The sequence below is a fragment of the Mustelus asterias genome, unplaced genomic scaffold (assembly GCF_964213995.1).
Source record: "Mustelus asterias unplaced genomic scaffold, sMusAst1.hap1.1 HAP1_SCAFFOLD_350, whole genome shotgun sequence".
Classification (NCBI taxonomy): domain Eukaryota; kingdom Metazoa; phylum Chordata; class Chondrichthyes; order Carcharhiniformes; family Triakidae; genus Mustelus; species Mustelus asterias.
Window position 1 is genome coordinate 63854 of NW_027590309.1, and position 60948 is coordinate 124801.

General features: G+C 48.9%; 1 protein-coding gene across 1 annotated transcript; it reads right to left on the reverse strand.

Annotated features, from left to right (window-relative positions):
- Window positions 1–21540: 21540 nt before the first annotated feature.
- Window positions 21541–58393, reverse strand: LOC144486463 (X-ray repair cross-complementing protein 5-like). Its single transcript, XM_078204497.1, has 10 exons — window positions 58324–58393; window positions 47018–47272; window positions 41905–42088; window positions 39236–39422; window positions 35676–35844; window positions 30267–30428; window positions 27516–27645; window positions 27040–27140; window positions 23991–24107; window positions 21541–21767 (listed from the first exon to the last, which is right to left on the reverse strand). The coding sequence occupies exons 1-10, from the start codon at window positions 58391–58393 to the stop codon at window positions 21565–21567; spliced, it is 1578 nt and encodes a 525-aa protein (XP_078060623.1). The 3' UTR covers window positions 21541–21564.
- Between the last annotated feature and the right edge of the window lie 2555 nt (window positions 58394–60948).

The following is a 60948-nucleotide window of genomic DNA, read 5'->3' on the forward strand; positions in this document are numbered from 1 at the left end:
TGTGAGTGGAGAGAGGGTTAAGCACAGGTTAAAGAGATGTGTATTGTCTCCAGACAGGACAGTTAGTGAGATTTTGCAAGCCCAGGCAAGTCGTGGATTACAGATAGTGTGACATGAACCCAAGATCCCGGTTGAGGCCGTCCTCATGTGTGCGGAACTTGGCTATCAGTCTCTGCTCAGAGACTCTGCGCTGTCGCATGTCGTGAAGGCTGCCTTGGAGAACGCTTACCCGGAAATCAGAGGCCGAATGCCCGTGACTGCTGAAGTGTTCCCCAACAGGAAGAGAACACTCTTGCCTGATGATTGTTGAGCGGTGTTCATTCATCCGTTGTCGTAGCGTCTGCATGGTCTCCCCAGTGTACCATGCCTCGGGACATCCTTTCCTGCAGTGTATCAGGAAGACAACGTTGGCTGAGTTGCAAGAGTATGTACCGTGTACCTGGTGGATGGTGCTCTCACGTGAGATGATGGCATCCATGTCGATGATCCGGCACGTCTTGCAGAGGTTGCTGTGGCAGGGTTGTGTGGTGTCGTGGTCACTGTTCTCCTGAAGGCTGGGTAGTTTGCTGCGGACAATGGTCTGTTTGTGGTTGTGCGGTTGTTTGAAGGCAAGAAGTAGGGGTGTGGGGATGGCCTTGGTGAGATGTTTGTCTTCATCAATGACATGTTGAAGGCTCTGAAGAAGATGTCATAGCTTCTCCGCTCCGGGGAAGTACTGGACGATGAAGGGTACTTTGTCTGCCGTGTCCCGTGTTTGTCTTCTGAGGAGGTTGGTGCGATTTTTCACTGTGGCGCGTTGGAACTATCGATCGATGAGTCAAGCGCCATATCCTGTTCTTATGAGGGCATCTTTCAGCGTCTGGAGGTGTCTGTTGCGATCCTCCTCATCTGAGCAGATCCTGTGTATACGGAGGGCTTGTCCATAGGGGATGGCTTCGTTAACGTGTTTAGGGTGGAAGCTGGAGAAGTGGAGCATCGTGAGGTTATCTGTGGCCTTGCGGTACAGTGAAGTGCTGAGGTGACCATCCTTGATGGAGATGCGTATGTCCAAGAATGCAACCGATTCTGGAGAGTAGTCTATGGTGAGTTTGATGGTGGGATGGAACTTGTTGATGTCATCATATAGTTGTTTCAGTGATTGTTCACCATGAGTCTAAAGGAAGAAAATGTCATCGATGTATCTAGTGTAAAGCATCAGTTGAAGGTCCTGTGCGGTGAAGAGGTCCACTTCACCAGGCAAGAGTGTTCTCTTCCTGTTGGGGAACACTTCAGCGGTCACGGGCATTCAGCCTCTGATCTTCGGGTAAGCGCTCTCCAAGATGGCCTTCACGACAACGCAGAGTCGCTGAGCAGAGAGTGATAGCCACGTTCCACACACATGAGGACGACCTCAACCGGGATCCTGGGTTCATGTCACACTACCTGTAACCCCCATGACTTGCAAAATCTCACTAACTGTCCTGTCTGGAGACAATACACATCTCTTTAACCTGTGCTTAACGCTCTCTCCACTCACAATGTCTGTACCTTTAAGATTACCTGTAAAGACTCACATTCCAACCATTATTCTGTAAATTGAGTTTGAGTCTTTATATGCCCTGTTTGTGAGGAGATCTCCCACTCACCTGACGAAGGAGCAGCGCTCCGAAAGCTAGTGGCGTTTGCTACCAAATAAACTTGTTGGACTTTAACCTGGTGTTGTTAGACTCCTTACTGTGTTTACCCCAGTCCAACGCCGGCATCTCCACATCATCAATAACCAGGGCATAGATTTAAGTTAAGGGGCAGGTTGTTTAAAAGAGATGTGAGGAAAAGCTTTTTCACCCAGAGGCTGGTGGGAATTTAGAGCTGACTGCCTGAAAGGGTGGTAAAGGCAGGAACCCTCAGAAGAAGCATTTAGATGAGCACACGAAACACCATAGAATGCAAGGCTACAAATCAAGTGCTGGAAAATAGGATTAGAATAGATAAGTGTTTGATGGCCAGCGTGGAAACAATGAGCCAAAGGGCCTATTTCTGTGCAGTAAAACTCTATGTCTCTATGACTGTATGTATGTAAAGTGATCACTGAGTGTGTGGGTGAGGGCACTCAAGGTGGTGTAGGGTGGTGAGAGGGGTGAGGGGGGGGGGCTGCTTTACAATGGTCTTCAGAACTGGGCTAATGTCTCTGTGAATGCCACCTTAGCATCCACTACCTCCATTTCTGTCTCAGGCAGATGGATATCCCGCGGAGGGGCACTACAGGGATGGAGAGAAAATACTCAACTCCCAATTCTCGCCTGCACGATGAATTTCCGGCCCAATGTTCCAGATCAGGAGCCTTCCATAAATTCATTTAAAACAGGGAAGCTGGATAAACCACCTGAGAGAGAAAGGGTACGTTGAGAAGCGGAGAGGAAGCAGAGTGGGCAGTAACTTGTGTGGAACTTACAAACTAGCACAACCTCGTTTGGCTGAATGGCTGTAGACTTCATGTTACAGTTCACTCAGAGAGTCCGAGTTGCCTTGGTAACCTGCACTTTTCCATGCGTGTTGTAGTCTGGAGCTATGGTCAGTGACGGTCGAGGCTCCAACATTCTTTCCATCACATGTCTGACCAGGAATCTCTCCCACTCTCACCACCTGACATTGGCGTGCGTTTGGAAGGATTTTGCAGGCTGATTCTCAACCTGTTTGGCCGCATTATGAACTCACCTTCCTTGGACATCAAGTCCTGGGGTGGGACTCGAACCCGGAGCTTCTGGATCAGAGGCAGGGACACCAACCCACTGTGCCACAGGATCTCGTACATTTGATGTAATTCTATATATAGAACAAGAAGTTGTTGATGATGAACTGTTTTTAAGCACATACAGAACCAGGGAGGAAGGTGGAAGGAACAAATAGAAGTTGTATTGGAAAGAAGAGATTTTTTGGATATTCCTTAATGGCAGAAATCCGGAGAGTGAGCAGGGACAGAGACACTTGTGGGTTCATGTGCATCTTTCAAGGTGGCTGGACAGATTGAGAGCGGTTCGCAAAGCATCTTGGGCTTCATTATTCGAGGCACTGAGGACAAAAGTAGGGAAGTTATGCTGAACCTGTATAAAGCTTGGGTTAAGCACCAATTAGAAGACTGCACTGAGTTCTGGTCGCTTTAGGAAGGGTGTGAGGGTCCTTGTGACAGTGAAGAGGGAGATTTATCAGAATGGTGCCAGGGATGGGGAGGATTTTAGCTACAGGGTTAGGTTGGAGAAGTTGGGGTTGTTCTCGTTGGAGTGAAGGAGATTGAGAGGAGATTTGCCAAGGGTGTACAAGGTTTAGATCAAGTGGACAAAGAAAAGCTATTGCCGTTAGCTGAGGGTACAAGGACTGAAGGAGACAGAGATGAGGTTTCGGGCAAGGTGTGCAGGGAGTAAAATGAGGAACGGGGTGAAATCAGATATAATGAAAGATTTCAAAAGGAAATTGGATGGGCACTTGGGGGAAGATAAACTTGTGGGGAGACGGGGATAGAGCGGGGGAGTGGGACTGACTGGATTGTTCGACAGAGAGCTGGCACTAACTCAATGGTCCCTTTCTGTGTCGTGACGATTCTAACTCGCTCAGTTACACACATCTACCCTCAGGAACCTCTGGCTCAGGGAGCAGTAAATAAAATCAGCCAGCAGTCTCTAACTAACAGCGAGAGTGTGTGTTGGGTATGCACAGGGCCAGACTGCGATACCTCTCACAGTCAAATTGCCTGGCAATACATGCTGGGCCCGATTCTACCATCGCGTTGCGCCCGTTTTCGCCCGTTGCGAAAACTTGGTAAAGTCAGGCGTGAGGCAAGTAGCGCAAACCACGCCTGCCTTTGTGCCGGTTCCCCCTTTACCAAGGCCCGAAAATGGCCACGATTAGGACCGCCAGGGGAGGCATTATCCGGCCCAGGAGGGGTGTGGTGGGGAGGGGCATTCTATCACGTTTTTTTTACTGCGCATGCGCAGTTGGAAGCACTGATCGGAGTTGCAGGGTTTCAGGCGCATTAAGCCCCACCCACAGACTTCTACAGCGCAATTCGGAATCGCTGATATTTTTGCAGGCAGAGTGTGTATGGAGGCGCCTGAGAATGGGTCTAAAAGTCAGATCTGAAACACTCCCAGTTTCAAGTCCCCCCCCGTCCAGCACTGAGAATCAAAATGGTAAAATAGGGCCCGCTGTCTGACCTCACTCATAAAAACCACACTTTCAGCAAGGAACCAATTGTTGCCAACACTTGTGACCGGAGCACAGGTCAGCACCTCTAAGAGGAGAGAAAGAGCATCGGTCTGTTGTCCTAAAATCTGTTTAATGTTTATTTATTAGTGTCACAAGCGTGCTTACATTAACACTGCAATGAAGTTACTGTGAAAATCCCCGAGTCGCCACACTCTGGCACCCGTTCGGGTACACTGAGGGAGAATTTAGCACGGCCAATGCACCGAAGCAGCACGTCTTTCAGATGTGGGAGAAAACCAGAGCACCCGGAGGAAACCCACGCAGACACGGGGAGAACATGCAGACTCCACACAGACAGTCACCCAAGCCGAGAATCGAACTCGGGTCCCTGGCACTGTGAGGCAGCAGTGCTAACCACTGTGCTGCCGTGCCGCCTGATTGAATATCTCAGTGGGGAAGAATGGTGGGTCATCAATATCTTTAGAACATCTTCACCTCGCTTCTCCCTGACCCAAGACAGGGTTGGAATAACACTGTAAGGTGTATCTTTACACAACACCTTTCATAACATCAGGACACCCACCATCAGCAACGTACCTTTGAAGTGTAGCCACTATTATAATGTAGGGAAGACAGTCACTCATTTGGGCATGGCAAGATCCCACAAAACAGCCAGCAGATGACCAGGTTTTAGCGATTTTGGTTCAGGGCTTGGCTGGAAGTCCCCCGGATGACTCTTCCAAAGAGAATGCCACCTGAGAGGGCAGATACATGGCCTCCCTTTACTGTCTCGTCCAAGATGCAGCAGCTCCAATCTCGCCTTTTGCACCCAAGCCTCTGGAGTGGGACTGAAACCACAGCCGACCGAAATGGAGTTAAGAGTGTGAGCCCCCTGAAGCACCCCCAAATCGAGTGAGTGAGATTGCCCCTCCATTCCCCCCAGTCAGTGCTCTGGGTATTTGAAACGGGGAAAGTTTCCCATTTCCCCAGCACCAATAATTGCAAGCTTACTGAGTGTTAATCACCACAGTTAGCAACTGCACTCAAAACTATCTGGAGCAGAATGAACAAATGGAAACAGGATTTAACGCAACAAAATGCACATTCTTAATTACACTGCAAAGGATTCCAGGAAATGGTACATGTGTTTATTGAGAATGAAAGACAAGCTGCACTGAAGCTGCCATTCAAATAAGATTAACACACTCCCAACCTCAGCGTACCGAAGGGCGGCATGGTGGCACAGTGGTTAGCACTGCTGCCTCATAGTTCCAGAGACCCGGGTTCAATTCTGGCCTTGGGACACTGTCTGTGTGGAGTTTGCACGTTCTCCCCATGTCGGCATGGGTTTCCTCCGGATGCTCCGGTTTCCTCCCACACTCCAAAGAAGTGCAAGTAAGGTGGATTAAGCATGCTAAATTGACCCTTAGTGTCAGGGGGATTAGCTAGGGTAAATGCATGGGGTTACGGGGATAGGGCTTGGGTGGGATTGTTGTCAGTGAAGACTCGATGGGATGAATGGCCGCCTTCTGCACTGTAGGGATTCTATGATTCAAAGTGGGTTAGAGAGAGATTATATCAGAAATGGAGAGTTAAGTGAGCAAATATGTTAACAGTTAAAAGGTCCTCTTTCTTTCTTCAGTTCCGCTGAAGCATTTTACTGTCAGGATTGTATCTCCCCCCAGCTCCTGGCCTTGCAATTCCATCCTCAAACTAGCCTTGTCCGCCTCTGCCATCTCCTGGTATTCAGTTGCATTGCCGCCCGCAGTCTCACTCTCGGCTCAACATAACTCCTGATTACTGAGGACCTCAGGCCGTCCCTACCAACCTCACAGCCAGGGAAGGCATGCTCACTGTTCTGAAACAGGGAGGAACGTGTCATGTGCACAGCAAGCTCCCATAAATGGCAATGAGATAAACGAACCAACAATCTGTGACGCTGGTGGCGGGATAAGCGATGATCCATACCATCACTAATAGGATCTTTAAAATTATGAAAAGTTTTTGATAGTGGGAGAATGTTTACTCTTGTTTATTTATTGAAGGAAGGATGTAAATGCATTGGAAACAGTTCGGAGAATGTCTACTGGACTAATACCAGGAATGGGTGGGTGGTGTTTTGAGCAAGGTTTGGAGAGGTGAACCTTGTATCCGCTGGAGTTTCGAAGAATAAGAGGCGACTTGATTGAAACAGATAAGATCCTGAGGGGGTGTTGACAGGGTGGATGTGGAGAGGATGTTTCCTCTTGTGGGAGAACGTAGAACTAGAGACTCACTGTTAAAAAGTAAGTGGTCACCCGTTTAAAATGGAGAAAAGGTGAAACATTTTCTCTCTGGGGGTTCAGTGTCTTTGGAAGTCTCTCTTGAAATGGTGGTGGAAGCAGAGTTTTTGAATTAATGCTATTTTAAACCCCTAAGCTAATCCCAATTGCCCACGTTTATTAATGACAAATAACAGTGGACCCAACACCGATCCCTGAGGCACACCGCTGGTCACAGGTCTCCAGTTTGAAAAACAACCCTCGACAACCACCCTCTCGCTTCTGTCATCAAGCCAATTTTGTATCCATTTAGCTACCTCACCCTGGATCCCGTGAGATTTAACCTTATGCAACAACCTACCGTGCGATACCTTGTCAAAGGCCTTGCTAAAGTCCATGTAGACTACATCAACTGCACTGCCCTCATCGACCTTCCTGGTTACCCCTTCAAAAACACTCAATCAAATCTGTGAGACATGATTTTCCACTCACAAAGCCATGCTGACTGTCCCTAATCAGTCCTTGCCTCTCTTAAATAATTTAGCAGTAAAATTGGACCCTTCGTTTGACTGAATCTCCCTGGGAAATCCATAACGGGTAAAGAAAGCAAGCAAATCCCCCACAACCTTTTTTGCCTTGACATTCCATAATGGAATTGCGTCTGGAAACCTGGTAGACACATTCATTACGGTTAAAAAAATACTGGTTCCCACTTCTGGTTTTAGAGAGGGGACCTAAACAATCAATGATAACCCGTGTAAAAGGTTCTTCAAATGCGAGAAGTGGCATCAAAGGTGCTGGTTTTATCACTGCCTGTGGTTTTCCTACCATCTGATACGTATGACAGGTACGGCAAGATTCAATCACATCTTTATGTAGTCCAGACCAATAGAAATGCTTCTGTATCTTAGCCTGAGTCTTCCTCACCCCTAGATGACCTCCTACGGATAACTCTTGTGCTACCCGCAATACTTCCTGTCTGTATTCTACCAGCAACACAATCTGGTGAACTTCTGCCTATTTCTCATCTGCACTAACTTGCCAAGGTCTCTATTTTCACCTTAAGATTTTACTATTAAGGTAATAGCATTCTAGAATACACTCTGATTCCTTTTCCGAGTCGGCTTTATGAGCCTCATTTTTATCACCTCATTTTTTTGTTATAACTCCATTAATCTTTTAGAGCTAGACACCTCTGCCTGATCCTCTACCTGCTTAGGTCTTTCCTTTACCATCTCATCAGAGTGTCAGCTAGCTGGACCTCAATTCCTTCATCTTCCTCTTTTGTTCTCCCACTCCAGTTTTAACTAATGGCTGTGGGATCTTGTCACCACACGATCTGGAAAAATTCCAGGGTATTTTTCTTTTAACTCCTCAGTTCCCTGGTTTTCTTTTGGCTTTTCCACTACAGTGAGCATCAGTCCCTCCTGTGAACCAGCGATATCATTTCCAAGGATAAACTGTATTCCTGGAATAGCCAAGTTTTCCATCACTCCCACTATCACTTCCCCAGTCTTGATTGGACTTTCTAGCCTTATCTTACACAGGGGACATACTCCTGTCTCCATTTATTCCACAGATTACCACTCTCTCGGGCAATATTTCAGGAGTGCAAATATTTTCATCTCTTACTATTGGAGACAGACTAGCTCCCATATCTCTCAATATTTTAACTTCTTTACCTGAGGGAGAATTTAGCACGGCCAATGCACCCTAACTAGTACATCTTTTGGACTGTGGGAGGAAACCAGAGCACCCGGAGGAAACCCACACAGTCACGGGGAGAACGTGCAGACTCCACACAGATAGTGACCCAAGCTGGGAATTGAACCCGGGTCCCTGGCACTGTGAGGTGGCAGGGCTAACCACTGTGCCACCTCGCTGCCCCTAGATACTAATACCTTTACAAATATGGTGTCCTGCATTCTTTCCATTGCAAGTGTACACATGTCACTGACACCATCTTGGGAGTTTAAGAGGCCTCGTAAAGGCTGAATAATGGGCAGCACAGAGATCAGTTTTAACCACCCTCCCCAGAGCCACCCCACTCGTGTTTATAGTTTAACAACACAACACGTGGTACATTCAGCAACTGCACCAGGAGCAGAACCCAATTGGTCATTTCACAATGTATCAAAGTGCAGTTTTGGGAAGAGAAATGATTACCGTAAGTTTCCGCCGACAGCCTCGATAGCACGACTCAGCTTGAAGGCACTGACTCCTGTAAAAGGATTTAATTCTTCAGTCAATCATACAGCCTAATGTTTAGCAGGAGCAGTAACTGAACCATGGTGAGGTGTGTATCCGCAGTTGTCAGGGTCAAGTTCATGGATTTGGAGTGCGCCATCCGGGGCACGGAATTACGACAGCGCTCACACAGAACGCTGGCCACACCTCATGGAGTTCAGTTCCAGGCACCCTCCCACAGACAGAACACCAGGTTATGGCGTTAGTCCAGGGCAATTCCCCAGGATGATACAGACCATGAGGGGATTGACTTTTGAAATTTGGCTTATTTTTGGGGGCGGCACAGTGGCACAGTGGTTAGCACTGCTACCTCACAGCACCCGGGACCCGGGTTCGATTCCCGGCTTGGGCCACTGTCTGTGTGGAGTTTGCACATTCTCCCCGTGTCTGTGTGGGTTTCCTCTGGGTGCTCCGGTTTCCTCCCACAGACCGAAAGACATGCTGGTTAGGGTTCATTGGCCGTGCTAAATTCTCCCTCAGTGTACCCGAACAGGCACCGGAGTGTGGCGACTAGGGGATTTTCACAGTAACTCCATTGCAGTATTAATGTCAGCCTACTTGTGACAATAATAAAGGATTGGAGGGAGCCCTTTTCAACCCTGACACTGGGGCTTATTTGGGGCCTTTGTACCAACACATCACAACAAAATAAATCACACAAGGTTGTGCTTTTTTTTTCATTAATTTGTGGGACCCGGGTGTCACTGGCTGCCAGCATTTATTGCCCGTCCCCAGCTGCGGCTCTGGAGTCACATGTAGGCCAGACCGGGTAAGGGCGACAGATTTCCTTCCCTAAAGGGACATTAGTGAACCAGATGGGTTTTTCCAACAATTGGCGAGTTACAAGGAGAGGCTGGATCGACTGGGACTTTCTCCTCTGGAGCGTAGGTGACTGAGGTGTGATCTTATAGAGGTCTATAAAATAATGAGGGGCACAGATCAGCTAGATAGTCAATATCTTTTCCCAAAGGTAGGGGGGTCTAAAACTATAGGGCATAGGTTTAAGCAGTGGTTCCCAAAGGGTGTGGCGAGAGAGGATGGCAAGAGTGGTGGGACGATTCAAGGACAATCAAAGAAACAGTTAAACATGGTTTAAACAAGCATTGTTTTATACTTTCTGGATGTCCCATGATCATATTATAAAGTAGTTGTGTTCTATGTTATGAATCAAGCACTGCTCGGAGTTGTTTTTTTTTTGTTTTTGGATGTATTTCTTATCAATAAAAAATTCGGTGTGGCGCGAGCAAATTTTTATTCCGAAAATGCGGCCCAGTGAAAAACGTTTGGGAACCACTGGTTTAAGGTGAGAGGGGAGAGATACAAAAGTGTCCAGAGGGGCAATTTTTTCACAGAGGGTGGTGAGTGTCTGGAACAAGCTGCCAGAGATAGTAGTAGACGTGGGTACAATTTTGTCTTTTAAAAAGCATTTAGACAGTTACATGGGTAAGATGGGTCTAGAGGGATATGGGCCAAATGCAAGCAATTGGGACTAGAGTCATAGAGGTTTACAGCATGGAAACAGGCCCTTCGGCCCAATTTGTCCATGCTGCCCTTTTTTAAAAAAAAACCCTAAGCTAATCCCAATTGCCTGCATTTGGCCCATATCCCTCTATACCCATCGTACCTATAAAGAACAAAGAACAAAGAACAATACAGCACAGGAACAGGCCCTTCGGCCCTCCAAGCCCGCGCCGCTCCCCGGTCCAGGATTGAATCCTGAATCCAGGATCCCCGCCCAATTTTCCAGCCTATCTACATACCAATATCCTATCCACCGAGCTGTCCCTCACAGCTACGATGCTTTGTTCATTACAACCTATTAACTCACCCCCACCCCCCTATTCCAGACCATGTGATCCCCAGGGAGAGGCGAAAACCCAGAGTGAAAAACCCCAGGGCCAATATGGGGAAAAAAAAAATCTGGGAAATTCCTCTCCGACCCCCTGAGGCGATCGAAACGAGTCCAGGAGATCACAATGGCCCTGATCGGAAAATGCTTCCCAACCCTAGTCATTTCCACTTCCATGAACACCATATGAATTCCCTGCCCCCGAGACAGGTTCCCAACTATCCGCAGTCTCGCTCTGTACTGGCACCAGCAAGATAGTAAGAAGTTTAACAACACCAGGTTAAAGTCAGAGAATGAAGCCTTGAAACGAGAAACAAGGAACAATTAGCCCGCGCCGCTCCCTGGTCCAAACTAGACCACTCTTTTGTATCCCTCCATTCCCACTCCGGTCATATAGCTGTCTAGATAAGTCTTAAACGTTCCCAGTGTGTCCGCCTCCACCACCTTGCCCGGCAACACATTCCAGGCCCCCACGACCCTCTGTGTGAAATATGTCCTTCTGATATCTGTGTTAAACCTCCCCCCCTTCAAAGAACAAAGAACAAAGAACAGTACAGCACAGGAAACAGGCCTTCGGCCCTCCAAGCCTGTGCCGCTCCTTGGTCCAACTAGACCAATCGTTTGTATCCCTCCATTCCCAGGCTGCTCATGTGACTATCCAGGTAAGTCTTAAACGATGTCAGCGTGCCTGCCTCCACCACCCTACTTGGCAGCGCATTCCAGGCCCCCACCACCCTCTGTGTAAAAAACGTCCCTCTGATGTCTGAGTTATACTTCGCCCCTCTCAGCTTGAGCCCGTGACCCCTCGTGATCGTCACCTCCGACCTGGGAAAAAGCTTCCCACTGTTCACCCTATCTATACCCTTCATAATCTTGTATACCTCTATTAGATCTCCCCTCATTCTCCGTCTTTCCAAGGAGAACAACCCCAGTCTACCCAATCTCTCCTCATAGCTAAGACCCTCCATACCAGGCAACATCCTGGTAAACCTTCTCTGCACTCTCTCCAATGCCTCCACGTCCTTCTGGTAGTGCGGCGACCAGAACTGGACGCAGTACTCCAAATGCGGCCTAACCAGCGTTCTATACAGCTGCATCATCAGACTCCAGCTTTTATACTCTATACCCCGTCCTATAAAGGCAAGCATACCATATGCCTTCTTCACCACCTTCTCCACCTGTGTTGCCACCTTCAAGGATTTGTGGACTTGCACACCTAGGTCCCTCTGTGTTTCTATACTCCTGATGACTCTGCCATTTATTGCATAACTCCTCCCTACATTATTTCTTCCAAAATGCATCACTTCGCATTTATCCGGATTAAATTCCATCTGCCACCTCTCCGCCCAATTTTCCAGCCTATCTATATCCTGCTGTATTGCCCGACAATGCTCTTCGCTATCCGCAATTCCAGCCATCTTTGTGTCATCCGCAAACTTGCTGATTACACCAGTTACACCTTCTTCCAAATCATTTATATATATCACAAATAGCAGAGGTCCCAGTACAGAGCCCTGCGGAACACCACTGGTCACAGACCTCCAGCCGGAAAAAGACCCTTCGACCACTACCCTCTGTCTCCTATGGCCAAGCCAGTTCTCCACCCATCGAGCCACTTCTCCTTGTATCCCATGAGCCTTAACCTTCTTAACCAACCTGCCATGTGGGACTTTGTCAAATGCCTTACTGAAATCCATATAGACGACATCCACGGCCCTTCCTTCATCAACCGTTTTTGTCACTTCCTCAAAAAACTCCACCAAATTTGTAAGGCACGACCTCCCTCTTACAAAACCATGCTGTCTGTCACTAATGAGATTGTTCCGTTCTAAATGCACATACATCCTGTCTCTAAGAATCCTCTCCAACAACTTCCCTACCACGGACGTCAAGCTCACCGGCCTATAATTTCCTGGGTTATCCCTGCTACCCTTCTTAAACAACGGGACCACATTCGCTATCCTCCAATCCTCAGGGACCTCACCCGTGTCCAAAGAAGCGACAAAGATTTCCGTCAGAGGCCCAGCAATTTCCTCTCTCGTCTCCCTGAGCAGTCGAGGATAGATGCCATCAGGCCCTGGGGCTTTGTCAGTTTTAATGTTCCCTAAAAAACCTAACACTTCCTCTCTCGTAATGGAGATTTTCTCTAACGGGTCAACACCTCCCTCCGAGACACTCCCGGTTAACACGCCCCTCTCCTTCGTGAATACCGATGCAAAGTATTCATTTAGGATCTCCCCTATTCCCTTGGGTTCTAAGCATAATTCCCCTCCTTTGTCCCTGAGAGGTCCGATTTTCTCCCTGACAACTCTTTTGTTCCTAACGTAAAATTTATGTAACTGTCCAAATGCTTTTTAAAAGATAAAATTGTACCTGCCTCTACTACTACCTCTGGCAGCTCGTTCCAGACACTCACCACCCTCTGTGTGAAAAAATTGCCCCTCTGGGCACTTTTGTATCTCTCCCCTCTCACCTTAAACCTATGTCCTCCAGTTTTAGACTCCCCTACCTTTGGGAAAAGATATTGACTAACTAGCTGATCTATGCTCCTCATTATTTTATAGACCTCTAATAAGATCACCTCTCAGCCTCCTTCGCCCCAGAGAAAAAAGTCCCAGTCTATCCAGCCTCTCCTTATAACTCAATCCATCAAGTCCCGGTAGCATCCTAGTCAATCTTTTCTGCACTCTTTCTAGTTTAATAATATCCTTTCTATAATAGGGTGACCAGAATTGCACACAGTATTCCAAGTGTGGCCCGGCATGGACAAGTTGGGCCGAAGGGCCTGTTTCCATGCTGTAAACCTCTATGACTCTAGTTTCATGGTCATCAGTAGATTCTTAATTCCAGATTTTTTTTATTGAACTTATCTTGATAGACACATTAACAAACGGGGAATAGAGGGATATAAGCGGTTGGTTAGATCGGTAAAAGTGATTGGCGAAGGCTTGGAGGGCTGAAGGGCCTGTTCCTTTGCTGTACTGTTCTTTGTTGTTCAGTCCGATAACACCATGGAGGGGTTACGAGAGGGGGTGATGAGGTAGACTTGGATGTCATCAGCATATTGTGGAGCCTGGCATCATGTCTTCAGATGGTGTCACTGAGGGGCACCAAGTAATGGACAAGACTGGAAAAGGGACATGGAGGCAAATCTAACAGTAACACTTGCATCACCAGCACCAGTGACCATTCCCAATGAGAGAGAATCTCAGCTGCTTCCCTTGACATTCAAATATTACCATTGCTGAATGCTCCATTATTATCACGAGGGGGTCACTAATGACTAGAAACCTAACTGGACCAGCCACGTTCTGCATCTACAAAAGCAGACGCCATCTCCCTGGCCCTGCACTCAACCCTGAAACACCTAGATAACAAGGACACCTGTGTCAGACTCCTATTTATCGACTAAAGCTCAGCCTCCAACACCATTATTCCCACAAAACTCATCTCCAAACTCCGTGGTCTGGGCCTCAGCTTCTCCCTCTGTGACTGGATCCTGAACTTCCTACAGCCCACAATCAGTAAGGATAGGCAATAACACCTCCTCCACGATCATCCTCAACACCGGTGCCCCACTAGACTGTGTTCTCAGCCCCCTACTATACTCCTTATGCACCTATGACTGTGCGGCCAAATTCCTCTCCAACTCGATTTTCAAATTTGCTGATGAAACCACCATAGTGGGTCGGATCTCAAACAATGACGAGACAGAGTACAGGAATGAGATAGAGAATCTGGTGAACTGGTGCGGCAACAATAATCTCTCCCTCAAAGTCAACAAAACGAAGGAGGTTGTCATCGACTTCAGGAAGCATAAAGGAGAACATGCCCCTGTCTACATCAATGCGGATGAAGTAGAAAGGGTTGAGAGCTTCAAGTTTTTAGGTGTCCAGATCACCAACAACCTGTCCTGGTCCCCCCATGCCGACACTATAGTTAAGAAAGCCCCACCAACGCCTCTACTTTCTCAGAAAACTAAGGAAATTTGGCATGTCAGCTACGACTCTCACCAACTTTTACAGATGCACCATAGAAAGCATTCTTTCTGGTTGTATCACAGCTTGGTATGGCTCCTGCTCTGTCCAAGACCGCAAGTAACTACAAAGGGTTGTGAATGTAGCCCAGTCCATCATGCAAACCAGCCTCCCATCCATTGACTCCGTCTACATTTCCCGCTGCCTTGGAAAAGCAGCCAGCATAATTAAGGACTCCACACGCCCCAGACATTCTCTCTTCCACCTTTCTCCTTCGGGAAAAAGATACAAAAGTCTGAGGTCACGTTCCAACCGACTCAAGAACAGCTTCTTCCCTGCTGCCATCAGACTTTTGAATGGACCTACCTTGCATTAAGTTGATCTTTCTCTACACCCTAGCTATGACTGTAACACTACATTCTGCACTTTCTCCTTTCCTTCTCTATGAACAGTATGCTTTGTCTGTATAGCGTGCAAAAAACAATACTTTTCACTGTATACTAATAATGTGACAATAATAAATTAAATCAAAATCAGCTAGGATAACAGCAGATACCCGGGAACATCACCACCTGCAAGTTCCCCTTCAAACCACACACCATCCAAACTTGCACTCTATCACCATTCCTTAACTGTCATTGGGTCAAACCCTGAAACTCCCTCCCTAACAGCACTTTAGGTGTACCTACATTACAGGGACTGCAGCGATTCAATAAGGCAGCTCACCACCACCTTCTCAAGGGCAACTAGGGATGGGCAATAAATGCTAGTCTAGCCAGCGACACCCACATCCCATCAATAAATAAAAATGAATATGGTCGTTATTTTGTGCACAGATGTATCAGTGACCAATCGGTTTTATTTTGGAGTTGGCAGAGGGCGGACTGTTGGGTAGGACACTGAGAATATCACGCCTGACAATTAATTATGCGTTGTCAGAGAGCACGTCTGTATAAGTTTAAACACTGTGGTCCAAGCTCGGGGGCGGGGGCGGAATGGCCTCCCTCAGCACTGTAGGGATTCTACGACTCCATGAAAAGCAGTCCAGGTTTTTGTGTGTGCTGTTGTCCAAAGCTAAAACAGGGGCACATAAACCTGTGTCAATTACTGCCCATCTTATTTAACATCCTTGATGCTTAATAAATCTCCATTTTTCTACAATTTGTCCCCTGCTGTTAACATCTTTGTCGCACTCAAAGTTCCTTACAGCAGTGGGTATGAATCATAGAAACCCTACAATGCAGAAGGAGGCCATTTGGCCCATTGAGTCAACCACAATCCCATCCAGGCCCTATCCCCATAACCCCATGTATTTACCCTAGCCAATCCCCCTGAACTAAGGGACAATTTAGCATGGCCAATCCACCTAACACGCAGACCTTTGGACTGTGGGAGGAAACCCATGCAGACATGGTGAGAATGTGCAAACTCCACACAGTAACCCTGGCTGGGAATTGAACCCGGGTCCCTGGCGCTGTGGGGCAGCAGTGCCAACCAGTGTGCCACTGGGTGACTGTGTTTGAATCATAGATCTCGATGCTGCCCTGAAACCAGACAATGGTCAGAATTGATGTTCCACTGGGGGAATGGCACCATTGACAATGCAGCATACCCCTTGGTATCGCCCTGCAGTGCCAGCCTAATGTGCCCAAACCCTGGAGCAGGGTTCTGTCAGCAGACTCCAGTCCCAAAGTGAGAGTGCGATAAATTAATACTGGCTGAGCCTGGAGAGAATCACCCCCTCCCTCAGATATGCCAGATAAATGCCACGATGGCATGGTGGTTGGCACTGCTGTCTCACAGCGCCAGGGACCCGAGTTCGATTCCCAGCTTGGGTCACTGTCTGTGTGGAGTTTGCACATTCTCCCCGTGTCTGCGTGGGCTTCCTCCGGGTGCTCCGGTTTCCTCCCACACTCCAAAGATGTATGGGGTAGGTGGATTGGCCGTGCTAAATTGCCCTTAGTGTCAGGGGGACTAGCAGGGTAAATATGTGGGGTTACGGGGATAGGACCTGGGTGGGATTGTTGTCGGTGCAGACTCGATGGGCCGAATGGCCTTCTGCACTGTAGGGATTCTATGATTCTCGTGATAATGGAGCTTCAGAATCACACTGGGCGGAGTTTGCCCCTCACTGTCGTGACACTGAATCCAGCTGCCGCTGGGTAAATCCCAATTTCCCAACAATAGCCGTATCAGAAAAACAGAAACAGATTCTCAAATATTTTACTTCAACAAAACAGTGAATTATTTTAACTTCTCGATATTATGAAGTCCTGACCCGTACACAACCGCTTCTTTAAACAGTTATCTTAGAAACATATCAATGGAAGATTTCCTCCTGGGAGCCAGACTCGTTGCTCGGGTATAATCACCAGCGGCTGCATGTCTTTCCTCAATATAGGAGGTGAACATCATTACTATGGAACTAGAAGGAGGAAGCTGCAGAGGTGCTGCGAGGGAGCTGCAGGTGGTGCCGTGAGGGAGCTGCAGAGGTGCTGCGAGGGAGCTGCAGGTGGTGCCGTGAGGGAGCTGCAGGGGTGCTGCGAGGGAGCTGCAGGTGGTGCCGTGAGGGAGCTGCAGATGTGCTGCGAGGGAGCTGCAGTGGTGCTGTGAAGCAGCTGCAGGCAGTGCCGTGAGGGAGCTGCAGTGGTGCTGTGAATCAGCTGCAGGCAGTGCCATGAGGGAGCTGCAGTGGTGCTGAGAGGGAGCTGCAGTGGTGCTGAGAGGGAGCTGCAGTGGTGCTGACATGGAGCTGCAGAGGTGCTGCGAGGGAGCTGCAGTGGTGCTGAGGGAGCTGCAGTGGTGCTGTGAGGGAGCTGCAGTGGTGCTGTGAGGGAGCTGCAGTGTTGCTGTGAGGAAGCTGCAGTGGTGCTGCGAGGGAGCTGCAGTCGGTGCTGCGAGAAGGCTGCAGGCGGTGCTGCGAGGGAGCTGCAGGCGGTGCTGCGAGGAAGCTGCAGGCGGTGCCGTGAGGGAGCTGCAGGGGTGCTGCGAGGGAGCTGCAGGGGTGCTGCGAGGGAGCTGCAGGGGTGCTGCGAGGGAGTTGCAGTGATGCTGTGAAGCAGCTGCGATGGGGCTCTGAGAGTGATGCTGTGGGACTCAAGGCAACTATGATGGAGCTCTGGGGAAGCTACAAAAAAATGTTTAGAGTATGGTTCAATTAAACACTGAGTGAGCAATGGTGGTGGTCTGGAGATGGTGATGTGGAATCTCAGGACTCTGAGGTCCGAGAGAGGAAGTAAATAAGAAAGGGCGGGATTTTACAGACTCACTCGTCCTGAAACCGTAAAATCCCACCCGAGGTCAACGCACCTTTTCGCGTTCCGCCCCTCGCCCGCTCCGATTCCCGTGCCGGGCGGAACGGGAAAATTCCAGCCATAGAGTTTCGAGAAGAAAAACACACAGGAGCGGCAACAAAACAGGCAGGAAGTACCCCCAAAAAATCATCCCCAGTAAACTCTTTAATCTTGTCACTTATATAAAAATACAGACAGCCAAAATCAGGATTGGAGGTTGGTTAGCGTGCGAGGGAAATGCGAGAAGAGATGGTTTGTATTTGATTTGAACTTTTCACCTCAGAGCAACCCTAACTGCCTTCACCCAGAACAGGCTCGAGGGGCTGAATGGCCTGCCTCTGTTTCCAGCGAGAGATTATTGATCTGATACGGTAACTGTTCCCATCAAAGCGAGGTCCCAAAACCTCGTTATTACTTTGTACCGTTGTTAAAAAAAATCATAGAATCCCTTCAGGGCAGAAAGAGGCCATTCGGCCCATCGAGTCTGCACTGACTACAATCCCACCCAAGCCCTATCCCCGTTACCCCACATATTTACCCTGCTAATCCCCCTGACACTAAGGCGCTATTTAGTATGGCCAATCCACCCAGCCCGCACATGGATCTTGCATGTTTAGGTTAACCTTTGCAGCTCCGTGCTGCCTATTTCTCTCTCCACTCACTAGAACTACAAGTGTAAAGAGCGCAGCCAAGGGTCAGTATACTACCCTTGGGCGGTGCCAGCTGGTTGTTAACAGGTACCTTTCTGCCATAACCAAGTCCGGGGCTTCCTCACCAACCCCCCGGTAAAAATAACAGGGAGGAAAATAATATTCAGACGTGGCAGTGACTTTCCCAGGACTGGGTTTTGTTGGAGGTGAGTAGGTTACAGGTGGCCTGTAAAACACAAAGTACAAAATAAACTTGTGACAAATTCAACAGGTACAAAAATATCCCGGGGGCAGATTTCTGAGTTCCTTGTCAGCGAGGTGGCCTGTATATCCTGGAGGCCTCGGAAGGAGAGTCTGGGCTCTCCTCATTACGCAGATGGTCGGAATCATGGAGTCAGAGCAAGTCCTGGTTCTGTTATATTAGGATCAGAGCTGATTTGGATACTGGCTGCTCGCTGCGGTGGGGGTGGGGGTTGGGGGGGGGGATGTTGGGGGCGGGGTGGGAGGGGGGGTGGTTGGGGGCGGTGGAGTCACAGTTTGAAGGTTCCTGTGATGTTTTGATTCAGTTGGGAAGGCCAGTTGGGTCTTTTCCCCAGCTAAACCCGGCAGTCTCCGCTGCTCGTACACGACCCGCAGCCCCCCCCACCCCCCCCACCCCCCCGCTCCCCCCCAGGCCATGGCCTGAATTCCACCGCGGTCAGTTCTCAGCGAAGTGACCGGTGATGGCGTCGATCAGCTCCTGCTTCTTGCTGCCCCTCAGCCCGTACTGTTTACAGACCTCCTTGAGCACCGGCACGGTCAGCTTGCCCAGCGTCCCGCTCCGCAGGTACTGCCTGACCTCCTCCTTCCCCAGCGACACCTCCACGTTTGGCCTCTTCTCGGCTCCCCCGGCTGCGTCGCCTGATCACAGAGAACAGCAGTTCATTCTTCAGACAGTCACCGTGACAAATCTCCGAAGTACCGAAGACAAACAATAGCCCCACTCTTGAATATTCGGCTAATAAGAAACAGCACCGTGCAATTCCACTTCAGTTAATTATGGCTCGGGTCACTGTCTGTGTGGAGTCTGCATGTTCTCCCCGTGTCTGCGTGGGTTTCCTCCGGGTGCTCCGGTTTCCACCCACAGTCCGAAAGATGTGCTGGTTAGGATGCATTGGCCGTGCTAAATTCCCCCTCAGTGTTACCCGAACAGGCGCCGGAGTGTGGCAACTAGGGGATTTTCACAGTAACTTCATTGCGGTGTCAATGTAAGTCTTACTTGCGACACTAATAAATAAACTTTACTTTTAAATTTACTTTACACCTGTTCATTGTTTATAATTTGGAATTACATTTGGAATATTGTGTGCAGTTCTGGTCACCTCACTATAAGAAGGATGTGGAAGCGCTGGAAAGAGTGCAGAGGAGATTTACCAGGATGCTGCCTGGTTTGGAGGGTAGGTCTTATGAGGAAAGGTTGAGGGAGCTAGGGCTGTTCTCTCTGGAGCGGAGGAGGCTGAGGGGAGACTTAATAGAGGTTTATAACATGATGAAGGGGATAGATAGAGTGAACGTTCAAAGACTATTTCCTCGGGTGGATGGAGCTATTATAAGGGGGCATAACTATAGGGTTCATGGTGGGAGATATAGGAAGGATGTCCGAGGTAGGTTCTTTACTCAGAGAGTGGTTGGGGTGTGGAATGGACTGCCTGCAGTGATAGTAGAGTCGGACACTTTAGGAACATTTAAGCGGTTATTGGATAGGCACATGGAGCACACCAGGATGATAGGGAGTGGGATAGCTTGATCTTGGTTTCAGATAAAGCTCGGCACAACATCATGGGCCGAATGGCCTGTTCTGTGCTGTACTGTTCTATGTTCTATAAGGGACAGTAAAACAATGATCATTCTGGAGGAGCGGGCATCGCTGGCATTTATTGCCCTTCTTTAGTTGCCATGAATAGGGCAGTTTTGTGTGGGACTTGCCAAGTTAATTCAGAGAACGTTCAGCTGTCAGCCTCATTGGGACTGGAATCACCAGGAGGACAGGCTGGTAAAGACAGCAAGTTTAAAGTTTATTTATTAGTCACAAGTAGGCTGACATTAACACTGCAATGAAGTTACTGTGAAAATCCCCTAGTCGCCACACTCCAGCGCCTGTTCGGGTAACACTGAGGGAGAATTTAGCACGGCCAATGCACCCTAACCAGCACGTCTTTCGGGACTGTAGGAGGAAACCGGAGTACCCGGAGGCAACCCACGCAGACACGGGGAGAACGTGCAGACTCTGCACAGAGAGTGACCCAAGTCGGGAATCGAACCCGGGTCCCTGGCGCTGTGGGGCAGCAGTGCCAACCAGTGTGCCACTGGGTGACTGTGTTTGAATCATAGATCTCGATGCTGCCCTGAAACCAGACAATGGTCAGAATTGATGTTCCATTGGGGGAATGGCACCATTGACAATGCAGCATCCGCCTGGTATCGCCCTGCAGTGCCAGCCTAATGTGCACCAACCCTGGAGCAGGGTTCTGTCAGCAGACTCCAGTCCCACAGTGAGAGTGCAATAAATTAATACTGGCTGAGCCTGGAGAGAATCACCCCCTCCCTCAGATATGCCAGATAAATGCCAGGATGGCACAGTGGTTAGCACTGCTGCCTCACAGTGCCAGGGACCCGAGTTCGATTCCCGGCTTGGGTCACTGTCTGTGTGGAGTTTGCACATTCTCCCCGTGTCTGCGTGGGTTTCCTCTGGGTGCTCCGGTTTCCTCCCACACTCCAAAGATGCATGGGGTAGGTGGATTGGCCGTGCTAAATTGCCCCTTAGTGTCAGGGGGACTAGCAGGGTAAATATGTGGGGTTATGGGGATAGGACCTGGGTGGGATTGTTGTCGGTGCAGACTCGATGGGCGGAATGGCCTCTTTCTGCCCTGAAGGGGGGGTGGGCGGGTTGGGGGCGGTGGGGTCACAGTTTGAAGGTTCCTGTGATGTTTTGATTCAGTTGGGAAGGCCAGTTGGGTCTTTTCCCCAGCTAAACCCGACAGTCTCCGCTGCTCGTACACGACCCGCACCCCACCCCCCCCCCGCCCTCCCCCCGCTCCCCCCCAGGCCATGGCCTGAATTCCACCGCGGTCAGTTCTCAGCGAAGTGACCGGTGATGGCGTCGATCAGCTCCTGCTTCTTGCTGCCCCTCAGCCCGTACTGTTTACAGACCTCCTTGAGCACCGGCACGGTCAGCTTGCCCAGCGTCCCGCTCCGCAGGTACTGCCTGACCTCCTCCTTCCCCAGCGACACCTCCACGTTTGGCCTCTTCTCGGCTCCCCCAGCTGCGTCGCCTGATCACAGAGAACAGCAGTTCATTCTTCAGACAGTCACCGTGACAAATCTCCGAAGTACCGAAGACAAACAATGGCCCCACTCTTGAATATTCGGCTAATAAGAAACAGCACCGTGCAATTCCACTTCAGTTAATTATGGCTCGGGTCACTGTCTGTGTGGAGTCTGCACGTTCTCCCCGTGTCTGCGTGGGTTTCCTCCGGGGTTGCTCCGGTTTCCTCCCACAGTCAGAAAGACATGCTGGTTAGATGCATTGGCCGTGCTAAATTCTCCCCCAGCGTACCCGAACAGGCACCGGAGTGTGGCAACTAGGGGAATTTCACAGTAACTTCATTGCGGTGTCAATGTAAGTCTTACTTGCGACACTAATAAATAAACTTTACTTTTAAATTTACTTTACACCTGTTCATTGTTTATAAGGGACAGTAAAACAATAATCATTCTGGAGGAGCGGGCATCGCTGGCATTTAGTTGCCATGAATAGGGCAGTTTTGCGTGGGACTTGCCAAGTTAATTCAGAGAACGTTCAGCTGTCAGCCTCATTGGGACTGGAATCACCAGGAGGACAGGCTGGTAAAGACAGCAAGTTTAAAGTTTATTTATTCGTCACAAGTAGGCTGACATGAACACTGCAATGAAGTTACTGTGAAAATCCCCTAGTCGCCACACTCCAGCGCCTGTTCGGGTAACACTGAGGGAGAATTTAGCACGGCCAATGCACCCTAACCAGCACGTCTTTCGGGACTGTAGGAGGAAACCGGAGTACCCGGAGGAAACCCACACAGACACGGGGAGAACGTGCAGACTCTGCACAGAGAGTGACCCAAGTCGGGAATCGAACCCGGGTCCCTGGCGCTGTGAGGCAGCGGTGCTAACCACTGTGCCGCCGTGCCACCCCCTTCCATAATAGACATGAGCTCGGTCGTTGGATTTTTCTGACAATTTGACAGGCTTTGGGGTCACTTTTACCGGGAGCTACTTTTTATTGATCAAGCTTTTAAAAAACAAACACGAGCTTAGAATTCTCAGACAGTCATGGTGGGCATTTGAACCCACATTTTCCCTCTGGATTTGAATACCGCTGCAAAAACAGAGGCGTGCTGTCGAAGCTTTTCATCTTGCACTCATCAGGACAGACACAAGAATGCCAAATTTCAAAGGGAGTAAAAATTTATACTCCACGAAAAAAAGGGTGCTGATTGGTCAGCATATCGATTTTGATTGGTTGAGGTATTGCCATGGTGGGTGCGCCAGGGAACTATTGACCCCCCTTCCCATGCTTCCATTTAATTAAAAAAGGCAGTGCCTGGACATGTTCCTTTTGCCTGTAGAGGACAGGTCCCTCCATATGAATACATGTAATTTCTAGCAGGCGTAAATGGGCCGCATTGCGAGCCCGACTGATAATCTTTAATTGCTGCTCTTTGAAATTTGATATTCTTGCATCTGCCCTGTATAATAAAACCGCTATTTGTTCCCTGGATTATCTACAGTGGTCCACCCCAGAACCCTGAGGCCGAAAGCAGTCAACAGAATTGTTTGGAAACTCTGAGGAGCAAGTTGGGTAACTGCCAGCCACCAGAACAAGGAGCTGAACCTCCACAGTCGTGTGATGTTAAATAAAGGTTGGAAGGTTGCTTTGCCAAAAAGCAATGGGCAGGATCCCCATAAAATCTTTCCTCAGGAAATAACTAACAGGGAGGAACGATAAAGTGAATTCTGGAGGGCTGTGGCATACCTCACAGGCTGGTTTCTACAGAAGTGAATGCACCTTCAATATTCTTGCCACGGAGAGGGGAATTCTTGGGCAGGGAGCACAAAGTTGAACTGAGTTCACAGGCATGAGGAATGATAAACTGCGGTGTTGAGTTAATAGTGCTTTGGTTAACTCTAAAATACAATAAAGTTTGTTTTTATTTGAAAAAGTTGAAATCTAGTGGCGTAGTTCTGTCAGGTAATTATGGTCAGTTAATTCTCTATAAATGTTCCTAACAGGGTTGTAATAAATTGCAGCGGCCACTACACTTCACTGACTGTAGTGTTTTACAATGTCCTGAGGAAAGGCGCTAAAAAAATGCAATTCTTTGTTTCTTTTGGCAACCAGCTGGTTCAGTTCTGAGAGAATTGAGCAGAGATTTCCGTGTCCATGTGGCTCACTTGTATCTCACGCGAAGCATTTACTGACACAACGTTTAATTTGCTCCCCTTGCCGCAGTACTCACTGAGCTTCCTCTTCTGTTGGCTCTTTGCACCTGGGTTATAGCCCGGGGGATAAACCAGCTCCAGGAACTCCTCTGCCAGCTGTCCGATTCCCCTGTCCATAACATCATTCTTTGGCACTGTGTGGGGAAAAGACGATTTCCCCTATTACGCTCCTCTATCAAAGTCATTTATTTGCACCTCTCCAGCTTCCTCTCCCCCCCCTACCCCCAGCATCCCCCCCTCTCCCCCATTTCCCCTCCCGCGGCTTTCCCTCTCCAGCCCACCTTCTCCACCTCTCTACCTTTCCTCCTCCCCCACAGCACCCCATCGGCTCCCCATCTCCCCCCGGTTCCCTCTCTCTCCCCCAGCTCCCCCTCTCTGCCCCCCAGCTCCCCCTCTCTGCCCCCCAGCTCCCCCTCTCTGCCCCCCAGCACAGATTCACAGAATCCTACAATGCAGAAGAGGCCCATCGGCCCACCAAATCTGCACTGATGCATGAAAGGCCCTGACCTGCCCACCTAATCCCACTTGCCAGCACTTGGCCCATAGCCTTGAATGTTATGACGTGCCAAGTGCTCATCCAGGTACTTTTTAAAGGATGTGAGGCGTCCCGCCTCCACCACCCCCCCAGGCAGCGCATTCCAGACCCTCACCACCCTCTGGGTAAAAACCTTTTTCCTCAAATCCCTCTTAAACCTCCCACCCCTCACTTTTAACTTGTGTCCCCTCGTAACTGACCCTTCAACTAAGGGGAACAGCTGCTCCCTATCCACCCTGTCCATGTCCCTCATAATCCTGAACACCTCAATCAGGGCACCCCTCAGTCTTCTCCGCTCCAGAGAAAACAACGCAAGCTTATCCAACCTTTCTTCATAACATAAATGTTCCGTCCCAGGCAGCATCCTGGTGAATCTCCTCTGCACCCCCTCCAGTGCAATCACGTCCTTCCTATAAGGTGGCGACCAGAACTGCACACAGTGCTCCAGCTGTGGCCTCACCAAAGTTCTATACAACTCCATCATGACCTCTCTGCTTTGTGATCTATACCCCGATTGATAAAGGCGAGTGTGCCATATGCCTTTTTCACCACCCTATTAACCTGCCTTTCCGCCTTCAGAGATCTATGGACAAACACGCCAAGGTCCCTTTGTTCTTCGGAACTTCCCAGTGTCAGACCTTTCACAGTATACTTCCACCCTCTCCCCACCCCCACTCCCCATCTCCACCCCCACCTCTCCACCCCAATTCTCCCTCCCCCCAGCTCCCCCATATCCAACCCTAGGTCACCCCCTCTCCCCCCCCCTCCCCCCATCCCCAGCTCCCCCTCTCTCCCCCCCCCCAGCTCCCCCTCTTCCCCCCCCAGCTCCCCCTCTTCCCCCCCCCAGCTCCCCCTCTTCCCCCCCCCAGCTCCCCCTCTCCCCCCCCAGCTCTCCCCGCCCCAGCTCCCCCTCTCCCCCCCGCCAAGCTCCCCCTCTACCCCCCCCAGCTCCCCCTCTGCTCTCCCCCCCAAGCTAACCCTCTCTTCCCCAGCACCCCCTCTCTCTTCCCCAGCACCCCCTCTCTCTTCCCCAGCACCCCCTCTCTCCTCCCCAGCACCCCCTCTCTCTCTTCCCCAGCACCCCCTCTCTCTTCCCCAGCACCCCCTCTCTCTTCCCCAGCACCCCCTCTCTCTCTTCCCCAGCACCCCCTCTCTCTTCCCCAGCACCCCCTCTCTCTTCCCCAGCACCCCCTCTCTCTTCCCCAGCACCCCCACTCTCTTCCCCAGCATCCCCTCTCTCTTCCCCAGCACCCCCTCTCTCTTCCCCAGCACCCCCTCTCTCTTCCCCAGCACCCCCTCTCTCTTCCCTAGCACCCCCTCTCTCTTCCCCAGCACCCCCTCTCTCTCGCCCCCAGCATCCCCTCTCTCTTCCCCAGCACCCCCTCTCTCTCGCCCCCACTCCCCTCAGCTGCCCTTCTCCAACACGGTAAGAAGTTTAACAACACCAGGTTAAAGTCCAACAAGTTGATTTGGTAGCAAATGCCACTCGCTTTCGGAGCGCTGCCCCTTCGTCAGCTGGAGCTCAACACCCCCAGCTCCCCCTCCCCGCCAGCTCCCCCTTTCCCTGCCAGCTCCCCCTCTCCCCCCAGCTCCCCCTCTCTCCCCCCTGTCTGCTCCTCCCCCCAGCTCTGCCCCCACCTCCCCTGAGCTCTGCACCGCCCCCCCCCCCCACCCCGAGCTCCCTCTTATTAACAGTGGAGGAATAATACAGCAGCTGGTCTTTTTCCTTCAGCAAGTTTATTCTACATACAGCTCAGTACAGATACAAGCTCCTCTGATTCCCCCACAGTATCTGTTCCCGCTGTGTCCATTTATACTCTTTCAGAGGTTGAGTTAATAACCATCGCCTGTCTTCAATAAGGCAATTACTGTAATTGCCACAATATGCATTTGCTGATACACTGACTCTCCTCTCCGCATCCCCCAGCTCCCCCACCCTAACCCCCCCCACTTTGCCATATTTCTCCCCTCTTCATGCCCCCAGCAACCCCTCTCTGCCCCCCAGGGAGCATTACAACTGGATTCAACAATTACCCAATATTCATACCCGCCCCGGGGCCCTGAATCCAATGGGAAATATTCCCGATGTACTGCTCTGTTACAGACTACGTGTGAAAGCTGGGCTTTTTTCGTCTTTACAATCACTATCTTATCATAATCACTATCATTCCTTATCATAATCAAGGACCCCACGCACCTCGGACATTCTCTCTTCCACCTTCTTCTGTCGGGAAAAGGTCTGAGGTCACGTACCAACCGACTCAATAACAGCTTCTTCCCTGCTGCTGTCAGACTTTTGAACGGACCGACCTCGCATTAAGTTGATCTTTCTCTCCACCCGAGCTATGACTGTAACACTACATTCTGCACTCTCTCCTTTCCTTCTCTATGAACGGTATGCTTTGTCTGTATAGTGCGCAAGAAACAATACTTTTCACTGTATGTTAATACATGTGACAATAATAAATCAAATCAAATTAATTCCTTTTGCTGCTGGGCAGTGGGTACGAGCTGTACAGCAGGATACTCACGTGTCAAATCTTCAACTTCTTCCGGTTCCTTCAAATCGAGGGCCAGTGCCTCCAGATTACGGAAATGCCGCTGAATAACCGGATTCTCAAAGCTCTCAGGCCTAATCCAGAGGGATAGAAATGGTCACCATTTTATTTTAAGGAGAATTTGCAGAAATTTCCTGTTCATCTGCACAGGGGAAATCATAGAAATCCTACAGTGCAGGAGGAGGCCATTCAGCCCATCGAGTCTGCACCGACAACAATCCCACCCCAGGTCCTATCCCCGTAACCCAATGTATTTACCCCGCTAGTCCCTCTAATCTACACATCTGGGTCACTGAGGGGCAATTTAGCACGGCCAATCCTGCACACCTTTCAGACTGTGGGAGGAACCCGGAGGAAACCCATGCAGACACGGGGAGAACGTGCAGACTCTCCGCACAGACAGTGATCCTCTAATGGCGCAGAAAGTATCGCTGGAACCTCCGACTGACCTGTATTTAAACCGGAGCTTCTGCACCACTGATTTCATCTTCTCGATCTGATCCTCGCTGGCCACTCGCTTCTCCGTAAAGCCGATCTTCCTGACATCGTCGGCATAATGCAAAAAAATCAGGTGGAATCCTGATGGGAAAACAATACTTTTTGTTTTGTTTGTACCAGGAATCGGTGAGCATTTCACACGTCCACTCTGCCCGACTCAGGAGTTGCGTTTGATGGGATGACCTGGGATGAACATTCGCGTTTTTGCAGAAATCAGGTCAAAGCTACGACTAGTAAAGTTTTAAAGTTTAAAGTTTCAAAGTTTATTTTATTAGTGTCACAAGTAGGTTTACATTAACACTGCAATGAAGTTACTGTGAAAATCCCCTAGTCGCCACACTCCTGTTCGGGTACACTGAGGGAGAATTTAGCACGGCCAATCCACCCTAACCCGCACGTCTTTCAGACTGTGGGAGGAAACCGGAGCACCCGGAGGAAACCCACGCAGACACGGGGAGAACGTGCAAACTCCGCACAGAGAGTGACCCAAGCTGGGAATTGACCCAGGTCCCTGGGTGCGTGTGTGAGTGGGGATTGCAGCTCTGTGGGGTGTTTGGATTCTTTGCGTACTTCAATGCTTTTCAGACGTGACAGAAAACTGCGGTCCCCACATCCCTCGGAGGTGGATGTTAACGACCCTGTTTTGAAGAGCAGCAGGGGAGTTTTCCTTGGTGTCTCGGCCAGTATTCATCCCTCAATCAACATCGCTTAAAAAACTCTGCCTATCGTCAGGTTACTGTTCCCAGGGAGGAAACCACAAGTGAAGACCCACGTCTAAAATCACTGCACTGCCAATGTAATGCAGGACTACAGCGATGGTAAATGATTCATTGAATGACACTGCATAGAAGCCATTCAGCCCATCATGGCTATACTGGCTCTTTGAAAGAGCTTATCCAATGCGTCTCAAGAGCCTTCTCTTTCCCCCAGCCCTGCAATCTTTTCCCCTTTATAGATTGGATCAATTTCCTCTCAGCAGTTATGATGTAATCTTCAATTTTCATCCACCCACTGTAACATGTATCCGCTGTAACTCTGAACTATAGAAATCTGAAGTTAGTTCATCTGAGTCCAAGCCCAGGCTGTGGTGCTATCTTTCTCTTACGTTGATCTTTCTCTACACCCCGAGCTGTGACTGTAACACTACATTCTGCACTCTCTCCTTTCCTTCTCTATGAACGGTATGTTTTGTCTGTATAGCACGCAAGAAACAATACTTTTTACTGTATACTAATAAACATGACAATAATAAATCAAATCAAATATCTGGTTTCAGTTCCTCTCTGCATTGGAGCTGCACACAATCAGCCAGGCTCCACTGTGTGTATATATGTGTGTGTACGTGCGGTGTGCGCGTACGTGTGGTGCGCGCGTGTACGTGTGGTGCGCTTGCACGTGTGGTGTGCGCGCGCACGTGTGGTGTGCGCACACGTGTGGTGCGCGCGTACGTGTGGTGTGCGCACATGTGTGGTGCGCGCTTGTACGTGTGGTGTGCGCTTGTACGTGTGGTGCGCGCTTGTACGTGTGGTGCACGCTTGTACGTGTGGTGTGCGCGCGTACGTGTGGTGTGCGCGCGTACGTGTGGTGTGCGCACATACGTGTGGTGCGCGCGTACATGTGGTGCGCGTGTATGTGTGGTGCGTGCGCGTACGTGTGGTCGTGCGTGTACGTGTGGTGCGTGCATGTACGTGTGGTGCGTGCATGTACGTGTGGTGCGTGCATACGTATGGTGCGCGCATACGTGGTGTGTGCGTATACGTGTGGTGCGTGTGTACGTGTGGTGTGTGCGTGTATGTGTGGTGCGCGTGTACATGTGCTGTGTGCGTGTACGTGTGTGTGTACGTGTGGTGCACACGTACGTGTGGTGTGTGCGTGTACGTGTGGTGTGTGCGTGTACGTGTGGTGTGTGTATACGTGTGGTGCACGCGTACGTGTGGTGTGCGCGTATGTGGTGCGCGCTTGTACGTGTGGTGCGTGCTTGTACGTGTGGTGTGCGCACGTATGTATGGTGCGCGCGCGTACATGTGGTGTGCGCGCGTACGTGTGGTGTGCGCGTGTACGTGTGGTGCGTGTGTATACGTGTGGTGTGTGCGTGTACGTGTGGTGTGTCTGTGTACATGTGGTGCGTGTGTGTATCTGAGATGTGTGCAAATGTGTGCTATGTGTGTACGTGTGGTGTGTGTACGTGTGGTGTGTGAACATGTGATGTGTGTACATGTGATGTGTGTACGTGTGGTGTCTGTACGTGTGGTGTGTGTACATGTGATGTGTGTACATGTGATGTGTGTACGTGTGGTGTGTACGTGTGGTGTGTGTACGTGTGGTGTGTGTACATGAGATGTGTGTACATGATGTGTGTACGTGTGGTGTGTGTACATGTGATGTGTGTACATGTGATGTGTGTACGTGTGATGTACGTACGTGTGGTGTGTATACGTGTGGTGTGTATACGTGTGGTGTGTATATGTGTGGTATGTGGTGTGTGTGTGCGGGTGTGTGTGTGTGAGTGGGGGTAGGATAGGCAACAGCTACGATGCCCTCCATAGACAAATAGTGTGTGAATAATTATCATCTGTGGCCAGGCAGAAAAGGTGCCGGAGATTCAGTGGTACTGGTGTGACCATAACTCAGTCAGAAAGGAGAGACAAATCAAGTGTACTCACCCAGTCAGTGAGCGATCCGAGAGAGACAGTGTCACTGACCTGGAGGGATGGTCTGCACTTTCTGATCATCCAGCGCCTCCTCCTGTGGGACCAACGCCACAAATCGGGGTGGGGTGTTCCTCCGGGGAGTGTAGCGGCAAACAGCATACACGTCCTTCTCCAGGCACTTGGTGAGCAGTGCGCTGAATAAAGTGGTGCTTCCTGTTGGGAATGTGAAACATAAACACAGCTCAGAACAATAAGCACCTGGCACCAGGGCTGGCCCAAAGGCTGCTGGAAAGGACCAGGGGGGCTGACCTCTCTGAGCTGCTTAGCAAGTGGCGACGATAAAGTCAAATTGTTACTTCATCCCCTATAACACGATAGAATTCTTCATCAAGGTGGACAGTGAGGGAGTTGATTTTGAGACTAGGGTCCTGAATCTTAATAAAGGAAACTACGATGAATATGAGGCACAAGTTGGCTTTGATAGATTGGGAAATGTTATTTAAGGGGACGATGGTGGATCGGCAACGGCAAACATTCAAAGAATGATTATTTAATCCAGTCTGGCACAAAAATAAAACTGGAAAGGTGGCCAAACCAAGGCTTACAAGGGAAATTAGAGATAGTTAAAGGTCCAAGGGAGAGGCATACAAATGATCCAGAAAAACTGTAGACCTGAGGATTGGGACAGTTTATAATTCAGCAAAGGGACTAATTAATAAGGGGAAAATGGAGTACGAGAGTAAGCTCGCGGGAAACATAAACATTGACCGTAAAAGTTTAGAAACATAGAATCCTACAGTACAGAAAGAGGCCATTCGGCCCATCGAGTCTGCACCGACCACAATCCCACCCAGGCCCTACCCCCATATCCCTACATATATACCCACTTATCCCTCTAACCGACACATCTCACGACACTAAGGGGCAATTTTTAGCATGGCCAATCAACCTAACCGGCACATCTTTGGACGGTGGGAGGAAACCGGAGCACCCGGAGGAAACCCACGCAGACACGAGGAGAATGTGCAGACTCCACACAGACAGTGACCCAAGCCGGGAATCGAATCCAGGCCCCTGGAGCTATGAAGCAGCAGTGTTAACCACTGTGCTACCGTGCCATCCAACTTCTATTCGGTGTGTGAGGTGAAAAAGATTGTTAACGACAAACTAGGTCCTTTACAGTCAGAAACAGGGGAATTTATAATGGGGAACAAAGAAATGGCTGACCAACTAAATACATACTCTGGTTCTGTCTTCACAAAGGAGGACACAAATAACGTACCAGAAAAGTTGGGGAACACAGGGTCCAGGGAGAGGGAGGAACTGAAGGAAATTAATATTAGTAGAGAAATGGTGTTGGGGAAATTGAGATTGAAGGCTGATAAATCCCCAGGGCCCGATAATCTACACCCCGGAGTACTTAAGGAAATGGTCTGAGAAATAGTGGGTATATTGGTATTCATCTTCTAAGGTTCTATAGCCTTTGGGACAGTTCCTATGGATTGGAGGGTAGCTAATGTAACCCCACTATTTAAAAAGGGAGGCAGAGAGAGAACAGGGAATTATAGACCAGTCAGCCTGACTGTAGTGGGGGAGGATTTAATAGCAGAGCACTTGGTAAACAGCGGCTGGACAGGACAGAGTCAGATGGATTTACACGAGGGGAATCATGCTTGACAAATCTACTGGAATTCTTCAAGGATGTAACTAGTAGAGTTGATGAGGGGCAGCCAGTGGATGTGGTTTATTTCAACTTTCAAATAAGGTCCCACATAAGAGATCAGTGTGTGAAATTAAAGTGCATGGGATTGGGTAGTGTATTGAGATGGATAGAAAACTGGTTGGCAGGCAGGAAACAAAGAGTAGGAAATAAACAGGTCTTTTTCCAAATGGCAGGCAGTGATTAGTGGGGTACCGCTGGGATCAGTGCTGGGGCCCCAGCTATTCACTACATATAAATTAATGATTTAGACGAAGGAACTAAATGTAATATCTCCAAATCTGCAGATGACACAAAGCTGGGTGAGCTGTGAGGAAGATGGAGAGATGCTTCAGTGTGATGTGGACAAGTTGAGTGAGTGGGCAAATGAACAGCAGATGCAGTATAATTTGGAGAAATGTGAGGTTATCCACTTTGGTAGCAAAAACGGAAGGCAGATTACTCTCTGAAAGGCCATAAATTAGGAGAAAGGAATGTGAAATGAGACCTGGGTGTCCTCATGCACCAGTCACTGAAGTTAAGCATTCAGGTGCAGCAGGCGGTGAAAAAGGCAAATGGAATGTTGGCCTTCATAGCGAGAGGATTTGAGTACGGGGCAGGGGTGTCTGGTTGCATATATATGGGGCCTTGGTGGGACCACACCTGGAATATTGCGTGCAGCTTTTGTCTCCTTATCTGAGGAAGGACGTTCTTGCTGTAGAGCGGAGGTTTACCAGGCTGATTCCTTGGATGGTGGGACTGACTCCCAAGGTGAGATTGAGTCGGTTAGGATTATATTCACCAGAGTTCAGAAGAATGAGGGTGGGGGGGGAATCTCATAGAAACCCGTGTCTGCGTGGGTTTCCTCCGGGTGCTCCGGTTTCCTCCCATAATCCAAAAGACGTGCATTGGCCATGCTAAATTCTCCCTCGGTGTATCTAAACAGGCGCCAGAGTGTGGCAACTCAGGGATATTCACAGTAACTTCATTGCAGTGTTAATGTAATTGTGACACAAATAAATAAACTTGAAATTCTAACAAGACGAGACAATGTAAATGCAGGAAGGATGTTCCCCAATGGCGGGGGGTTGGGGCGGCGTACAGAACCAGGGATCACAATTTAAGAATACAGGCTAAATCATTTAGGACAGAGATGAGGAAAAATGTCTTCACCCAGAGGGTGGTGAATATGTGGAATTTGCTACCACAGAAAGTAATCGAGGCCAAAATATTGAATGTTTTCAAGAAGCAGTTAGATATAGCACTTGGTTGGGGCGAAGAGGATCAAAGGATATGGGGGGGAAGATGGGAACAGAATATTGAGTTGGATGATCAGCCATGATCATAATGAATGATGGAGCAGACTCGAAGGGCTGAATGGCCTCCTCCTGCTCCGATTTTCTATGTTTCTAACCAGGGTAATAGGATTCAGAGAATAGAATAGAAACCCTACAGTCCAGAAAGAGGCCATTCGGCCCATCGAGTCTGCACCGACCACAATCCCACCCAGGCCCTACCCCCATATCCCTACATATTTACGCGCTAATCCCTCCAACCTACGCATCTCAGGACACTAAGGGAAATTTTAGCATGGCCAATCAACCTAACCCGCACATCTTTGGACTGTGGGAGGAAACCGGAGCACCCGGAGGAAACCCACGCAGACACGAGGAGAATGTGCAAACTCCACACAGACAGTGACCCAAGCCGGGAATCGAACCCAGGTCCATGGAGCTGTGAAGCAGCAGTGCTAACCACTGTGCTACCATGCTGCCCACGATTCAGCATCTGACTCCTCGATTCAAAGTGTGAGAAATCTTTGGCGTGATCTATGATCCAGAGCAGTGGAGAGAACACATTCACGCCATTCAGTATGTAACCGCATGCTGTAATGAGAGAAAGTGGACCAGGTACAATGAGCTCAAATTCATCTTCTCATCTCTTAAGATATAATAATGCTCAGGTAGCATCAAACAATCAGTGATACAGCTCCCAAGGATAGGGGTATACTCTTCAGGGTATTCTAGGGTAGAGGTATTCTATACATGGTATTCTAGGATAGAGGTATTCTATACATGGTATTCTAGGATAGTTATATTCTATACAGGGTATGTTGGGGTAGTGGTATTCTATTCAGGGTATTCTAGGGTAGAGGTATTCTATACATGGTATTCTAGGATAGAGGTATTCTATACATGGTATTCTAGGATAGTTATATTCTATACAGGGTATGTTGGGGTAGTGGTATTCTATACAGGGTATTCTAGGGTAGAGGTATTCTGTACATGGTATTCTAGGATAGAGGTATTCTATACATGGTATTCGAGGATAGTTATATTCTATACAGGGTATGTTGGGGTAGTGGTATTCTATACAGGGTATTCTAGGGTAGTGATATTCTATACAGGGTATTCTAGGGTAGTGGTATTCTATACAGGGTATTCTAGGGTAGAGGTATTCTATACATGGTATTCTAGGATAGAGGTATTCTATACATGGTATTCTAGGATAGTTATATTCTATACAGGGTATGTTGCGGTAGTGGTATTCTATACAAGGTATTCTAGGGTCGAGGCATTCTATACCGGGTACTCTGCGTAGAGATATTCTATACAGGGTAATCTAGAGTAGAAGTATTCTATACGGGGTATTTTAGGATAGAGGTATTTTATATGGTGTATTCTAGGGTAGAGGTATTCCATATGGGGTATTCTAGGGTAGAGGTATTCTATACGGGGTATTCACGGGTAGAGGTATTCTATAAGGGATATTCTAGGGTAGAGGGATTCTATTCAGGGTATTTTAGGATAGAGGTATTCTATACATGGTATTCTAGGATAGAGGTATTCTATTCAGGGTATTTTAGGATAGAAGTATTCTATACGGAATATTCTAGGGTAGAGGTATTCTATATTGGGTATTCTAGGATAGAGGGATTCTATACGGGGTATTCTAGGAGAGAGGTATTCTATACGGGGTATTCGAGGGTAGAGGTATTCCATACGGGGTATTCTAGGGTAGAGGTATTCCATAAAGGGTATTCTAGGGTAGAGGTATTCTATACGGGGTATTTTAGGATAGAGGTATTTCATATGGGGTATTCTAGGATAGAGGGATTCTATACGGGGTATTCTAGGGTAGAGGTATTCTATACGGGGTATTCTAAGGTAGAGGGATTCTATTCAGGGTATTTTAGGATAGTGGTATCCTATTCATGGTATTCTAGGATAGAGGTATTCTATTCAGGGTATTTTAGGATAGAAGGATTCTATACGAGGTATTCTAGGGTAGAGGTATTCTATATGGGGTATTCTAGGATAGAGATATTCTAGACAGGGTATTTTAGGATAGAGGGATTCGACACAGGGTATTCTAGGATAGAGGTATTCTATTCAGGGTATTTTAGGATAGAGGGATTCTATTCAGGGTATTCTAGGGTAGAGGGATTCTAGAGGAGGGGTATTCTATCCGATAACATATTTGCATCTGCTCTGTATTACGGCTGCATTGTAAATATATAAAATGTCACTCTCTCTCTCTCCAGTAGGATTCCTTCATGCTGGAACATTAGCTCCTAACGTTTTAACACTTCTCGCTGCCACTGCAGGGTTTCCCATCATTATCTGCATGAATCTGTCTTGTGAACCATCAGCTAACTGAGGAGAAGGGGGATGAAGTTTGGACCCTGTGCTCTATAAATACCCTGGGTAGAGCCATGCCCACTTGGCCAAAGGGCAGCAGTAACAGCGGCTGAGGGTTACCTGTTATCAGCATCTCATCTGGGTAAATGAACTGTGGGGATCTGATGTGGTGGTGCTTCTTTAAGAGTGACAATGGCTTGAAACCAATGAGAACCAAGCCTGGGCCATCAAATCTCTTCAATTCCTCGGTTTCCTCTTTCTCCAGAACAATCTGCCTCTGTCCATAAACCTGGGAACCAAAAAGAACAAGAACAGGCTTAAATTATATGAAAGGTCAACATCTTTCGAGGTACTCGCCCGCTGACCCTCCCAAAGCCTGTCCACTATCTACAAGGCACAAGTCAGGAGTGATGGAGTACTCTCCACTTGCAGCTCCAGCAACACTCATGAAGCTTGACACCATCCAGGACAAAACAGCCGCTTGACTGGCACTCCTTCTACAAGCATTCACTTCCTCCACCACGGACACATTGGCAGCCGTGTGTACCATCGATAAGATGCACTGCAGGAACTGACCAAGGTTCCTTCAATAGCTCCTTCCAAACCCACAACTACTTCCAACTAGAAGGGCCAGGGCAGCAGATACCTGGGAAGACCATCACCTACAAGTTCCCCTCCAAGCCACTCACTATCCTGACTTGGAAATATATTGGCTGTTCCTTCACTGTCTCTGGGTCAAAATCCCTGAACTCCCTCCCTAACAGCACAGTGGGTGTACCTACACCACATGCACTGTAGCGTTTCAAGAAGGAAGCTCACCACCACCTTCTCAAGGGCAATTAGGGATGGGCAATCATAGAATCCCTGCAGTGCAGAAGGAGGCCATTCAGCCCATTGAGTTTGTACCGACCACAATCCCACCCAGCCCCTATCCCTGTAGCCCCATGTATCTATCCTGATAGTGCCCCTGACACTAAGGAGCAATTTATCATGGCCAATCAACTAACCTGCACATCTTTGGAGTGTGGGAGGAAACCGGAGCACCCGGAGGAAACCCACGCAGACACGGGGAGAACGTGCAGACTCCACACAGACAGTGACCCAAGTCGGGAATCGAACCCGGGTCCCTGGCGCTGTGAGGCACCAGTGCTAACCACCGTGCCGCCCTAACGGTCCTCTTCTGGATTAGGTCACACTGTGTGATATGAGCAATCACCGTCATGAGTAACACAGCCTCTGTGTTATTTTGTTAAATAACACAGAGGCTCAAGCACGCTCTGTTCATTAGGCTGGACATATTTTGTGGAATATTCCATCAATATAGATGGTCATGTAACCACATCAAGCAGATAAACTCAATGAAGTGAAAGCAAAATACTATGGACGCTGGAAATCTGAAATAAAAACAGAGAATGCTGGAAAAGCTCAGCAGGTGCACGGAGAGAGAAGCAGAGTTAACATTTCCGGTCCGTATGCCTCTTCTTCAAAGAGCTAATCCAGTGAAGGTCTGACTGAAAAATGGAAAGTTAATCTCGGTATAAAAAGAGCAAAGGGATGGAAGACTCTTCCCACTGGATGTCTGGATTACGATGGTACAAAATATTCAGGACATTGGAAGAAGGGTGATGCGTATCCCAGAAACGGGGCGGCACGGTGACACAGTGGTTAGCACTGCTGCTTCACAGCGCCAGGGACGCGAGTTCGATTCCCGGCTTGGGTCACTGTCTGTGTGGAGTCTCTGCACGTTCTCCCCCGTGTCTGCGTGGGTTTCCTCCGGGTGCTCCGGTTTCCTTCCACAGTCCGAATGACGTGCTGGTTAGGGTGCATTGGCCGTGCTAAATTCTCCCTCAGTGTTACCCGAACAGGCGCCGGAGTGTGGCGACTAGGGGATTTTCACAGTAACTTCACTGCAGTGTTAATGTAAGCCTTACTTGTGACACTAATAAATAAACTTTTAACTTTAAACAGGTAACAAGTTAAAGACAGAGCAGAAAATAAAAATGATACCTCGTACTGATCCTTATTTTAAAATAAAAAAGCAAGTTACAGGGAGGGAATCAGTTTGTGGAAGAAAGGGATGGAGAGAGTCAAATGTAAGTAGAAAGATTCCTACATTACAGCAGTGGCTAAACTTCGAAACCAATGCTGAACAAGGAGACAGGTTGTCGAAGTTTTTTGTCTTGCACTCATCAGGACAAACCCCAGAAGGTCAAATTTCAAACAATTGTGACAATTTATACCACAGGAGAAAAGGGTGTTGATTGGTTGACAAGTCGACTCTGATTGGCCGAGGTCTTGCCATGGAGAAAGCAATGGGGAGCTATAGGCTCCTCAAGCTGCCAGATAATTCAAAACAGGTGCAAGGCTTGGGCATATTCCTTTTGTCTGCAGGAAAGTTCAGAAGTACTTCATTGGCTGTGAAGTGCTTTGGGCCATCTTGAAGTTGTGGAAGGCGCTATTTTAATTAATACAAGTTCTTTTTCTCTTTATTTACTCATCTCATTACCATTCTATCTTTGCCTTGCACCATTGTCTCTTCTGTTATTTAATCTCTGCTGCCTCCCCTTTCACTCTTTCCAGCCCTCCGTGCATACCTTCCTTCTGTACCTGTTTGAACCCTGTGGCATGTCTAACGCGGGCTAGTTGTAAAGAAAAGTCATCGACCTAAAACATTAACTCTTGTTTCTCTCTGTACAGTACGCACAAGGGATACAATAACAGGGGAGTTCTGTTACTGGATGAGTAATTCAGAGGTTTTGACTAATGATAGAATCAGAGAATCCCTACAGTGCAGAAGGAGGCCGTTCAGCCCATCAAGTCTGCACCGACCACAATCCCACCCAGGCCCTATCCCCATAACCCTATGCATTTACTCTAGCTAGTCCCCCTGATACTAAAGGGGCAATTTAGCATGGTCAATCCACCTAACCCGCACATCTTTGGACTGTGGGAGGAAACCGGAGCACCCGGAGGAAACCCATGCAGACATGGGGAGAACATGCAAACTCCAGATAGACAGTGACCCAAACCAGGAATTGAACCCGGGTCCCTGGTGCTGTGAGTCAGCAGTGCTAACCTACTGTGCCACCGTGCCGTCGATCTAGAGGCACGAGTTCAAACCACACCACAGCAACTGGGGGAGAAAAAGAGAAGATGCTGGAAAATCTCAGCAGGTTTGGCAGCATCTGTGAATAGAGAAAAGAGCCAACGTTTCGAGTCTGGATGACCCTTCGCCAGAGCTGTATAATAAAGGGGAAATTAGTCTGTGATCATGAAATTACCCGATTGTTGTAAAAACCCATCTGGTTCATTAATGCTCTTTAGAGAAGGAAATCTGCCGTCCTTATCCGGTCTGGCCTGTCTGAGGATCCAGAACCGCATGGCTGACTCTCAACTACCCTCTGATTGACTTAGAAAGCCACTCAGTTGTGTCAAAAGTCATGATGAAACTGCACTGTGGATGTGCCTTCACACCGCAGAGTGCAGCAGGTGTAGAAAACGCCCCATCATCGCCTTCTCGAGGGCAATTAGGGATGCACAATAACTCACATCTCGTTCATGAATTAAGAAAGAGCATTTTCTGTTTGTATTTCAGATTACCAGCATCCGCAGTGTTTTGCCTTTGGACAGGCAGGAGTTGACGTTTTAATTCAGCACGGTATAGGTTCACCGTCCTTTACCTGGGCCTTCTTGGTGTCGCTGGGCAGGAGCAGACTGCCCGTCTCCCCGTTAAACCAGCGGGTTTTGGTTTTGACGGGCTCGTTGCTTTCCCGGTACAGGCGGACGACACTGGGATTCCTGGCACACCGCACGAGATTGTAAACTCCGACTGAAAGTTCCACGCCTTCTCCCAGCTTCAGGTTCAGCCTGGCCAAAACAAAACACAAAAAAAACAGGACATCAAATACAAGCGGCACCGGAACAGAGAGTTTAACAGGGGCTGAAACTCAAAGACATTCTGATGCACATTAAGCGGTTGAAGAAGGCAGCAGTTAAGGGATGGGGGGCGGTGGGGTTTAAGCCAAGGTCCTGACGATTTGGTCAGTTGGATGTAAAATATCCCACAGCACCACATGGAGGATGGCACGGTGGCACAGTGGTTAGCACTGCTGCTTCACAGCGCCAGGGACCCGGGTTCGATTCCCGGCTCGGGTCACTGTGTGGCGTTTACACATTCTCCCCGTGTCTGCGTGGGTTTCCTCCGGGTGCTCCAGTTTCCTCCCACATTCTGAAAGATGTGCTGGTTAGGGTGCATTGACCCGAACAGGCGCCGGACTGTGGCAACTCGGGGTATTTCACAGTAACTTCATTGCAGTGTTAATGTAAGCCTTACTTGTGACTAATAAATAAACTTTACTTTGGAGAGCAGGGAAGCTCTGTCCTGTCAAATTAACCTCCAAAAAACAGATCTGGTCATTATCTCACTGTTCAAGTGTGTGTGGAAAATAGTTGCTATGTTTACCAATGTTTGTGAGGAGGATTGTCAGAGGATGCAGCAGGATATAGATAGTCTGGTTAGACTTGGGCGGAGAAATGGCAGATGGAATTTAATCCAGACAAATGCGCCTCTGTTTTCTCAGAAGACTAAGGAAATTTGGCATGTCCACTATGACTCCCACCAACTTCTACAGATACACCATATAAAGCATTCTTTCTGGTTGTATCACAGCTTGGTATGGATCCTGCTCTGCCCAAGACCGCAATAAACTACAAATGGTTGTGAATGTAGCCCAATCCATCACGTAAACCAGCCTCCCATCCATTGACTCTGTCTATACTTCCCGCTGCCTCAGCAAAGCAGTCAGCATAATTAAGGACCGCACACAGCCCGGACATTCTCTCTTCCACCAAAAGATACGGTCACGTACCAACTGACTCAAGAACAGCTTCTTCCCTGCTGCCATCAGACTTTTGAATGGACCTACCTTGCATTAAGTTGATATTTCTCTCCATCCTAGCTATGACTGTAACATTCTACGCTCTCTCCTTTCCTTCTCTATGAATGGTATGCGTTGTCGGTATAGTGCGCAAGAAACAATACTTTTCACTGTATACCAATACATGTGACAATAATAAATCAAATCAAATCAAAGATGATGCATTTTGAAAGGTCCAATGCAGTAGGGAAATACACAGTAAATGGCAGGACCCTTAGAAGCATTAACATGCAGAGGGATCTGGGCGTACAGGTCCACAGTTCCCTGAAAGTGGCAACACAAGTGGATAAGGTGGTCAAGATGGCGTATGGCATGCTTGCCTTCATCGGTTGGGCCATAGGGTGCAAAATTTGGCAGGTCAAGTTGCAGCTGTATAGAGCTTTAGTTAGGGCATGTTTGGAATATTGCATACAGTTCTGGTCGCCACATTAAAAGTTTACCAGGATGTTACCTGGTTTGGAGGGTATTAGCTATGAGGAGAGATTGGACAAACTTGATTTGTTTTCATTTGAACGTCAGAGGCTGAGGGGCGACCTGATAGAAGTCTACAAGATTATGAGAGGCGTGGATAGAATGGATAGTCAGAGTCTTTTTCCCAGGGTAGAAATGCCAATTACTAGGGGACAGAGGTTTAAGGCAAAAAGGGGGAAAGTTTAAAGGAGATGTGAGAGGCAAGTTTTTTTACACAGAGGGTGGTAAGTGCCTGGGACGCGCTGCCAGAGGAGGTGGTAGAAGCAGATACAATAGCAACATTTAAGAGGCATCTGGATAGATACATGAAAAGGCTGGGAATGGAGGAATTTGCTATGTAGAGACGAAAGGTCTTTAGTTTAGAAAGGCGTCCTGTGTCGACGCAGGCTTGGAGGGCTGAAGGGCCTGTTCCTGTGCTGTACTATATTCTTTGTATGGCCGATTCCTGTCAAAGTAACATGATGCACTTTATGATGTTTCAAAATAAGAGACGCAGCAGAGAAACAGGCCATTCAGCCCAACAGCTGCATGCCAGTATTTCCGCTTCCCATGAACTTTCTCCCTCCCCTCTCCCTTTAGCGTTATCAGCGTAACCAGCCAATGATTTTCTCTCTCATGCTCATCCAGCTTCTCCCTAAACGCAGCTACACCATTCATTACAACCCTGTGGTAGCCAAGTTCCACATTCCCATCACTCTCTGGGTAATGAAATTTCTCCTGCATTCCTGGCCTGGTCACTACCTGGTGTTGACGGCTTCTGGTTTCGCTCTTCCCTGCGAGTGGAAACATGCCCCGAGTGCCTAATCTATGAAGATCGTCCGTACATTTGAGCAGATTGTGTACATGAACACGGACGTTCTGTCTGCCAAGGTCCGCAGGGAGTACATTAGAAACTCTCCGAGGACCCAGGAGATGCGGTGCTACTCTGAGTGACTGCTGACCTGGTGACGGTCCTCTTCTTGTAGTCCTTGGCCCACACTTTCCGAAGCAGATCGCCCAACCTGGCTGACCCCTCGCCTTGCACAGCTGCATCCCCATCCTCCGATACACTGACAAGGTCGCAGTAAAAGAGAGACATGTCAAACCCACCAGGCTTCTTCAGATGCATCAGGTCAAGGATGATACCTGTACACAGACAAGGGCAGAGACAAAGACACGCCATTCACAGCATAGCAGCAAAAGGCAAAGCTTCTGTTATTATTGCTCGCGAGATGATGGGCGGGATTTTCCAGCCACGCTCACCCCCAAGGGTCCATGTCCCGCTCGCAACGATTCCCGTGGTGGGCGGGACGGGAAAATTCCGCCCAGTCTTTTGACAAAAAATGATCGGCAATTTTCCCTGCAACGTTTCTCAGATTCTTTAAGTTGGAGCTGGACCCAGTTCTTGACGAGGGTAAAGATTGTGAAGTACAGAAAATCAGTTTTGATCTGTGATCTCCTAGACTGGTTTTGGTTGCCTGACGTGTTTGACTTTGGGCCTTTTTATTTGCCTTGATTAGCAGACTATGTCGGTGACTGGGGGGGGTGGGGGGGATAGAATGAGGAAAGAGAGGAAGAAGTGTTCAGTTCCGGTCTTCGTACCATCACGTCACAGGGCAGGCTGGCGTGGACTGCAGGTCTTACCCTTCCTTTAGTTTTGGATGCTGGCTGGCAGGACACCAACCCATGTTGGGAAACAGCCTTCTGGCTATCCCTACAGAACCACGCTTCAGGTGACAATCAGGACAGTGGAAGCAGTGAAGGGATTGTTCGATGAAGCTCCAATGCACAGTACAACACTGGTCTGGCCACTACACTGTCTAACCCTGCTTCAACACAACTGACTAGTTTGAAAGGGAGAAGAGTGGGTCTAAGGCTAGTTTTTTAAACTGAAATAAAGGCAACTATGTGGGCATGAAAGTTGTGCTAGCTAAGTGAACTGGGAGATTAGGCTAGGGGACAGATCAATAGACAAGCAGTGGCAGACATTTCAGGGGCTGTTTCAGAATATCCTGAATCAGAAAATTTCTACTATTAAAAAGATTTGGAGGGGGAGGACCCACTTCCGTGGTTAACTAAAGAAGTTAAGGAAACTGTCAAACTTAAGGAAAAAGAAGCATATAACTGCAGGCCAGATGATTGGTTAGAATGTGAAGAACAGCAGAGAATGACCAAAGGTTAATCAGGAGAAAGAAATTAGACTATGAGAGGAAGATGGCTAGAATTGTGAAAACTTATAGCATGTGTTTCTACAGGTGTTTAAACAGGAAAATAGCAAGTTAAGTGAGTCCTCTAGAGAGTGAGAATGAACCATAGAATCCCTACAGTGCAGAAGGAGACCATTCAGCCCATTGAGTCTGCACCAGCTCTCCGAAAAAACATCTTACTCAGGTCCACCCAATCGATTTATCCCTGTAACCCCATGCATTGACCATGGCTAATCCACCTAACCTACAGTATCAGGGGAATTAGCTGGGTAAATACATAAGGTTATGGGGATAGGGCCTGGGTGGGATTGTCAGTGAAGACTCAATGGGCCGAATGGTCTCCTCCTGCACTATAGGGATTCTATGATTCTACACATTTTTGGACACTAAGGGGCAATTTAGCATGGCCAATCCATCTAACCTGCACATCTTTGGACTGTGGGAGGAAACCGGAGCACCCGGAGGAAACCCACGCAGACACGAGGAGAACGTGCAAACTCCACACAGGCTGTCACCCAAGCCGGGAATCAAACTGGGTCTCTGGTGCTGTGAGGCAGCAGTGCTAACCACTGTGCCACCACGTCGCCCAATGGGTAGACAATAGTAGATAATAGGAAGATGGCCAACAAAATGAACACATATTTGGATTTTGTCTTCACTGGAGAGAATACATAAACATTCCAGAAATATCTGTAAATCTGGAGGTGGAAAGGGGAGAGGAACTTGGTGAAATTACAATCATTAGAGAAGTGGTTTGAGCAAACTGATGGAGCTAAGGCTGGCAAGTCTCCGGGTCCTGATAGACTTCATCCTAGGGTCTTGAACAAATGAGGTGGTAGATACATTGGTGTTAATTTTGCAAAATTCTCTAGATTCTGGAAAGTTTCCATCAAATTGGAAAGTGGCAAATATAACCCCTCTATTCAAGAAGGGAGGGAGGCCAAAAACAGGAAATTATAGGCCAGTTAGCTTGACATCTGCCGTGGGAAAATTGTTAGAATTGATTGTTAAGTCCAAAGATGCGCGGGTTAGGTTGATTGGCCATGCTAAAATTGCCCTTAGTGTCCTGAGATGCGTAGGTTAGAGGGATTAGTGGGTAAATATGAAGGGATGTGGGGGTAGGGCCTGGGTGGGATTGTGGTCGGTGCAGACTCGATGGGCCGAATGGCTTCCTTTTGTGCTGTAGGGTTTCTATGATTCTATGAAGGAGGCTATAGCTGGACACTTATAAAATCCCAAGGTAATTGGGAAAAGTCAGCATGATTTTGTGAAAGGGAAATTATGTTTAACCAACTTAATGGCATTCTTTGAAGGAGTACCATATACTGTGGATAAAGGGGAACCTGTAGATGTGTTGTACTTCAATTTCCAGAAAGCAAAGCAAGAAGAACAAAGAAAAGTACAGCACAGGAACAGGCTCTTCGGCCCTCCAAGCTTGCGCCGATCATGATGCCTGTCTAAACTAAAACCGTATGCACTTACGGAGCCCATATCCTTCCATTCCCATCCTATTCATGTATTCGTCTAGTTGCCCCTTAAATGCCGCAATCGTACCCGCTCCCACCACCTCCCCGGGCAGCGCGTTCCAGACATTCATCACCTTCTGTGTAAAAAAATTTCCTCGGCACATCTCCTCGAAACGTTTCCCCCACGCACCTTAAACCTATGTCTCCTAGTACCTGACTTTCCTACCCTAGAAAAGAGCATCTGACTATCCACTCCGTCCATGCCTCTCATAAGCATTTGATAAGCATCAAAGATTATTGTGAAAAATAAAAGCTCACGATGTAGGGGGTAACATTTGAGCCTAGATCGAAGACTGGCTGGCTGGCAGAAAACAGAGAGTATGTATAAATGGGTCTTTGTCTGACTGGCAGGGCAGGAGGTGATGAGCAGAGTCCTGTCGAGGTCTGTGCTGGGGCCTCAACCTTTTACATCAATGGCTTAGATGAGGGAAGCAAAGGCATGGGAGATACATTTGCAGACAGTACAATGAAAGATAGGAAAGTATGTTGTGAAGGGGACGTGAGTTTGCAGATGAATACAGATAGGTTGAGTGGGCAAAAATCTGGCAGATGGAGTATAATGTGGGAAAATGTGAAGTTGTTCACTTTAGCAGGAAGAATTTAAAAATCAGCATTAATTAAATGGAGAATAATTGCAGAATGCCGAGGTGCAGAGGGATCGAGGTGTTCCTGTGCTTGAATCACGAAAAGTTAGTATGCAGGTACAGCATGTAAATGAGAAGGTGAGACCGCATCTCAAATACTGTGTGCAGTTTTTGTCTTATTGAAGGTATGGTGGCACAGCGGTTAGCACTGCTACCTCACAGCGCCACGAACCCCCGGGTTCAATTCCAAATTTGGGTCACTGTCTGTGGAGTTTGCACATTCTCCCCGTGTCTGCGTGGGTTTCCTTCGGGTGCTCTGGTTTCCTCCCACACTACAAAGACGTGTAGGTTATGTTAATTGGCTATGCTAAATTGTCCCTAATGTCAGGCGCATTAGCAGGGTAAATATGTGGGGTTACAGGAATAGGGCCTGTGTGGGATTGTGGTTGGTGCAGACTCGATGGCCTCCTTCTGCACTGTAGGGATTCCATGGGACTTTAAGGAAGTGTGTAAATGAGTTGGAGACGTTTCAGAGGGGGTTTGCTGGATCGATAGCTGGAACGAGCGGGTTATCTTCTGGGGAAAGGTTGGGCAGACTGGGCTTGTTTCCACTGGAGTTTAGAAGGGTAAGGGGTGACTTGATTGAAGTAACTAAGATCCTGAACGGTCTGGACAAGGTGGGCATGGAAAGGATGTTTCTTCTTGTGGGAGAGTCCAGACCGAGCGGGCTCTGTTTTAAAATTAGTGGTCGCCCTTTTAGGACAGAGATGGTGAGAATTTTTTTCTTTCAGAGGGTTGCATGACTTTGGAACTCTCTGGCCGGAATTTACTGGCACGTCCACTCGAGGTTCGTACGATCCCGCCCGAGACTAACGGAGAATGCCGTTCTCCGAGCCTCACCCACCCCTGGAATCAGGGCAGGCGTGCCGGTAAAATTCCGGCCTCTGTCTCAGAAGGCAATGGGGGGGTCACTGAATATCTTTAAGGCAGAGGTAGAGAGATTCTTGTTAGGCGAGGGAATCAAAGATTATTGTGGGTAGATGGGAATGTGGAATTTGAAACACAAACGTACAAAGCATGATCTCATTGAACGGCACAGCAGGTGGGAGGGGCCGAATGGCCAACTTACGCTCCAATTTTGTGCAAAGCACTATTTTCAATCTTGTCAAATCCATCCATTGCCTCAGCCCTCCCCGTCTCTGCGACCTGCACCCCAGTCCGATAACCCTCTGAAATCTCTGCTCTCAGGTGACAAGCTGAGGAAGAGGGTCTGCAGTGACCCAGAGGGTCAAGGATCGGTGTGGGGGGGGCGGCAGCCATAAGCCAGAGGGCTGGTAGCAAGAGGAAAGGTGAGGGAGTGGAAGAGGCGGGGAGCTGAAGGGGCAACGACAGGGAGGGTCAGCGAGTGGAATGTGTGGCACGTGGGAGATTCGGCAAGCATGATGGGCAGAAAACCGGATCGAAGTATATTTATATCTTTAAATTGATTTCATTTCAAAAGTTATTTCATCGACTGCTATAGTAATTCAGCAACATTAAATATTTTCACTCACAGGTTATCATGTTGAGAAATGTCCTACAGACTCTAAAGACAGCTTTCACATTGGTTTTAATGGGAAAACCTGATTTGTTTAAAGTTGTTTCACATAAAGTTGCACTTCACGGCAATGCAACTGCAATCTTAAGTGAGGACTTTGTGATTCAACATCTTTGAACCAGTCGCTGACAAATGCTTGATGGTAACAGTGGTTTGCCGACCTGTCTCTCGCAGGTCATTGGCCTTTGTTCTGGTCAGTCGTGCTTTGGAGCTGTCTTTAGCATGTGGGTTGTCATTGTTGGTGAACAGCATGATGCGCTTGTGGCTCAGTTTCAGCGTGACGTCACTGAAGAGATTGGAGCAGACCCAGAGAGCATCGCTCAACAAGTCCTCGGTACTGTGGCCTATGATCTTCTTGAAGGACTTGTTCCCCTTCTCCCCCTCATACTGGTCCAACTCCAGTACTCGCTTAGCACCTGAGCCCAGACAGAGAGAGTCAGATTAGAACATCAATCTATTAAACACACCAGGGGAGGCGATGGTCCAGTGGTATTATCGCTAGACTATTAACCCAGAAACTCAGCTCATGTTCCGGGGACCCGGGTTCGAATGGCGCCACGGCAGACGGTGGAATTTGAATTCAATTTTTTAAAAATCTGGAATTCAGAATCCACTGATGACCATGAACCATGGTCGATTGTCAGAAAAACCCATCTGGGCCACTAATGTCCTTTAGGGAAGGAAATCTGCCTTCCTTACCTGGTCTGGCCTACATGTGACTCCAGATCCACAGCAATGTGGTTGACTCTCAACTGCCCTCCAAGGGCAACTAGGGATGGGCAATAAATGCTGGCCCAGCCAGTGATGCCCGCGTCCCACAAATGAATAAAAAACAGGAAATGGCCCATGTTCTTTTTACATAGATACAGGATGATGACCTATTAGGGAGAGAGGCCTCAGAAACCTGCTCTTACACTTTCAAACTTAAGGATCCTGGGGCTAGAACTCTCCTCCTCCTCTTGGCTTTTTAATTTTTCTTTTATAGGATGTGGGTGTTGCTGGCTAGACCATCTCTTATTGCCCTCGAGAAAGTAGGTGGTGAGCCGCCATCTTGAACCGCTGCAGTCTCTGTGGTGTAGGTACACCCACAGTGCTGTTAGGGAGGGACTTCCAGAATTTTGACCCAGTGACAGTGAAGGAACAGCCGATATATTTCCAAGTCAGGATGGTGAGTGGCTTGAAGGGGAACTTGCAGGTGGCGGAGTTCCAAGATATGTGCTGCCTTTTTCCTTCTAGATGGTAGAAGTCATGGGTTTGGAAGGTGCTGTTCATAAGTTGATAAGATATAGGAGCAGAATTAGGCCATTTGGCCCATCGGGTCTGCTCCGCCATTCAATCATGGCTGATATGCTCCTCATCCCCATTTTCCTGCCTTCTCCCCATAACCTTTCAACCCATTACCAATTAAAAATCTGTCTAACTCCTCCTTAATTTTACTCACTGTTCCAGCATCCGCTGCACTTTGGGGCAACGAATTCCAGAGTTTCACAAGCCTTTGGGAGAAGTAGTTTCTCCTCAACTCTGTTTTAAATTTGCTGCCCCTTATCCTAAGACTACGACCTCTCGTCCTAGAATGCCCCACCAGCAGAAGCATCCGCTCCACGTCTCCTTTATCCTGTTGAAGGAGCCTTAGGTGAGTTGCTGCAGAGCATCTTACAGATGGTACACACGGCTGCCACTCGGTGGAGGAGACTGAGAGTGTTGAAGGTGGTAGATGTGATGCCAATCAAGTGGACCGCTTTGTCCTGGATGGTGTCATGTTTCTTGCGTGTTGTTGGAGCCGCACTCATCCGGGCAAGTGGGGAGTATTCCATTACACTCCTGACTTGTACCCTGTAGATGGTGGACAGATATTGGGGGAGTCAGAAGGTGAGTTACTCCCCGCAGAGTTCCCAGCATCTGACCTGCATTTGTGATGCGCTATTCAGACACGAGGCTTGAAGCTCAGTAAATGAAAGGCTTTTATTTACTGTTAATGAAACTACCAGAACTTATATACACTATCCCAGACTGAAGGGGTCCCGGCCAGAGCAGGGACTCTTATACCTCTCCCAGGAGGCGGAGCCCGACTGGGATGTGCCACAACACTACAATACAAAGGTGTAACAACCCCACCCTAACCCAACAGCAACAATACCACAGTCCAACAGTAACATATGTACATCCTTGTAGTCCTGGCCAGCCCCTGGCTCAGCACTATCCAGTGGGAACCAACGATGGTTCACCACATTCACCACTCCTTTGAAAACAAAGGCCGGCGGGGTACGAAAAACCCAGAATAAAATGTCAGCAGTCCATAAGTTCAGACGGTCAGGGGGACCGCACCGTCGTTGTGACCTCCTCAATACCGGCGGTGACACCGGAGTAGGCACTCGCAGTGGCGTTCTCCCCAAAACGGCGTCCAGCTGTTCTTCCACGGACTCACAGGCCGGTTGACCCCGCGGTGACGGTAGTCCAGGGGATCCTGACACGCCCTGCGGTGGCGACCATCTTCTGGGCTCAGGCAAGCTGTACATGGGAGTAAAATGGTTAGGCAATGGTCCCGATGCTGCGCGCGCCATGTCCGGGGAAGAAATAAGAGATAATGGGTTTGTTACTGGGGGTATGGGAGCGACAGGGGTTGCTACGTCCCCTGCTGGCGCCAGGTCTCGGATCGAGACCGTGTCCTCTCGCCCGTCAGGGTATGCCACATAGGCATACTGAGGGTTGGCATGGAGGAGATGGACCTGTTCGACCAACGGGTCGGACTTGCGGGCCCTTACATGTCGCCGCAGGAGGACGGGTCCTGAGTACGTCAACCAAGACGGTAATGAGGTCCCCGAGGAAGACTTCCGAGGGAATGAGAACATCCTCTCGTGGGGAGTAGCATTGGTTGCCGTGCACAGGAGGGAGCGAATAGAATGGAGCGCATCAGGGAGTACCTCTTGCCAACGGGAGACTGGAAGACCTTTTGACTTCAACGCCAGTAAGACAGCCTTCCAGACTGTAGCATTCTCGCGTTCCACCTGTCCATTACCCCTAGGGTTGTAACTCGTGGTCCTACCAGAGGCAATCCCGTATGAGAGCAGGAATTGCCTCAAGTCATCGCTCATGAACGACGAGCCCCTGTCGCTATGGATGTAGCTGGGGTACCCGAACAGGGTAAAAAGATCACGGAATGCCTTGATCACCGTGGCAGCGGATGTATCCGAGCAGGGAACAACAAAAGGGAACCGAGAGTACTCATCAATGATATTGAGAAAGTACACGTTCCGATCTGTTGAGGGAAGGGGGCCCTTAAAATCAACACTCAGTCTCTCGAAGGGACGAGTGGCCTTGACTAAATGTGCCCGGTCAGGTCGGTAAAAGTGCGGTTTGCATTCTGCGCAAATCCGACAGCTCCTTGTTACCGACCTGACGTCCTCCACCGAGTAAGGCAGGTTGCGGGCTTTTACAAAGTGGTAGAGCCGAGTGACCCCAGGATGGCACAGGTCATTATGGAGGGCGTGCAAACGGTCCTCCTGAATACTAGCGCATGTTCCACGCGAGAGGGCATCCGAGGGCTCATTGAGTTTCCCTGGACGAAACATGATATCGTAGTTATAGGTGGAGAGTTCAATTCTCCACCGCAAGATCTTGTCATTCTTGATCTTGCCCCTCTGCGTGTTGTTAAACATGAACCCCACGGACCGCTGGTCCGTGATCAGGGTGAACCGTTTTCCCGCCAAGTAATGGCGCCAATGCCGCCGGCCTCCACAATGGCCTGGGCCTCCTTTTCCACCGCTGAATGCCGAATTCCGGGGCCTTGGAGGGTGCGGGAAAAAAATGCGACGGGCCTGCCCGCCTGGTTATGTGTGGCGGCCAGGGCGAAATCAGATGCATCGGTTTCCACCTGAAAGGGGATGGACTCGTCTACCGCGTGCATCGTAGCTTTCGCGATGTCGGCTTTCAATTTATCGAAGGCCAATCGGGCCTCTGGCGTTAGGGGAAAAGTCGTGGACTTAATGAGCGGACGGGCTTTGTCCGCGTAGTTGGGAACCCAATGCGCATAATAAGAGAAGAAGCCTAAGCATCTTCTCAGTGCTTTTGCACCAGTAGGTAAGGGAAGTTCAGCAAGGGGGCGCATACGGTCTGGATCAGGGCCAATGACCCCGTTTTCCACCACGTATCCTAGGATGGCTAAACGGCGCGTACGAAACACACACTTCTCCCCGTTGTAGGTCAAGTTCAGGTGAGATGCAGTGCGTAAGAAGTTCAGGAGGTTTGTGTCGTGGTCCTGCTGGTCATGGCCGCAGATGGTGACGTTATCCAGGTACGGGAAGGTAGCCCGCAGCCCGTTCTGGTCCACCATTCGGTCCATAGCACGCTGGAAGACCGAGACCCCATTGGTGACACCAAAGGGAACCCTGAGAAAATGATACAAGCTACCATCCGCCTCAAAAGCCGTGTATTGTCGGTCCTCTGGGCGAATGGGGAGTTGGTGGTAGGCAGACTTGAGATCTATGGTGGAGAACACCCAGTACTGCACAATCTGATTGACCATATCAGATATGCACGGGAGGGGATACGCATCCAGCTGCGTATATCGGTTAATGGTCTGACTGTAGTCAATGACCATCCGGGGTTTGTTCCCGCTCTTGACCACCACGACCTGTGCTCTCCACGGACTAACACTGGGTTGTATGATCCTTTCTTTGAGGAGCCGCTGAACCTCAGATCTAATGAAGATCCGATCCTCAGTGCTGTAACGCCTACTTTTAGTCGCGATGGGCTTGCAGCCTGGCACAAGATTCTGAAACAAGGAGGGTGTGGTGATCTTCAGCGTCGAGAGGCTACAGGCAGGGCGCGTTGGGCAATTTGGAGGCTGCTGCTGTTTTCCCACTGCCAGTGAAGGGAGTGGCCCACCATACTGTAGGATTACACTCCTCAAGTGGACCATGAAGTTTAGTCCGAGAAGTATTGGCGCGCAAAGATACGGCAACACAAGGAGCTTGAAGCGCTCGTAAACTGTGCCTTGTACTTTCAAGGTTACCACGCAACTCCCTAGCACGGCAACAGACCGGGACCTCGATGCCATAGAGATTGTCTGTTTGGCAGGTTGAATCTGGAGTCCACACCGCTTCACAGTGTCTGGGTGGATAAAGCTCTCAGTGCTCCCGCTGTCAAACAGACAATAAATCACATGATTATTTACCTGGATATTCATCATAGAACGGTCGAGTCTCTGAGGCTTGGCCTGGTCCAGGATGATCGACGCCACCGTTGGTTCATGAACGCCACTGCAGGCAGCTGAAATCGATGCGGAGGACCCCTGCTGGTCGTTCGTGGTCAGTGTCGACCAACATGGCTGCCCCCATGAATCGCACGTGGGTGAGGGCGCCAAACTCAGCGACCCCTGGTGGTCATACTCCTCCGACTCCGTCGACCGTAATGGCGTCGTCCTGGTCTCGCACGTGGACGAACCCCGCGACAACTTCGACGATGATGACCCAAGCTCTGAAGAATCGCAGGCCGCACTGCCATTCCTGAGTTTAGATCGGCACACTTTTGCATAATGCCCTTTTTTACCGCATGCGGTGCACAATACAGCTTTAGCGGGACACTTTTGCCGGGTATGCTTCGCTCCTCCACAGAAGTAGCACCGCGGGCCGCACGGGGCTGCAGCCGTCCTCTGGCCCGAATGGGAGCACGCCATTACACAGCATTTCGAACCCGAGGGACGAGGAGGGATTTGCGACTGCTCCTGCCACGTTGTCTCCACGTGGTCCTCCGGATATAAAACTAAGCTCTTTGAAGCCGACTCGAGCATCTCTGCTAACTCGATGGCCTGGGTAAGATTAAGGTTACCCTTCTCCAACAGTTTAAGTCGAATGTACGACGATCCGACCCCGGCCACAAACGCATCTCGGGCGAGGTCGTACATGCTCAGCTCAGCCGACACAGCTTTGCAGTCACAGCCCCTGGCTAGCTGTAGGAGCTCATTGGCATAGTCCTCCATCATTTCGCCAGACTGCCGTCGTCGAGTGGCTAGGAGGTAACGAGCGTGTATCTCGTTAGGTTGTTTGGTATAGCGCTTCTTTAGAAGCTCGAGGGCCTTAGGGTAATTAGTGGCCGCACGAATCGCGAGGTAGACAGTGTCGCTTACCCTCGCATGGAGGACCCGGAGTCTGTCATCATCTGTGGTGACCGCTGCGGAGGCTGCCAAGTAGTCTTCGAAACACTTCAGCCAGTGGTCGAAGGTGTTAGAAGCGCCCACCGCACGTGGATCTAGCGTAAGGCGTTCCGGCTTGAGAATTTGCTCCATACTCTCTCTCTTTTTTTTTCGACGAGAGTTTAACGACAGTAAATAAAATTGATGCGCTATTCAGACACGAGGCTTGAAGCTCAGTAAATGAAAAGCTTTTATTTACTGTTAATGAAGCTACCAGAACTTATATACACTATCCCAGACTGAAGGGGTCCCGGCCAGAGCAGGGACTCTTATACCTCTCCCAGGAGGCGGAGCCCAACTGGGATGTGCCACAACACTACAATACAAAGGTGTAACAACCCCACCCTAACCCAACAGCAACAATAGCACAATCCAACAGGAACATATGTACATCCTTGTAGTCCTGGCCAGCCCCGGCTCAGCACTATCCAGTGGGAACCAACGATGGTTCACCACAATTTGTAACCACAATATTTCTATTCCACCAGGACCTCAAAACAATGCATCCAAGGACTTGTGCGTTTTGAACCTCAGTCTGAGCTGTCCTGCAAAATGGTGCCTCATGCCACAGATATCAGACGGACATATTTTACACAGAGGGTGGTGGGGGCCTGGAATGCGCTGCCAGGCAAGGTGGTGGAGGCGGACACACTGGGAACGTTTAAGACTTATCTAGACAGCCATATGAACGGAGTGGGAATGGAGGGATACAAAAGAATGGTCTAGTTTGGACCAGGGAGCGGCGCGGGCTTGGAGGGCCGAAGGGCCTGTTCCTGTGCTGTATTGTTCTTTGTTCTTTATTCCAGCCAGAGTTCCCCACACCTCCAGTGGAAGTGGGCTCGAGGAGACACATGTTCTGCTCCATGGAAACAGAATCTCATCTGGACTTGAGCTGTCCGCTTAGTGGCTCTGGACGGGCTGAGATTGCGGTAATTAGCAATTAGGTCCAAGAATGGGCATTAAATCTGGAGTTTCAAATAGACTATTCTTATTAGCAGAATATTCATTCCGTTCCTGTGGTCCAGACAAGTCCTGGAGAATTGTGGGTTGTAAACATGTGAAATTTATTTTCAAGTTTTGTGGTTGAGGCAGAAAGGATGTTAACTCAACTGGACAGAGGGACAAAGGAAATGGGATCAAGGAAATATAGAATTTTACATACATGGTGGCACGGGTGGCACAGTGGTTAGCACTGCCGTCTCACTGCGCCAGGGGCCCGGGTTCAATTCCGGCCTCAGGTCATTGTCTGCGTGGAGTCTGCACATTCTCCCCGTGGGTTTCTTCTGGGTGCTCTGGTTTCCTCCCACAGTCTGAAAGACGTACAGTTAGGTGGAATGGCCATGCTAAATTAACCCTTAGTGTCAGGGGATTAGCAGGGTAAAGACATGGGGTTGCGGGGATAGGGCCTGGGATTGTTGTCAGTGTTGACTCGAATGGCCTCTTTCTGCACTGTAGGATTCTATGATGAGGAGGCCATTCAGTCCATCATGCCTGTTGCCTGCTCTTCATATCAGTGATCCAATGAGAAGACGGTGGGTAAATGTGAAAAGTGCAACCGAAAGGCACCAACTGCATTGATATAGCGCCTTTCCCAATCCCAGATGTCCCAAAACGCTTTACAGTCAATACTTCTGAAGTGTATTCCCAGTATTCCGGCCAATAGTTACTTCTCAATCAACATCACTGAATCAGATTGCCTGGTTATTGTCACTTTACTGCTCCCAGCTGCGTACCTACACCACAACGTGCACAGAGCAGAGTCCCAAGGGAGGGACATACCCCACACCGAGTTTAAACAGACTTGCTCCAGATCTGGGGGATAAACTTGCCTGGTGTGTCCAAGTCATGGAGGACATAAACATGCTTGAAGTCAACAGAGTTCTTGTGCCTCCTCCTGCACTGTAGGATTCTATGATTCTAAGAAACTGTTTTTGAGTCGGTTGGTACCATGATCTCAGACTTTTGCATCTTTTTCCCGATGGGAGAAGGTGGAAGAGAGAATGTCCGGGGTGCGTGGGGTCCTTAATTATGCTGGCTGCTTTGCCAAGGCAGCGGGAAGTGTAGACAGAGTCAATGGATGGGAGGCTGGTTTGTGTGATGGATTGAGCTACCTTCACGACCTTTTGTAGTTCCTTGCGGTTTTGGGCAGAGCAGGAGCCATACCAAGCTGTGATACAACCAGAAAGGATGCTTTCTATCTGGGGACATACGACTCTCACCAACACCTACAGATGCATCATCGAAAGCATTCTTCCAGTTGTATTTCCTTAGTCTCCTCAGAAAATAGAGGCGTTGGTGGGTTTCTTAATGATCGCGTTTTACTCATCTAATAAAATCAAATAACTGGGGATGCTGGAAATCTGAAATAAAAATGGAAAAGGCTGGAAAAATTCAGCAGGTCTGGCAGTGTCTGTGGAGAGAGAAAGGATTCAGATCTTTCTGAAGTTGTGGCTGAGTCACATGGGAGGAATACCTTCACTGTGCCACCTGTCATGAAGCTGGAAATGTGTTTGCAAAAATTGAATTAAGAAAGACTTGGAAGTACTGTGAACTGTCAGGGAGATAGTGTTAAACTTGAAGAGGACAAAGACGGGGCTGATGGAATGGACAAGTATCAGATTAAATGTAATGCTGAGAAACGCAAAATGATTCGGCACGCTAGCACAGTCGTTAGCACTGCTGCTTCACAGCTCCAGGGACCTGGGTTCGATTCCCGGCTTGGGTCACTGTTTGTGTGGAGTTTGCACATTCTCCTCGTGCCTGCGTGGGTTTCCTCCGGGTGCTCCGGTTTCCTCCCACAGTCCAAAGATGTGCGGGTTAGGTTGATTGGCCATGCTAAAAATTGCCCTTAGTGTCCTGAGATGCGTAGGTTAGAGGGATTAGTGGGTAAATATGTAGGGATATGGGGGTAGGGCCTGGGTGGGATTGTGGCCGGTGCAGACTCGATGGGCCGAATAGCCTCTTTCTGATTCATTTTGGGAGGAAGAATGCATAGGACACAATATAAAATAAAACAAACAATTCTAAAGTGGGTGCTGGAGCAGAGAGACCTGGGTGTATATGTGCATAAATCACTGAAGGTGGCAGGACAAGTTGAGAAAGTGGATAAAAAGGCACATGGGATCTTGGTCTTTATAAATAACAGCACAGAGTACAACAGCAAGGGAGTGAAAATGAATTTTTACAAAACACTGGTCCAGCATCAACTGGAGTATTGCGTCCAATTCTGGAGATTGCAATTTAGGAAAGATATGACGGCTTCAGAAAAGGTCCAGGTGGTTCCAGGGATGAGAGACTTCAGTTACGTGGATAGATTGGAGAAGTTGGAACTGTTTTCCTTGGAAAAGTTCAAAATCACGAGGGATCTGGACAGAGTCAAGAGGGAGAAACTGTTCCCATTGGTGGAAGGATCAAGAACCAGAGGACCAATGCACCTAACCAGCACATCTTTCCGGAGGAAACTGGAGCACCTGGAGGAAACCCACACAGACACGGGGAGAATGTGCAGACTCCGCACAGTCACCCAAGCCGAGAGTCAAACACGGATCCCTGGCGCTGTGAGGCAGTAGTGCTAACCACTGTGCCACCCTTTATAACATCTGGGTGAAGCACTGGCGAGGCTATGGTTTCAGGTCATAGATCATAGAAGATCATAGATCATAGAACCCGACAGTGCAGAAAGAGGCCATTCGGCCCATCGAGTCTGCACCGACCACAATCCCACCCAGGCCCTACCCCCATATCCCTCCATATTTTCCCCGCTCATCCCTCTAACCTCCTCATCTCAGGACACTAAGGGGCAATTTTAGCACAGCCAATCAACCTAACCCGCACATCTTTGGACTGTGGGAGGAAACCGGAGCACCCGGAGGAAACCCACGCAGACACGAGGAGAATGTGCAAACTCCACACAGACAGTGACCCGAGCGGGAATCGAACCCAGGTCCCTGGAGCTGTGAAGCCGCAGTGCTAACCACTGTGCTACCGTGCCGCCCAGGGTCAGGATTAGAATTATCAAAACGTGCGCAGTGTGTTGTACTTAAACATAATAAATAGGAACAGGAATGCTCCACCATTCAATGAGATCAAGGCTGATTTGATTGTGGCCTTAACTCCACTGCCCTGCCTGTTTCCCTCTCCTATCAAAAACCCGTCTCATCAGCATCGAATGTTCTTATTATCTAGAGGTGTACAGCATGTTAGAATCGTAGAATCCTACAGTGCAGAAGGAGGCCATTTGGCCCATCGGGTCAAAGGTAGGGTTCTGAAGACTGTGGAGGAACAGAGAGATCTTGGGGTCCATATCCACAGATCTCTAAAGGTTGCCTCTCAAGTGGATAGAGCTGTGAAGAAGGCCTATAGTGTGTTTGCGTTTATTAACAGGGGGTTGGAGTTTAAGAGCCGTGGGGTTATGCTGCAACTGTACAGGACCTTGGTGAGACCACATTTGGAATATTGTGTGCAGTTCTGGTCACCTCACTATAAGAAGGATGTGGAAGCGCTGGAAAGAGTGCAAAGGAGATTTACCAGGATGCTGCCTGGTTTGGGGGGTAGGTCTTATGAGGAAAGGTTGAGGGAGCTCGGGTTGTTCTCTCTGGAGCGGAAGAGGTTGAGGGGAGACTTAATAGAGGTTTATAAAATGATGAAGGGGATAGATAGAGTGAACGTTCAAAGACTATTTCCTCGGGTGGATGGAGCTATTACAAGGGGGCATAACTATAGGGTTCATGGTGGGAGATATAGGAAGGATGTCCGAGGTAGGTTCTTTACGCCGAGAGTGGTTGGGGTGTGGAATGGACTGCCTGCAGTGATAGTGGAGTCAGACACTTTAGGAACATTTAAACAGTTATTGGATAGGCACATGGAGCACACCAGGATGATAGGGAGTGGGATAGCTTGATCTTGGTTTCAGATAAAGCTCGGCACAACATCATGGGCCGAAGGGCCTGTTCTGTGCTGTACTGTTCTATGTTCTATCAAGTCTGCTCTGACCACAATCCCACCAGGCCCTATCCCCATGCATTTACCCTAGCTAGCCCCCCTGACACTGAGGTGCAATTGAGCATGGACAATACATCTAACTCGCACATCTTTGGACTGTGGGAGGAAACCAGAGGACCCAGAGGAAACCCACACAGACACGGGGGGAATGTGCAAACTCTACACAGACAGTGACCAAAGCCGGGAATTGAACCCGGGTCCCTGGCGCTGTGAGGCAGCAGTGCTAACCACTGTGCCACCGTGCCGTTGTAAACCTAGGGTTCACATTTGACCTACCTTCGTTTTCCTCTGCTTCCTCTGGATCCTCCTCATCTTCATTCCGAAAGTGTGACTGCCAATCCGCCATATCGGCTGGGGAGGAAGTGCCAACTCCCCTGTCAGGTAGAAAAACAAGGGACAACATTAACCAAAGGAGACATTCCTGGATCATGGGATTAGCCCAGAGAAGTGACAGAGACAAGGTGGCAGAATAATTCAGTCACTTTGGACTCAAACAGATTTAAAAACAAAACAGTGCCTTGATTGGTTTCACTTCTTCAAGGGCATACAGCTCTCTCAATCGGAGCTAGTGTAGACCATTCGGCCCCTCAAGCCTGTCCTGCCATTCAATAAGATCATGACTAATCATCTACCTCAACTCCACCTCCCTGCATTATCCCCATCTCCTTTGGCACCCAAAGTCCTATTGATTTCTGCCTGGACTATGCTCATCGAGTGAGCATCCACAGTCCACAGTGGGGTGGAGCGTTCCAAAGGGAGATGTACGGCTCCCAGCCTCATCTAGTGCTGGCCTCACTGCGGTTGATTAATTTTCTCCAGGCAAAGGGTATTAACAGATTCAAGGGAGGTGACCCAGATCAGTCATGAATTAGCTGAATGATGGAACAGACTCGAGGGACCGAATGGCCTCCTCCTAGGTGGAAAGTGAGACTTGGTGTTGGGAAATGTGCCCAATATAAGTCTCTTTTAAATTACACATCTGGATTTTAAATGTTTGGAATGATATACAACAGAGAAGAGCAATGGGAGAAGAAATATAAGTTAGTATTAAAGCAGCAGTTATTGAAATGTGTTCCCCTGGAGGGAGCTGTCCCTTTAAGAGGAGAATATGGCGCTTTAAGAGTGCAGTAAGAAGTCTCACAACACCAGGTTAAAGTCCAACAGGTTTATTTGGTCGCAAAAGCCACTAACTTTCGGAGCGCTGCTCCTGCATCAGGTGAGTGGGATTTCAGTTCACAAACAGGGCATATAAAGACACAAACTCAATTTACAAAACAATGGTTGGAATGCGAGTCTTTACAGGTAATCAAGTCTCAAAGATACAGACAATGTGAGTGGAGGGAGGGTTAAGCACAGGTTAAAGAGATGTATATTGTCTCCAGACAGGACAGTTAGTGAGATTTTGCAAGCCCAGGCAAGTCATGGATTACAGATAGTGTGACATGAACCCAAGATCCTGGTTGAGGCCGTCCTCATGTGTGCGGAACTTGGCTATCAGTCTCTGCTCAGAGACTCTGCGCTGTCGCATGTCGTGAAGGCTGCCTTGGAGAACGCTTACTCGAAGATCAGAGGCCGAATGCCCGTGACTGCTGAAGTGTTCCCCAACAGGAAGAGAACACTCTTGCCTGGTGATTGTCGAGCGGTGTTCATTCATCTGTTGGCGTAGCGTCTGCATGGTCTCCCCAATGTACCATGTCTCGGGGCATCCTTTCCTGCAGTGTATGGAGGTAGACAACGTTGGTCGAGTTGCAAGTGTATGTACCGTGTACCTGGTGGATGGTGCTCTCACGTGAGATGATGGCATCCATGTCGATGATCCGGCACGTCTTGCAGAGGTTGCTGTGGCAGGGTTGTGTGGTGTCGTGGTCACTGTTCTCCTGAAGGCTGGGTAGTTTGCTGCGGACAATGGTCTGTTTGTGGTTGTGCGGTTGTTTGAAGGCAAGAAGTAGGGGTGTGGGGATGGCCTTGGTGAGATGTTTGTCTTCATCAATGACATGTTGAAGGCTCTGGAGAAGATGTCATAGCTTCTCCGCTCCGGGGAAGTACTGGACGATGAAGGGTACTTTGTCTGCCGTGTCCTGTTTTTGTCTTCTGAGGAGGTTGGTGCGATTTGTCGCGGTGGCGCGTTGGAACTATCGATCGATGAGTCGAGCGCCATATCCTGTTCTTATGAGGGCATCTTTCAGCGTCTGGAGGTGTCTGTTGCGATCCTCCTCATCTGAGCAGATCCTGTGTATACGGAGGGCTTGTCCATAGGGGATGGCTTCGTTAACGTGTTTAGGGTGGAAGCTGGAGAAGTGGAGCATCGTGAGGTTATCTGTGGGCTTGCGGTACAGTGAGGTGCTGAGGTGACCGTCCTTGATGGAGATGCGTATGTCCAAGAATGCAACCGATTCTGGAGAGTAGTCCATGGTGAGCCTGATGGTGGGATGGAACTTGTTGATGTCATCATATAGTTGTTTCAGTGATTGTTCACCATGAATCTAAAGGAAGAAAATGTCATCGATGTATCTAGTGTATAGCATCAGTTGAAGGTCCTGTGCGGTGAAGAGGTCCACTTCACCAGGCAAGAGTGTTCTCTTCCTGTTGGGGAACACTTCAGCGGTCACGGGCATTCAGCCTCTGATCTTCAGGTAAGCGCTCTCCAAGATGGCCTTCACGACAACGCAGAGTCGCTGAGCAGAGAGTGATAGCCACGTTCCAAACACATGAGGACGACCTCAACCGGGATCCTGGGTTCATGTCACACTACCTGTAACCCCCATGACTTGCAAAATCTCACTAACTGTCCTGTCTGGAGACAATACACATCTCTTTAACCTGTGCTTAACGCTCTCTCCACTCACAATGTCTGTACCTTTAAGATTACCTGTGAAGACTCACATCCCAACCATTATTCTG

Bases quoted from the DNA above. Each gene is read 5' to 3' on its own strand.
- LOC144486463 (XM_078204497.1), bottom strand. From the start codon at position 58,393: ATGGCGGATTGGCAGTCACACTTTCGGAATGAAGATGAGGAGGATCCA. The intron at 35,845-39,235 runs GTAAAGGACGGT...TTTGGTTCCCAG, and splicing joins GCGACACCAAGAAGGCCCAG to GTTTATGGACAGAGGCAGAT. The intron at 27,646-30,266 runs GTCAGTGACACT...TTTTCCCATCAG, and splicing joins AGTGCAGACCATCCCTCCAG to GATTCCACCTGATTTTTTTG.